This window comes from Chionomys nivalis, chromosome 8 (genome assembly GCF_950005125.1).
Source record: "Chionomys nivalis chromosome 8, mChiNiv1.1, whole genome shotgun sequence".
NCBI classification, from domain to species: Eukaryota; Metazoa; Chordata; class Mammalia; order Rodentia; family Cricetidae; genus Chionomys; species Chionomys nivalis.
The window spans coordinates 48,672,226-48,744,045 of record NC_080093.1 but is presented as its reverse complement, the minus strand read 5'-3'; the positions used below and the strand labels follow the sequence as shown (position 1 = coordinate 48,744,045).

General features: G+C 46.2%; 1 protein-coding gene across 1 annotated transcript; it reads right to left on the bottom strand.

The window, feature by feature from the left end:
• Positions 1 to 42,721: 42,721 nt before the first annotated feature.
• Positions 42,722 to 55,937, bottom strand: Slc22a11 (solute carrier family 22 member 11). The gene is made up of 10 exons (XM_057778697.1): positions 55,545 to 55,937; positions 53,819 to 53,922; positions 53,281 to 53,435; positions 53,024 to 53,192; positions 50,296 to 50,419; positions 48,490 to 48,599; positions 46,867 to 47,081; positions 45,464 to 45,572; positions 44,674 to 44,880; positions 42,722 to 42,782 (listed from the first exon to the last, which is right to left on the bottom strand). The coding sequence occupies exons 1-10, from the start codon at positions 55,935 to 55,937 to the stop codon at positions 42,722 to 42,724; spliced, it is 1,647 nt and encodes a 548-aa protein (XP_057634680.1).
• Positions 55,938 to 71,820: the final 15,883 nt, after the last annotated feature.

The window sequence follows — 71,820 nt, the reverse complement described above, 5'->3', positions numbered from 1 at the left end:
GAGTATTTTCTTTAAATTTACCAGACAGAAATGAGTTGGGATTCAGTACACTGTGATTATAATCTACTTGATAGCTGTCCTTGTGTAGTCTTACTATGTTAAAGTGAAAACTTTTTTTAAAACTTTTTTAATTTATTTATTTATTCTGTATACAGTATTCTGTCTGTTTGTATGCCTGAAGGCCAGAAGAGGGCACCAGACCCCATTACAGATGGTTGTGAGCCACCATGTGGTTGCTGGGAATTGAACTCAGGACCTTTGGAAGAGCAGGCAGTGCTCTTAACCTCTGAGCCATCTCTCCAGCCCCCTAAAGTGAAAACTTTTCATTTTTTGTTTAAAAAGAAAAAAAAAGAAGAATGTTGGGGAATATTTTTTTAAGGTGTGTTGCTTTTGTTTATGTTGCATTTGTTTAACTCTGTAAAGCTGTGATTCTTTGCTTGTCTAAAACACTTGATGGTCTAATAAAGAGCTGAACAGTCAATAGCGAGGCAGGAGCAAGGATAGTGGGGGCTGGAGAAATGAGGAAGAAGAGCAAGAGAACAAGGAGAGGAGGACATCAGGGGCCAGCCACCCAGCCACCCAGTCAATCACAGAGAAAGAAGTAAGATATAAAGAAATAGAGAAAGATAAAAGCACAGAGGTCAAAGGTAGTCAGGGATAATTTAAGATAAGAAAAGCTGGCAAGGAACAAGCCAAGCTAAGGCCGGGCATTCATAACAAAGAATAAGCCTCTGTGTGTGATTTATTTGGGAGCTCCCCAAAAGACAAAAGAGTATAGCATCACACAGCAAGAGTGAAGTATTTGGCAGCAACTGGGAGGGTGTTCCTTTTGTCCCTGGTCCTTGAAGTTGAAAGAAGCCTGTTGAAGAGGGACAGGGCTTCCTGTTATTCCGGGATGTAGACAGGGGGCTCAGGTCAGAAGGAATGGAGGCAGCAGTTGTTGGTTCAGTATTAACTGGGATGTACACGCAAGAGGGGAAAGGAAGGTTGAAGAGCATAGATGAGGTTAGACCAAAAGAGATGCCAGGAGATGTCATGTGTGTTTTCTAAACTGCTTCTGGCTGTTCTTTGTCATCAGTCTTTTCTTGGTTGGGGGCACTGGCCTGATCGTGCCATGCATTTTTCTTTCTTCCTTTTTTTCCTTCCTTCTTTCTTTCTTCCTTCTTTACCACCCTCCCTCCCTTCCTAGAACCTTCCTCCCCCCCATTCTCCTTCTTCTTCTTCTTTTTTCCATGTGTGCATCCTCCTAGTCCCCCATATCCCATAGTGATGGCAGCTGCCTCTGTCCTCTAGTCAGGCAGGAGAAAGGGCAGGCCTGGTTGGGAGAGCTGACTAGGGGTGACTCAGCAAAGCCCTGGGGCCAGGGCAAGAGTAGTAAATCCAGAAGGCTGCTGGAGAAGGTGACAGCCTGAGGTGGCTGCTGGAGAAGGTGACAGCCTGAGGTGGCTGCTGTGTAGGTGCTGCCAGAGTTCCAGAAAATCTGTCTTTGGGTTTTTTATTTGTTTGTTTGTTTACTTTGTTTTGTTTTGTTTTCGAGACAGGGTTTCTATGTGTTGCTTTGGAGCCTGTCCTGGCACTAGCTGGCCTCAAACTCACAGAGATCCGCCTGCCTCTGCCTCCCAAGTGTTGGGATTAAAAGCGTGCACCACCACAGCCCGGCCTGTCATTGGGTTCTTTTTTTTAAAAAAAAAATATATATTTATTTATTTCTTTATTCTATATACAATATTCTGTCTGTGTGTATGTCTGCAGGCCAGAAGAGGGCACCAGACATCATTACAGATGGTTGTGAGCCATCATGTGGTTGCTGGGAATTGAACTCAGAACCTTTGGAAGAGCGGCCACTGAGCCATCTCTCCAGCCCCTGTCATTGGGTTCTTGAAAAGCCAAGTAATCCTCACTGCAGGATCAGAACCCCTGCTCGGCTCACTTGACTCTAAAATGGAATGGGAGGGACTTACCAACCTGTTGCTTGTCACCTTTGAGTGGACCTTTTAGTGTGTGCTCTGAGGCAGGGTCTCATGTAGCCCGAAGCTTTGGAAGTCACTGTATATAACTGATGATGGCCTTAGTTCTCCATACTCCTGCTTCCACTGCACAAGCTCTGGGATGGCAGGCATGTGCTACCACACCTGGTTTTATGCTGCACTGGAAACTGAACCTAGGGTGTCATGCACACGAGGCAAGCGCTCTACCAGCTAGGCTGTAGCCCAGCCCTGAGCAGAACTCTCTCCATGACTTCAGAGAGAAAGCTGTAGCCCTTGGGAGCCTTTCCCCTCCCTCTGCTGCCTGGTCTTGACCCACTGGGCATTGACTCCTTTCTGCACACGCATAACGCCCCATCTCTGTTTCTTTCTGTCCCTTACCAGAACCAGTCACGTCCTCCCAAATCTGTTCCCTTACCAGAACCAGTCATGTCCTCCCAAATCTATTCCCTGGGGCTCTACTATACCCATGTGTAGGGGAGAAGTGCCTGTCGATGTCTGCCCCAAGTAGGGACCCTGATTCAGGTCACAGGTTTCTGTTGTCATGAGGGTTGAGTCTCAGCCACTATTTTTCTAACAGTGACCCAGGCAGGACTAAAGGCCAGCCTGCCTTTAACAAGCCCAGGGTGTCTAGAGAAGGGGAAGGCCTGCTCTCTAGTTCTCCCTTCTCCAGATGTCCAGTATCTAAGTGAGGAGATGTGAGGTCTCAGCCCATGTGTCACCTAGACGATCCTCCAGACCCTCCGAAGCATGGCACTCCTGGGTATTGCTTGCTCTAAATGGATGTTCTGGGAATCTGGGTCATCATCCTTCCTAACTCCACTCCTGATAGCTACTGAGTGTGTTCTGGACATGACCTCAGGATCACCTTAAAATTACCTACAGAGCCCCCAAGACCTGCTACCTTCCGTGTTAGTGATGGAGATGACAGTAATGGTGGTGGCAGTCCCAGTGAAGATGGCAATGATGGTGGCTGCTATGATGGTGATATCATAGCGTACTCATGTTGATCATGGTGATGATCTTAGGGGCTGCTGGTAATAACGACACAGGTGCTGGTGATGGTAGTGTTGGTGAAGGAGGGTGGGGATAATAGTGATGAGTGGGGGGATGGTAGCGAGGGTGATGATGATGAGATGGTGATGACAGCAGTGTCGGGGATGGTGATGATGATATGATAGTCATGGTGGAGGTGGTGGTGGTGAGGATGGTGGTGTCGGGGATGGTGATGATAGCGATGACGGTGGGGATGATGGTGGGGTTGGTAATGGTAGGGAAGGTGGGGTTGGTGATGGTAGGGAAGGTGGGGATGATGGTAGAGTTGGTGATGGTAGGGAAGGTGATGGTGGAGACTGTGGTGAGGATGGTGGGGAAGGTGATGTTGATAACAGGGATATTGATGATAATCGTGATGGTGGTAAGGACCGTGGTGAAGGAAATGGCCGTGATGATGGCAGCTAATGGCCATTGACTCTTGAGTATGTATTGGCCACTATTCTGAGCCCATCATTTTAATCCTTCTGACATTATTCCTGACCAGGCAGATCATCCCTACACACGTATTTGTGGAGGTGATCCCGAGGCAGAGCAGTGAAGCCAGGCCATCTGCTGCCTGTGGCAGAGCCATGGGGAGCTGCGGAACTGCACACAGGCAACACTCTATCCCAGCATCTGCCTGCTTTCCTGTAGCTCATCACTTTCCTTGCTCCCTAAGCTCCAGGGTCCATTTCTCCTGCCCCTCCACCTTCTCAGGGAGTGCCAGGAAAGTCCCTTTTGTGTCCTTGGCGGCTGGAAAGGTCTGCCTTTGTTTCCGCACATTACCCACTTGGCCCGTTCAGTCTCTAGACTAGATTTGTATGCATGTAGGTCCCTAGTAGGCTTTCTTAGACAAAAGTAGCTTCTACTCTAAGCTGACTTCCAGGGTCACCCCCACAGTGCTTTCTCTCTGCACCCTGCCTGCCTGCCATCCTGGCTAGCACCCAACAGACACAGGGTCCCAGGACGTTTCTTTTGATCCTGGCAGGATTGTAGAACACTCAGCATTTTCCCTGCTGGCCCCTGGGCTCAGGCAATGGCCAGCTATCTGGGTGTCTTACTGCCCACCTGGAGGTTGCATGCTAGGGAAAGTGACTGGGGTGGCCAGAGGCTGTCAGCTTGGCTTCAGTTAGATAGGCAGCTGGACTTGAGGGCCAGTGTACTGTGGTTTAACTGCCCCCCCCATGGGAGTGCCCCTTTCAGCCCCTTCTGCCCTACTCCCTAGCTCCCTGCTACCTCGGATGGCGCCTGTGGCTCACTAAACAAATCTGCCCTAAGTAGGTCAAGGATAGTGCCGCGCGGCTGGCTCCACACTCTTCCTTTCATGTGCCCAGCGGCTCCTGTAAGTCTGGCCTCTCTGCTCCAAAGGGACTTTGCTCTCCTTGCTATGTCAAAAAGATATTTCATGTTAAAATTCAACGCAAGATGTTAACCAGCCATAGGAACAAGGCTGTCAAGACAAGGGCTGCTTAAACAGGTTGAACTTCGCACCGGCTTGTTCTGAAGAGGGTCCTGCCCACGCTGTGACCAGCTGGTGTGTTTGGACGTGGCTAGGAGAGAATACCACTGTGGTATCCTCCCCTGCAGCTCTCTCCAGGTTCTCAGCGTGTCCTGGGGATCCCACCTTTAACTGCAGAGTACACATATGTGCTTGTTGGGAGGGTTGGGGAGTGGGAGCTAGGAATATCTCTTCAGGGGAATGGTTTTAAGAAGGTACTAGGACCAGACTGGCAGTGGCAGGGGAGGTGGGGCGGTGTGCAAATAAGTAGATTTTAGCAGGTATCTCATCTCACCAGGAAACACTGGCAGGACACCAACCTGGGGTTTAATCAGGGTCGTTCTTCTTGCATTTTGTGGACCGAGACTTCACACCTACTAAGATCAGAGAATTGAGCCCTGACCGTGGTTTCAATAGTGCTCACAGGCTCTCCAGAGCCAGCGAGGGCTGGCGGCTTTCAGTGCCTGTTCTGCTGGTCCCTTGGAGAAGTCAGTTACCCTCTCTGCATCTCAGAGTCCTCCCCTGGAGCACTGATGATAGTTCTGCTCTCGTGAGGCTCTAGTGAGGGTTGAGTTTGTGTCAATAACTTACACACATCCTTGACACGCAGTGAGCACATTGTTCATGCTGTTGCTAGGATGATTAGCATGGTTATTGTCATCATTAGTCTTAATTGTTTTGACAAGGTGGCTTGTAGGTAACTTGTAGGAGCCTCTGGGGCTGAACTTGAGAAGTGTTCCCGGGGAGCTGTGGCTGACCCAGAGTCAGGTCAGGGTCTGGGGAGCTGTGGCTGGCCCAGAGTGGGGTCAGGTCAGGATCTGGGGAGCTGTGCCTGGCCCAGAGTCAGTCAGGGTCTGGAGAGCTGTGGCTAACCCAGAGTTAGATCAAGTCAGGTCAGGGGAGCTGTGGCTGGCTCAGAGTCGGGTCACGGTCTGGGGAGCTGTGGCTGGCCCAGAGTCAGGTCAGGGTTTGGAAGCCGAGCAGAGCCCACACTGTTCGCCACAGAGCGAGGCAGGTGAGAATCTGGGTCGAATGTGAGTCATCTTTTCACATATGGCTAATGTGTGCTTGGTGGCTCTAAAAGAGACCTCCTGTTTTTGTCTATTGAGGACACCTGTGAGGCAGATGCTGGGGGAACTGGGCTCCTGAGAACAAAACACAATTGGCTCACTCCCAAGCGGCCCTTTTTGGTAGAATTTAAAAGAGGGTTTGGGGATGAGCTGGAACATGCCATGTCCTGTCTCCTGCAGAGACATCTCAGCCTATGCTCTGTGATGCTGCCTCTCTGTCACTCCTGGATGGATCTTCATCCTGCAGATAGCCTCTTTCTACACCCACACATGTGCATGCTCATGCATGCGTATACACAGGTGCACAACATGCCTGCACCACTCACCCACACCCACACATTGGAAGGACACAAGGGGCAGAGCTTTGAGCAAATGGAATCAGAGAGGGTGAGGCTGTGGCTGGGAAGTCAAATGGACCTTAGACCTCTCCATTCTCCTCTCTCTCTCTCTCTCTCTCCCTCCCTCCCTCCCTCCCTCCCTCCCTCCCTCCCTTATTCCCTCCCTCCCTCCCTGTTTCTCTTCCATTCATTTATCCATTCATCTGCCTGCTAGTCCCATCCATCATTCTCTCTGCTGGTTACTAAAAAGATAGCTTGAGGGGCTTGGGCTGTGGCTCAGTTGGTAGAGTGCCTGGCTAGCAGGAGAGCCTGGGATTGATCCTGTGGTACGCGCCTGTAATCCCAGCAGTAAGGAGATGAAAGGAGGATCAGCAGTTCAAGATCATCTGTGCTACAGAGAGTTCAGAGCCAGCTCGGGGTGCAAGAGGCCATGTCTCATACATGCATAATAAGTAAACAAACACATAATACATACATGCACACACACACACATAAGCAGGATAGCTTGTATTGGGCCTTGGCCCAGAGCTCTGGGCACAGTCTGGGGGATGAATGTACCAGCTGTATGTCTTAGGAGGTGGGGGTAGAGGGCCTCAAGTGTAGGGTCATCCACCTGCTTCTGACATAAAGACAGAGTCTACATGCACCTCTGGGGCTGGGAAGGGTCTATCCAGAAGACCATTGTGTGAGGTTGTACAACATGGACAGGGTGGTGGGGGAGGGGTGGGGACCTATGTAGACTCAAGGTTGTCCATATAGAACCCTGAGGGGTCTCATAAGGACTTAGGACAGAACCCTGTATGGGACATGTAGAAATTGCTTTTCCTAAAAAGCATCAACTCAACTCTTCACTTGGCCCAACCAATAAGAGCAAGACCTAAAGGAAGAGCAGACCACCCCGGGGATGAGAACAGTTATCTGTCATGTGGAAGCTATACCATAGGGCACATCGTCTTGTAGCAGCCCAGTTTGGTCCCCTGGGGTGATTAACATGTATAACAATTTCTTCTTAAAAAACAACAATAAGCAGGGCAATGGTGGCACTCACCTTTGATCCCAGCACCTGGGAGGTAGCGGCAGGAGAATCTCTGTGAGTTCGAGGCTAGCCTGATCCGTAAAGCAAGTTCCAGGACAGTCAGGGCTACATAGAGAAACCCTATCTCAAAAAACAAAAACAAATAAACAAAAAATAACAACCAAAACCAAAACTAAACCAACCAAACAAACAAACAAACAAACAAACCCACCACTAACAACAAACTCAAACAAACAAAAGGATTTTTAAAACAATGGTTTATTTTACTGTGTGTGCCTGTGTGTGTGTGTGTGTGTGTGTGTGTGTGCGTGCGGGCCTACCTGCAGAGGCTATAAAGCTTTAGATTCCATGGAGCTGGAGTTACAGGAAGTTGTGATCACATGACATGGGTGCTGAAAATTGAGCTCAGTTCCTCTGCAGGAGCAGTGGCCCCTCAGCTGCTGAAGTCTTCCCTGTAACAACTAAGGACCACCTTGCAGGGCCTGTTGTATTAATGATGGGGCCAAATCTTGACCAGGATTGCTTAATAATGTACACCTCTCATCGTGGCTACCCTAATTCTCCTATCCAAAGCACCCCATGGTAAAGTCGGGGGTCACTGGACCCATTATCTGTTTATCATCCCAGAGATCAGTGATTGTGTCTCCTTTGTTTGCTTTTTACCATTCCTTTGTCCCTTTAATCGTGTTTGGGGCAAGTGGCCAAAACTAGCTTACTTGGGTTGCTAGAGTCAAGGCTGTTGCCCTGAAACTCCAGTTTCAGAGTGGATAGATAAAGTGGGTATGAGAACAGGAGGGCTGGACAATAAATAACCCTTAGGTGTCCAGCTTACACAGCCAAGCAGAACTCAGTACCATTGACCCAGACAGGACAGCCCAAGGCCCAGGGAAGCTTGAGAGTTCAGTGTGGGTCATTCTGGAAGTTAAAAGGTGACTAATGAAGGTCGCCAGGGCACAGCTGATGTTGGGAGGGTCCTGCTGCTGCAGGCTCTAGGAGCCCCTTGAGAAGGGACTGTGAAGCTCGTGGCTGGTGGCTGGGCTTGCTGTTCGGCCTGAGCTGGTCACGTGGCTGAGCTGACAGGTTGAGCTGTGTGACTTGGCCCCTGAGGTCTGTTTGATGTGGTCCACAGGCTGTGATCGGGAAAAAAAACCCAGTCAGTGTTGAACACTGGGAGATTTCACATAAAAGCTGTCGTTTCCAAGTTAAAAAAGAATTCTCTGGGCTCATGAGCTCCACAGCAACAGCTGAACGGACCTGAGTTGCTAATGCCTTTAATTGCATCAGTGAGCAGGTGAGCCCAGTACTCCCCCTCCAGGCCCAGCCCTGGTAGGTCTTCTGCCGGTGAGTCCTGCCCTGCCTCTTGCAGGTGAGCCATGAGCTGTTCAAGAAATCTCTGCACGGTCTCCAGGTCAATCCCTGCATTGCCCCCTGCAGTGAGCCTTGCACTGCATTCCGAAGGCAACTATTAAAAGTTACCCTTTACTCAGACTGCCTGTTTACCCAACGAGTTGTTTCTTCACCATCTCTCCTCCTCTGGCCTGAAATGATTCTCTATCTATCCCTTCCCTTCCCTTCCCTTCCCTTCCCTCCCCTCCCCTCCCCTCCCCTCCTCTCCCCTCCCTCTCCCTCTCCTTCCCTTCCTTTTCCTTCCCTTCCTTTTCCTTTCCTTCCCTTCCCTTCCCTTCCTTTCCCTTCCCTTCCCTTCCCTTCCCTCTCCTTCCCTCCCTCCCTCTCTCACTCTCTCCTTCCCTTCCTTCCTCTTTCTTTCTTTCTTTCTTTCTTTCTTTCTTTCTTTCTTTCTTTCTTTCTTTCTTTCTTTCTTTCTTTCTTTCGGAGCCTGCACATTCGTTTCCCAGCCACCCAGATAGAATAATCACACAGAAACTCTATTAACTACAATACTGTTTGGCTGATGGCTCAGATGTATTTCTAGCTAGCTCTTACATCTTAATTTAACTCACTTCTATTAATCAATGTATTACCATGAGGCTGTGGCCTACCAGTAAGGTTTTGGTGTCTGTCTTCTTTGGCAGGCAGCTATATGGTGTCTCTTTGACTCTGCCTACTCTCTCTCTATATCTCTGAATTTCCTGCCTAGCTCTATTCTTCCCTGCCATAGGCCCTAGTAGCTTCTTTATTAACCAATGGTAATAAAACATATTCACAGAATACAGAGGGGAAACCCATATTATCTCCCCTTTTCTGTCTAAATAAAAAAGAAAGTATTAACTTCAACATAGTAAAATTACATATAACAACAGGTATTAAGCAAGAGTTATAGTTATAATATTTAGTCTATTTATATCTGGTAAAATTAAAGAAAATATTCTATCATCTATTTTATCTTTGTGAGTCTAAAGCTTGGTAACCAAATTATCTTTTATTATAACTAAAGAAAACTATAATTATAACTATCTAGTTTTCAACTCCATCAAAGACCCCAGAAGGCTATAATATTACCTAAGTAAACAGAAAGCTCATTGTAAGCAACTTCCAAAACTCTAGAATTGACAGAGATATCTCACGGCCTGGATAGTCACCCAAAGTTCTCCTGTAGTGTTGGGGCATCCATCTTCGGCCTACTGGCCCATAATATCTTGCAGACTTTTCCATGAAGCAGGAAATTTGAAAGACTGTTTTAGCCTATGTTGGCAGTTTGTCAGTCACTTTTTTCTGTGTCCTGAAGAATGTCTGACAGATTCTTTCATGAAGCAGGAACTCTGAAGGACTGTCTCACCTTCTTTTGATGAATTCAGCAGTCATGTTTCTGTGGGTCCTGAATGTCCAGTTCATACAACATACTTTCAAGCAGTCCAGGCAAGAGCAGTTTCTTGCCCAAATGGCTAACCTTGTCACATTGAAGGCAAGTTTCATAACGAGTTTCTTCAATGCCCATCAACCTCTCTGAAGTAATTGGTGCTGCCAGAAGCAGACATGTCTCACTGATGAGAAAAGACTAAGTTCTTAAAATCTTTTAAATGTCATTTTCTGTAGGTCTTTGAAGTGTTGAAAATTATCTAACTGAAATATATCTCTGTACATCTAGAAAACCTAACTAATATGACTACAGTTTGACTATTATAGGTGACTATCTATTAATCTGTATTTCTTAAATGAGCTGCACAAACAAAATACCTTAAAAAAGAGCAGAAATACATATAATCAGTGTAACAAAATCAACCTTAAATTTGTATGAATAGACCAAGATCAATATCAAGGCAAAGTATTCATCTTCATATCATGTCTCCCCCCACTGTTTTAGAAAGAGATTGCGACCATTTAACCATTTATAATCAACCCCCTTTAAATGAAAACAAACATTTATAAACAATCATTTTGGGAATTTGAATGTAGTTTTCTCCAAACTGTTTCCTGCTATTTATTGGTGAAGTATTTTTAGGGTTCATGGAGATCTTTTGTGGGGTTTTGTTTCATCAAACTACATTAGTCTGTAAGGAATCCACAGGTTTTTATCTTCTGTGGAAACAAAAGCAGAACCTCTTTTCCAAAGAAACATCCTTAGACTCAAAGTTTGAAGTCAAGATACATTTAAAATATATATGTTGGTTTAGTTTAGCGTCCTATACAATGAAATGTCTCTCTGTAGTTAACTCATTCACTGTCAAAAACTTCAAAGAAAACACAATAATATGCATAATCCAGATTCTCTGTGTATGTGATTCCATCTTTATGTGCCTTATTTTTTTTACTTTATTACTTTTTAATATTTATTTTATTATTTTTACTCCTTTAATCTATGGCTGTCTCTTTCTTCTCTCTCTCTTAAGTCCACATACATATATCTAATACTGTGACCCATTTAGAGATCTTCTTTTTTGTCTGAATCTGTCTTTATTGCATAATTTGTAATCCTTTTCTGACCAGGACTGCTTCTTAAAATGCTAAGTGGGCGTGGCTAGGACTAAGGCTGCTTTGCCTTTTGGCTCTACCCAGTCCAACATGGCAGAGGTACATTCACTGCCAGCTCTGCAAGCCATGCTCACTGCCCCAGCTCCAGGGACTCAGTGTGTCTATTTTGCCATTAAGCAACTTGTAGCATTCTGCTCACAAGCCCCATTTAAATGTTCCATAACAGGACCTCCTGAAAAATCCAGAGCCATTCATGTTGCCAGCATGAACCAGGAAGCCGGCTCTTAAAGGAGCCAGGCAGTTTTTGCTGCTAACGCTGAGTCAGAAAGCCTCTTAAAGAATCACACCTCTGCTTGCTTCTAGCAAACAATGCCCACCTGAGAAAATGCTGCTACCAAAAAATTGTGTTTAACTCTGTTCTTTTGTGTCTAGAATTCCTTCCCAAGCCCTCTCAGGTTTTATGTGATGTAGCTGGCCCACGTTGGCACCATTTGTAAACTGCATATTCATTTCCCAGCCACCCAGACCCGAATAATCGCACAGAAACTCTATTAACTACAATACTGTTTGGCTGGTGGCTCAGGCATATTTCTAACTAGCTCTTATATCTCAATTTCATCCATTTCTATTAATCAATGTATCACCATGAGGATGTGGCCTACTGGTAAGTTTTTGGCATCTGTCTCCTTCGGCAGCTATGTGGTGTCTCTTTGACTCTGACTACTCTATCTCTGTTTGGATTTCCTGCCTAGCTTTATTCTGCCCTGCCATAGGCCAAAGCAACTTCTTTATTAACCAATGGTAATAAAACATATTCATAGAATACAAAGGGGAATCCCACATCACTTTCTTTTGTTTGTTCTTCCCTTTTATTTTTCTTCTTCCTCCTCCTCTTCTTCTAGAATTATATGTATGTGTGTTTGTGCATGGGTGTGAATATAAGTGAGTGCAGGAGCCCACAGGAACTAGGGGTGTTGGATCCCTGAAGCTGGAGTTACAGGTAGTTGTGAACCCTCTGATGTGGTGCTGGGAATTAACACTGGTGTTTTGGAAGATCAGTGTGTGCTCCTATCCCCTGAGCCATTTCTCCATTTCTTTTTTTAGTGTGACTTTGACAGCTCAGGTATTTTGTAGACACCCTCAGTTTGGTTTTCCTAATGCTTTTCTTGTGATCAGACAGGGTATAGGCCCTGGAAAGATCAGTGGATGATAGATATCCTTATCATATACCTCGAATATATGCCCAGTGGTGCAGATATGCACTAAGGGCCCCCAAGGATGATGGGCAAGGTGGTATCTGTCTAGTGTCTTGGGGACCCTTACTAAGGTTGTTATGGATCAGTTGCCAGTTTCATCTGGTTTCAGCTGCCACAGCAGTCTAGATTCTTGTATTCTCAAAGGAGATGTATTCAGACAGGACACAGTAGCAGACCAAGATGTCAGGGTTTGATTAGAGCAAGCAAGGAAGTAAGAACATGCTCTTTAGAAAGAGCTATGTGAGCATCTAGGACACTGACCTTGGCAGACATGGGCTTATGTCTTTCCTCTCGATGGTATCTCCTCCCTGGTGTCTTTTATCAGGGTGGGCATTGCTGGGAAAGGGGTATATTCTTTTCAGAAGTCCATTTTTACCCAGAATCCAGTTTACTTTAAGGCTCCCTATAAGATGCAAGGACATACATCAGAAGGGGAGCTGGATGCTCAGTGCTTGAGTCCTGGCTGTTCTTCCAGAGGACCTGAGTTAGTTCTCAACACTCACACTGTAACTCACCTGTCTGTACCTCCAGTTCCAGAGGGCCTGATGCCCTCTTTAGGCCTCTGTAGGCATTGCATGCATGTAGTGCACAGATACTCAAACACATCAAATAAAAATAATAAATTATTTTTTAAAGAGAATATGTGTTAAGTTAACTGGAGGGAAGACAAACAGTCCACTGCATATATTCCCCAGGCCAGCAATTCCTGGGAGACAGAGCTGACCTGGCTAGTTGGCCACACGACTCACTGTTCTTCACTTCCTGTCTCATTGGCGCCAACTATCTCTATATCCTGTTTTGGGACCTTGAGCTGTCACAGCTGGAGAGATCACCACCACCTATGATCCTCTGTGCCTGGTTTTGGGGTCCTATTGGTCAGTTCCTCCAGAGCTCATCCCCTACTTACCACAGTCATCACTCAGGACATCTAGTTCTCTGAGTCTCTGCCCCAAGCAACCAGATGTGGAAAAAAAACCCAAGTACAGTGGTAAGGCAGGACAGCTCATTTATACAACATCTGCCTAGTGTGCAGAAGGCTGTGGGTTCCGTACCTGCAACACACACATACACACACACACAAAGGGAGGGAGGGAGGGAGGGGGGAGGGAGGGAGGGAATGAGGGAGGGAGGGAGGGAGGGAGGGAGAGAGAGCCATCATTGGTGGGACATAGACAAAGCCGAGAGAATTCACTGCAGGTTCTCAGCCAGACCCAACCTAACCCTCCTCAGCCCTTCAGTCTCATTATTTCCCCATTGCCCCTCCATGCTTTTGATCTCTTAGCCCCTTCTCTCTTGCTCCCTGCTTTCATCTCTCCCTTGAAGTCTCAGGAAACAACTCATACTGTTCACCATCCCACCCAGCCCTGTGTCTGTACTCCTTCCTCCAGCGTATACACATAGCTCTTCCCCATGTCCCCATCTACAGTCTCCCATGTTATAACCCCTGATGAGGACAGACTCACCCACTGTGATTTGCTGTGGAATAATCCTCTTGTTTACTGTAAATATTTGTCATTTGAATTGGTTTAATAAAATGGTGATTGGCCAGTAGCTGGGCAGGAAGTATAGGTGGAACGACCAAACTAAAGATGCTGGGATAAAGAAGGGCAGAGTCTAGAGAGATTGCAGTGGATGCAGAGAAAGCAGGATGTGTAGAAAATGAGGTAACAAACCATGAGTCACATGGTAGAACTTAGATAAGAAATATGGGTTAATTTAAATGTAAGAGTTAGCTAGTAATAAGCCTGAGCTATTGGCTGAGCATTTGTAATTCATATTAAGTCTCCGTGTTGGTTATTGGAAACTGGCAGCTGGGAAAGAAACGTCCACCTATAATGATTGATCTGAGGTGTAAATCATAAAACCCACAGAATCCCACATGAATGTTACCAAGCTGCACATGTTGAAGTATACAGGACCAAGGTGTATTGAGTGAGAAAGTTATGAGTGTTTGGAGTGGTGGCCACTTTGGTCAGTGGCACATGCCTGGGAACACATGGCTGGCAGTGCTGAAAGGCTCCATTCTTACAACTCAGTGTGGATCTGTGGAGATTTATTTGATTTAACTGAATTTTTTTGCTGTACTGAATTGGGCTTGGCCCTTATGTACACCGGGCAGATAGATTCTCTTCCACTGAGCCACACACTCAATCCAGTGATTTTAACTATAATTATAGTGTTTGCTTCAGAGCTTGGAGCAGGGGAAGAGAGTCACTAAGAAGCCCTGGCTGGCCTAGAACTTACATCTGGTCTACTTATTAATATATTTATTGGGGTGTGTGTGTGTATTCACATGTGTAGATGTGTGTGTGCGCGTGTGTATGTGCGTGTGTGCACGTGTGTGTGCACGGGTCTATGTGGATGTCTGAGGGCAGCTTTGTGTATGCATGTGTGTGTGTGCGTTGTGTGCATGTGTGTGTGCATGGGTCCATGTGGATGTTGGAGCACAGCTTTGCGGCTCCAGTTCTCTCCTTCCACCTTTCCAGTTGCCAAGCTTGCACAGCAAGCGCCTTTAACTTACCATCTGTCAGGCTTTTGACCATCAAATCATCTGCTGAGTAGTGTTTTGGTTGTTTCCAGCTCTTGGTAGTTACAAATAAAGTTGCTATGAACTTGTATATATTAACAGTCACAGTGTCCCAAGTTTCCTTTCCTCCAGCTGAATGTGCAGGAGAGAGTGGCAGGCCCCGTGGTGGGTTGATGCTGAATTTCCCCATCCCAGTCACTCCACAGTCTTGCGGTCTCTGCTACCTTAGCGTCTTGTTCTGCACTGGGCTTTGCATGTAGCCCAGGCAGGCCTTGAACTTGTGAGTCTCTTGCCTCAGCCTCCTGAGTGGCAAAGATGACAGGCACACCACACTCTGTTGCCATTTTCTCTTGCTCGTCTTCCTTCCCAGGAGTGCTTGTCCCAGATAAGCATACCCTGATGTGTACCTGAAAATGCAAAGAGCCACGAGGAGTTAGGTAATTTTTAAAAAAAGAAAAAGGAAAGCAAGCAGATGTGATAGTGCAGGCCTTTAATCACAGCACCCTGGAGGCAAACGAAAGTAGAAAAATCTCTGTGGGTTTAAGGGTAGCTTGGTTTACACAGTGATCCCAGGCTAACTAAGACTACATAGTGAGATACATAACTTTTAAAAGCCACTAATATCAGACTTTCTGAATATGTCTTTCATATTTTTTGAGATAAAAGATGATCGTATATACTCCTGATTTCCCTCTTTAACTTCCCCAGGTCTCCCTGCAATGCACCTCCCACCTCCTAACCTCGTATCTTTTTTCTTTTTTATATCCCAGTAAGTCCAGTTAGTGCCACCCATATTTGCATGGGGGTAGGGCCAGTAGCCACATCATCCATAAAGAATGAATTCTCCCCCAGCAACTGTCAACAGTTCCTCAGTAAGAAATGGGGCCAAGAGAGAGTCTCCTGTCCGTCTCCGTCTCTGCTGCTGGTGATCACAGTCGCTCTGGGTTCATGCGTTTGAGAACTACATCATGTCCAGAAGTCAACATGTCATATCTCCTCCCCATCCTCAGGCTCTTGCATTCTTTCTGCCTCCTCTTCCTGGATGCTCCCTGAGCCTTGATGCTGGTGGGTTAACACGGATGTCTGTCTAGGGCGGTGGAACAAGTGCTCTATCACCGAGCCACAGTCCAGCCCTTTGTTCTTCTCTTTGCGGACTTGTTTGAGTTAATTCTGTTCCTTGTGTTTTCGTGTAGACATTAGCTTGCATGCGCTTGTCATGGTTTTGTTGGTATGTTTCTTTGAGACAGGGTCTCATGAAGCCCAAGCACTCTGGCTATGTAGCCAAGGATAATTTTGAACTCCTCATCTTCTTGCCTCTCTCCTACATCCTGGAATTATAGGCGCCCCCACTTCTGACTGTGCTTGTCTGTTTATACAAAGGAGAATATTGACATGGAGGTTACATCGAATCTCAGAACCAAACTGTAGAGAATTGGCATTTTAATAATATCGAGCTTCCTAATCCTGAACACAGGCCAAATGTCCATTGTTTGTTTCCTCATGAGTTTGTGCCTAGCGACATTCACGAGCTGCCCTTCCTTCACTGATTTATTCCTGGGTATCGCGTCTCCCCATGCCACTGTTAAGTGGCTTTTGCATTAACATATTCACTTCTGTAGGTTACTAGTTCCCAGAAATACAGTTGAGTTGCAGACATCAAACTTGCACTCGGCAGCTCTGCCAGTCTCGATTATTTCAGTAACTTAATTTTGAGCTAGCCCAGTGTGCTGGTTACTTCTTGTTGTTTTTGAGACAGGGTTTCTCTGTGTAGCCTTGGCTGTCCCGGAACCTGCCCTGTAGACCAGGATGGCCTCAAACTCAGGGATCCACCTGCCTCTGCCTCTGCCTCCTGAGTGCTGTGATCAAAGGTGTGCGTCATCGCCGCCCAGTGAGCTGGTTACTTTTAACTGTTAACTACACACAACCTAGACTCACCTGAGGGTCTTACTGAGGAATTGTCTAGATGGGCTTGGCTTCTGGACATGTCTGGGGAGCATTGTCTTTAATTTGTGATTGATGTAGGAAGACCTGCCCTGAATGTGGGGACACCATGTCACGGGCCAGCCCTGAACTATATGTGAAGAACGCTAGCTGAGCAGAAGCGGGGAGCAAGGATGCTTTGTTCCCACTCTGCTCTTGATCGTGGATGCTTAGCTGCTTGAGTTTCTGCCATGACTTCCCTTCAATAACAGACTGTGTGAAGGGCTCTAGCCGGCCCCAAGTGTTGCAAACATTGCAGACAGGTGTTGCCCCTTTACCCCTTTTCTCCTCTGCTAGAAACCATGACGTCCCTAAAGCTGCCCCCAAGGGTTATTCTCTTATTTGGCCACTTCCTCCTCCCGAGGCTGACTACCAAGGTCCAGCTATCAGAGTATTCAAGTCCAGCAATCAAAAACCTCCTTTGGTTGCTCTAATTAACACATCCAATCAAAAGTAAACCCCTCATCTTAGCACAGGGTTTTTCTCTTTCCTTTATAAACTGTCATTAGCCTACAGGTCTCTATCCAGAGCACTCCTGTGTTCATCCAGGGCAAATATCCCCTCCCCCATTTCTTCCCCTCTTCCTTGTTTATTTCCCCTTCTCCCTTGTCCTCTGTCTCTTGTTTTTGCCTTTTGTTTGTTCTCTGCTCTTTTTTTCTCCTCTGGGGCAGATATTGTGCTGAAAACTTGGTCTTGGGAGTCTTGTGCCGACTTTGAGGTCTTTTCATAGTGACCTGGAATTGTTGTTTGGGGATTTTTTGGTGTTGTCATTGCTGTTATTTTGTTTTTTGATTTTTTTTTTCTGTGTAGCCTTGGCTCTCCGAGATCTCAGTCTGTAGGTCAGGCTGGCCTTGAACTCACAGAGATCTTCCTGCCTCTGCCTCCTGAGTGCTGGGATTGAAGGTGTGTGCCTCCACCACATGGCTTGTGACCTGATAAGTCCAATGAATCCCTTTCCCCTCCGAGCTGCATTCTGTCAGGATGTCTTATCACAGCTGCAGAGACACAGCTAGACACCCAGGCTAATTTCGAACCTGTGGTCATCTTGTCGCCTCAACCTCTGGGTTTCTGGGACTGCAGGTGTGTGTCACCATATGGTTTTCTGAAGTGCTATCTAATTATTCTTTATCAATAAAAACTTGGCAGTCAGATATTGGCATAATGATCAGAGAAGTGGCAAAGAAGCCACCAGTGACCCCCTCGCCCCCTTGATCCAAGAGGGCAGAGACCCTCTCTAAGCCCCGCCCTACTACTTCCTGTGTCTCTCTATCTTCAGTCCTCTAAAACCTCTATGGTTAATTCTGGTCAGCTAGTGGCTAGTTCCTCCCTCTGATTCAAAACAAACTTTATTGGCAGTCTTGGGAACATTGGAATTTAATCAAAATTTACACAACACTTCTCCATTTTTTTTTTCTAAATAGAAAGGGAAGGTTTTAACTCCGACACAGAAAAACTATATTAAATAAGAACAATTATCAGGTAAGAATTACATTCATCATGTAATTCACAATTGCATTTGACAAATTCAGAGAGAATATTTCATTATCTATCTTATCTTGGTGAGTCCAAAACCTTGTACCTAATTCACTTTCTATCCTAACTTGTATTACCAACCCCAAACTATGTTTTTAGACCTCAAACCTTTTCTTAGATAAACAATTGAAGCTTTTATGTCTCTCAAGCTTATATACGTCATACCTGTGAGTTTCTTTTTTTTTTTTTTTTTTTTTGGTTTTTCGAGACAGGGTTTCTCTGTGGTTTTGGAGCCTGTCCTGGATGAGTTTCTTTTCTGAATTTGGTATCAAGAAAAACTGTAACTATAACTATCTAGTCTTCAACTCAATCAGAAACTGGAGAAGGATGTAATATTACCTGAGTAAACAGGAAGTGCAGAACAAACAACTTCCAGAACTGTAGACTAGAAAGAGACAGCTGGCTGCCTAGACAGTCACCCAAGTTTCCTCTGCAATGTTGGGGTGTCCATCTTGGCCTACAGGCTTAGAATATCTGACAGGATTTTTCTGTGAAGCAGGAGCTTTGAAGGACTGGCTGTCTTGTCTTGGCAAAGTTCCGCAGTTGCTTTCTTTTGTGTCCTGCCTGTCCAATTTGGTGTCAGCAGTCAAGACAAGGGCAGTTCCTTTCCCAGTTTGCCACAAAGAAAGCAAACCCCACATGGAGGCTCTTGGATACCCATCATCTTCTCTGACGTAGATTGGTGCTGCCAGGAGCAGAAGTTGTCTCATTGTTATAAAAAGCCTTATGTTATTATGACATTTAAAATGACACATTCTGAAGCTCTCTGAAGTGTTTGAAGACCACCTATCTAAAATATTTCTCTGTTTGATCTTGAAAACGTACCTAACATGACTACAAGTTTGATTGTTATAGGTGACTAGTAACCTGAATTTCTTTATTATCATAAATAGTTTGTAATAACTTTCAAGGACTAGAAATTTACATTACATTGTTAAATGAGCTGCATCGGTGTAAGAGTAGAAATATATATTCAGTATATTCTAACAAAAATAATCTTAAATTTGTATCAATATACAAAAATCAATATCAGTGTAAAATATTTAAGACTAGTAGCTGCTTTTTTACTTTAAAAATAGATTCAATAATCTACCCTTTTATCCTATCATTTCTATTTCCCTCTTTTTCTTTTCAGAATGAGTTCCCTGAATATAATCTCCTTTGTTGAGCTTTTTTCCTGACCAATACCAATAACAACTTGTAACAAATATCCATAACTCACTGAATGACAAAAGCACACATCCCCTGCCTGCCCACCCTCAGCCTGAGCCAGTAGGAAAGGCCCACCCTTTGCTGGAGCCAGTGCAAGCAGACCTCCAGGATTGCTGAGCAACCTCTGGAGTGACCAGAACTGTGGCCCTGACTCCATCACGAGGAGTGACCATCTAAGCCTTGGAACCACTGGCATCTGGAGGAGAGACCACCAGAGATGCAGCCCCAACTGCACCAACTGGAAGAAAAGATGGATAGACAAAGGTAAGAACACACTTAACAACACAAAGAGCAACACGCCACCACCAAAACCTAGTGGTTCTACAACAGCAAACCTTGAACACCCCAACACAGATGAAACAGAAGAAAACAACCTAAAAAATAACTTTAGGAAAATGTGTGAGGCCTTAAAGAGGAAATGAAAGATTCCCTCAAAGAAGTGGAGGAAAAAACAAACAAAAAATTGGAAGAAATCAGCAATCCCCTTAAAGGAAACCAAGAAAAAGCAATCAAACAAGTAAAAGAAATATTTCAAGAATCGAAAACCAAATAGAGACAATAAAGAAAGCACAGACCAAGGGAGCACTGGAGATGGGAAATATGAATAAACAATCAGGGACCACAAACGCAAGCATAAACAGCAGAATACAAGAGATGGAAGAGAGAATCTCAGACAATGAAGATATGATAGAGGAAACAGATTCATCAGTCAAAGAAAATATTAAATATAACAAAAACTTAACACAAAATATCCAGGAAATATGGGACACCACGAAAAGACCAAACTTAAGAATAATAGGGATAGAAGAAGGAGGAGAGGTTCAACTCAAAGGCACAGAAAATATATTCAACAAAATCACAGAAGAAAACTTTCCCAACCTAAGGAAGGATATACCTATGAAGGTACAAGAAGCTTACAGAACACTAAATAGACTGGACCAAAAAAAAAAAAGTCCCCTAAACATATAATAATCAAAACACTAAACATACAGAATAAGGAGAGAATATTAAGAGCTGCAAAAGATAAAGACCAAGTAACATATATAGACAGACCTACAAGGATTGCACCTGACTTCTCAATGGAGACAATGAAAGCCAGAAGGTCTTGGTCAAGCATTATGCAGACATTAAGAGATCATATATCCAACAAAACTTTCAATTACCATAGACAGAGAAAACAAGATATTCCATGACAGAACCAGATTTAAACAATACCTAGCCACAAAGCCAGCCCTCCACAAAGTACTAGAAAGAAAACTCCAACCCAAGGAAGTCAGCTACACTCTCAAAAGATAATTTCACAGCAGCAAATACCAAAGAAGGAAAAGCACACACAATAGCATCACCAACAACAAAGACTAAAATGACAAGACCTAGCAATCACTGGTCACTAAATATCCCTTAATATAAATGGACTCAACTCACCTATAAAAAGATACAGGTTAACAGATTGGATACAAAAACAGGATCCATCCTTCTGCTGCATACAAGAAATATACCTCAACCTCAAAGACAGACATCACCTCAGAGTAAAGGGTTGGGAAAAGATTTTCTAATAAAATGAACCTAAGAAACAAGCTTGTATAGTTGTCCTAATATCTAACAAAATAGACTTCAAACTAAAAATCAATCAAATGAGACAAGGAAGGACATTCATATTTATTTCAGGAAAAATCCATCAAGAGGAAATTTCAATTCTGAATATCTATGCCCCAAATACAAGGGTTCCTTCATATGTAAAAGAAACACTTCTAAAGCTTAAATCACACATCTATATAACATTCCATTCAAACATAAATGAATATACTTCTCAGCACCCCATGGAATTTCTCAAAAATTGATCACATACTCAGTAACAAAGCAAACCTCAACAGATACAAAAATATTAGAATAACCCCATGTATCATATCAGATTACCATGGAAAATATGTGGGACCTCCTGAAACTGAGATGCTTCTGTGAAGCAAAGGACACAGTCAACAAGACAAAACAGCAGCCTACAGGTTGGGAAAAGATTTTTACCAACTTCACATGGGACAGAGGACTGATCTCCAAAATATACAAAGAACTCAAGAAACTTAACATCAAAAGAACAAATAATCCAATAAAAAATGGGGTACAGACCTAAACATATAACTCTCAACAGATGAATTTCAAATGGCAGAAAAATACTTAAGGAAATGTTCAATATCCTTAGTCATCAGAGAAATGCAAATCAAAACAACTTGAGATTCCATCTTATACTGTCAGAATTGCCAAGATTAAAAACACTGATGACTGCTTATGCTGGAGAAAATGTGTGGTGAGCTCCTTCATTGCCGCTGGGAGTGCAAACTGGTACATCTGCTTTGGATTTCAGTATGGCAATTTCTCAGAAAATTAGGAAACAATCTGCCTCAAGACCCAGCAATACACTTTTGGTTATATACTCAAAGGATGCTCAATCATATCACAAAAACATGTACTCAGCTATGTTCATAGCATCATTATTTGTCATAGCCAGAACCTGGAAACAGGCTCCTCAACTGAAGAATGGATAAGGAAAATGCGGTACATTTACACACAGCAGAAAAAATTATGACATCTTGAAATTTGCAGGCAAATGGATAAATAAAAACCATACTAAGTGAGGTAACCCAGACCCAGAAAGACAAATATAATATGTACTCACTCATAAGTGATTTCTAGACATAGAGAAAAACTTATAGTCTGTAACCCCAGAGAACCTAGACAACAAAGAGGACCCTAAGAGAGACATACATGGATCTACATAGGAGTAAATTGGGAGCATGGGGGTAATGGGAGAAGGTAGAAAGGGAGGGAAAGGAAGAGAGGGGAGCAGAGAAAATATATAGCTCAATAAAAACATTTCAAAAACGGCTAAAAAACAAACCCACCATCACTTCTTGGGAATGTGGGTGTTGTGTTCTCTAGACTGTCTCCTATTGTCAGAGGCAGGCAATGGCATCTCTAGGGGGCCCTGAGAAAACTGAGATAATGATCAAGTACTGGGAAAGCTAGCTGTATTATTTGTTGCCAGTCTCTGTGTAATAGGAAAGCGTAGAGCTTATCTGGGGTCCTGGCTGGAGGAGTGCACGAGGTCAGAACACCTCAGCTCAAAGCCAGTCGCCTTGAAATTGTCCTGAGCAGTTTGTGGTGTTTGGGTGGTGTTTTCAGCTTAGTGGGATTGTTGCTGTGGGACCCCATCATCCTTCTGGAGAATTCAAAGGTCGCTGTTGGGAATGGTCACAGTTCACTGCAGAAAACTTATACATTTTAAATGTCACATGCAGCAGATCTCAAAAAGGTTAAAGGACCACAATTTTTTAAGTACATGGGGGTATACAAACTTAATTCCTAGTTACGTAATTCAAACTCAAACCTGAAATCATGTACAGGAAGCTAGATGAAGCCTTTTTCTAGAATTAGTGAGTACTCTGTATGACCATTAATATCATGACAGAAAGTATACACATACACACATATATAGATATTAATCTTATAAATTTTGAGATAATATTTATACCTTAAGAAAAGTTTTTAAAGAGTCAAAATAAAACCAAAGAATTAGTGGCAGTAAAATAGTTCCTTAATTTTGGTTTTCCTTCTGTCCCATACCAGGTGGCTCTTCTCACATGAGACAGATTTTGTATTTTCCTTTAACAAGCATGCTTGGGTTTAGGAAAAGAGAGACCCATGCTCCAACTCCAAAGTCAGATTTAATTTTAAAATGAACTTGGACTACCAAAAGACCATTTGTCCTACATGTCTGTAGAGAACAGCAGAAACAAATGTTTGGGAAGATTTATGAAATTTTATGTTGTTGGAAATGTGCAAACGTATTCTTTTTCTTGGGACATTTTTATTCAGATGTCTCATTTGTCCAGTGGTCTTCAGGTTCCTTAGTTGGATGCCTTCATTATCCTGGAAAGACAAAAATAAAACCCTTTACCAGCTCCAAGTTTGGGGAGTGTCTCCTTTTGGCAGGCTATATCTGATCAAATGTAAGGCACTTGGTAGTCTTATAAGTTAGTGTAGGATGAATGATCACACTGTTTGATGAACTAATCTCTTATAATTGAGGTCTCTCCTGCTCAAATCTAATCAAGTCAGTTTTGACGGTATCCATAGCTTTTCTTCTCCTGTGGAAGCAAAACAAAACTTCTTTCCCAACATAATACGTATTCTGGTTTCCATTCTGAGGTCAACACATCCTTAGAGTATACAGACTGATTTAATTCAGCAGTTTCCCCTACTTTCCAATGTCTCTCCACACCTGTCATTCCTTTCTTGTTAGCATTTAAAAAGTTAAAGTCAATGAAGCCCTGTGCCTTCTATATCTGGGGTCTTTATTACCCCTTTATATTTATTAAGCACCTCTTTTAAAGGGCAATTACATCTTTCTATAACTGCTTGCCCTGTAGATTGTGTGCTATACCTGTAATATGCTTTATGTTATAATATGTAAACAGTTGTTTCAGCTTACTAGAGACATATGCTGAAGCATTGTCAGTCTTAATTTGCACAGGTATTCCCATGATGGCCATAACTTCTAATAAATGTGTAATTACAGAATCTGCCTTTTCAGAACTCAAGCAGTTTCCCATTGAAATCTTGAATATGTACCTATGGTATGGTGTACATATTTTAATTTTCTAAACTCTGCAAAATAAAACACATCCATTTGCCAAATTTCATTTCTTTGAGTTCCCTTTGGGTTATTTTCTGCAGGTAGTAGAGTTTGGTTAAACAAAGACCAAGTAGGACTTTCCTTTATAATTTCCTTGACTTGTTGCCAGGTGATAGAAAAATCTTTCTCCAAACCCTTGCTATCAGTATGGTGTTTTTTATGAAATTCTGAGGCTTCTAGCACATTTAATACCAGTAACTGATCAGTTTCTTCCTTACTTTGTACTAGAGGGCCTAGTAGACTCATATGGAATATGATATATGTCATGTCCAAGGGATGATTTCTATTTCTGATGATTTCTTCTAATTGAATAAATAGCAAAGTTAGCTATGAATCATCTGGAATAATTTCAGTGGTTTCAGTATGTAAACAACTCTTTCTGCACATTGAGAGTCAGTAACTATATTAAAAGGTTTGGGAAAATCTAATAATACCTTGAGAATAGCATGTAATTCTGACTTTTGAGCAGACTTATAAGGATTTTGAGCCACTTTATTTAAATTTTCTGACTTATAACCCGTCTTTCCTGATTATTTGCATCAGTATAGTATGTAGACGCTCCAGAACTTGTAATTTCCCATACAACGAGAGGAAGGATCCAATTAGTTCTTTTATAAATTGAAGTCTCTTGCTTTTGGAATATTTGTTGCTAATTCCTGCCCCCAAATTACTGCAAACTGTTTGCCAATGTTTGTTTTCTGCCCCAGAATGAGCAACTTTCGGCACTAGCAAAAGGCACCACAGTTTCTGCTGGGTCTATTCCTTCTGCTGGGTCTATTCCTGCTAATTGACAAAGCCTCAGTTTCATGTCAGAATCAATTCAGAAACCTTTTCACATAGGTCTTTAATTTTTTTTACTCTGTGTGATAAAATATCCATTCTAAGATATTATCTTCTCTTGCATAAGATTTCCTGTAGGAGAATGTGTAGAAGGTAAAATAACCAGAATAAATCAAGCTCTGGATCCAAGTGATCCACATGTGCGTCCTGTAATTTCTTTTTCTACCAGAGCCAATCCTCTCTCAGCCTCAGCTGATAAATTTCTTTGACTATTTAAGTCCTTATCACTTTGTAAGCTTTGAAATAAATTAATTTTGAGCTGTCAATCTAGTTGTGGGTTGTAACCAGTTAATATCTCCCAGCATTTTTGAAAATTATTGAGTTTGTAATTGATCTCTCCTGATTTGTACTTTCTGTGATTGGATTTTTTTGTTAACTTATCTTATATCCAAGGATATAATGGAATCTCCTCTTTGTATTTTTTTCCAGAAACAATTTGTATTCCTCAACAAGGCAAAATTTTTCTTCTTCAAATATTTTCTCTAAGATATCAGCAACTGAATCTTCTAATAGACATCATCTGTATAATGGTAAAGTATAAATTGAGGGAACTGTTTATAAATTATTACCAATGGCTGTTAAATAAATATTGACACAAGGTAGGGTTGCTTAACAACTGTTGTGGAAGAATTTCCCACTGGTATCTTTTAACAGCTAGGAATTATTATAAGTAGGCACTGTGAAGGCAAGTTTTTCTCCATCCTGTTCTTGTAAAGGTATAGTAAAAAAAAAAAAAGTCAGTCTTTTAAATCAATCACTATAGTAGACCATCCTTAGATAATAGATAAGGCAAGGGAATGCAGGCTGTAAAGAGCTCATCAGTTAAATCACATTATTAATAGCTCTTAGATCTGTTACAACTCTCCATTTTCCAGATTTCTTTTTAATGACAAATATAGGAGAATTCCAAGGACTGGTCAATTCTTCACTATGTTGAGCACTTAGCTGCTTCGGTACCAGATGTTCTGGTGCCTGTAATTTTTCTGAAGTCAAAAGCCATTGTTCCACCCACACGGGTTTGTCAGTCAACCATTTTAAAGCTAGGGCAGTTGGTACCTTTGAAAGATCAGCAGCTGTTGTGCCCTGCTTATGTACAATCTGAATGGTTGGTGGCCATTCTTGATAATGCCTTTTATTATTTTTCTCAGAAGCATACATTAATTTATGGCTTGTCTCTGATAGTGAAGGAATGTTAATCTGGGTTTTCCATTGCTGTAACAAATTATTTCCTATTGTGCAATGTTTTACTCTTTTGGATTTTTGAGGGGCCCACCACCCAGCTCCCAAATAAATCACCCATGCAATCTTATTCTTTCTTATAGTTTCCCAATCTTAACTTGGCTTGTTTCTTGCCATATTTTCTTAAATTATCCTAACTACCTTTTCCTCCCGACTTTTTTCTTTTCTTACTTCTGTATATATTACTTTCACTCTTATTCTTTGGCTGGCTGGGTTACTGGGTGGCTGGCCAATGACTTCTTCCTTCCCTTGTTCTCTTGTTGCTCCTCCTCTTCGTTTCCTCTTATATTTATACTCTCTGCTTATCAGCCCCACCTGTCCTTACTCCGGCCTCACTGTTGGCCATTCAGCTCTTTATTAGACCACCAGTTGTTTTAGACAGGCAAAGAATCACAGCTTCACAGAGTTAAACAAATGCAGGATAAACAAAAGCAACACACCTTAAAACAATATTCCCCTACATTTCCCCCTTTTTCTTCCTTTCCTAACAAAAATGAAAAGTTTTATTTTAGCATAGTAAGCCTGTACACAATGAGAACAATTTTCAAATAAAGATTACATTCACAGTGTACTGAAGTCCAACTCATGTGTTTGTTAAATTTAAAGAAAATACTCCATAATCTATCCTATTTTAGTAAATCCAAAATTTTATACCTAACTTATTTTCTGTCTTATCTAAGAAAAACTGCAACTCTAAGGTATCTAGTTTTAAACTCCATCAAAAGCACCAGAAGAATATAATATTATTTAAGTAAACAAAAAGTCATTGCAAATGACTTCCAAAACCTCTAGAAATAACAGAGACACCTGACTCTCTGGACAGTCACCCAAAGTTCCTTCTCTACATTGGGGCATCCATCTTCAGCCTATAGGTCCCTAGTATCTGGCAGACTGTTCAATGAAGTGGAAAATTTGAAAGACTGTCCCACCTATATTGGCAGTTTATCAGTCACTTTCTCTGTGTCCTGAAGGATGTTTGGCAGTTTCTTCTGTGAAGCAGAAACCCTGAATGACCATCCTACCTTGTTTTGGCAAAGTTCATCAGTCACTGTCCTGTGGGTCCTGCATGTCCAGTTTATACAACATACTGTCAAGCAGTCCAGGCAAGAGCAGCTTCTTACCTAAACGACTAGATTTGCCACATTGAAAACAAACTCCATGGAAGTTTCTTCAATGCCCATCATCTCTGTAGTAAATTGGTGCTGCCAGGAGTAGATGTGTGTCATTATCATGAAAATCCCTAAATTAACAAAACATTTTAAATGCCATATTCTGTAGGTCTTTGCAAGATTTGAAGACCATCTGTCTACCTAAAATATGTCTCTATATGATCTGGAAAGCTTTCCTAGCATATCTACAAATTTGATTGCTATAGATGTTTACTGACCTGTATTTCTTGATTATCCCAATAGTTCACAATAATAGCTATCAAAAACTAGAATTGTATGTTACATTTTAAAATAAGCTGTCTATGTACAATACCTTAAACAAGAGCAGAAACATACAATATGTTGTAACAAAAAATAACGTTAAATTTGTATCAATATACAAAAGTTCTTTAAACAAGAGTAAAACCATATATATAGTGAGACAAAAGTGTCTTTGAATTTGTATCCATATGTCAAAATCCGTGCTAATGCAAAATACCTGAGATTAATAGTTGTCTTTTTATCCTACATTCTCCAAAATTATAGCAAACATCCATGACCCACAAGGTAACCAAAGGCTGCCCACATCCTTTTCTCTTTGGAATGTGAGTGCAGTCCTCTCCATACTGCTGTCTGTGGTGTCATGAGCCACCTTTTGGGGGTGATTTCTGCAGCAAGCCTAGCCGTGGCAGGTTCATTTGTTCCAGGATAGGGCTGTAAGAATTAGAAAAGTTAGGTAGGAGGAACAGAGATAAGAAAGAATCACAGAGACACAGGATAGTATCTGAGGGCCAGTCAGTGCCTCTTGCATACCGAGTTCTGAGTCCTGAGTACACCGTGTTCAGTTTTCCATATACTTTTATACCCAATACAAAAGGTGGGGGGAAGAAGACAAAAGACTGCTCTAACAAGATACAAAGGACAACCAGAGCAAATACTTGCTTCAATACTCTGAGACATCAAGCCATTAATTCATGAGAAATGCATTTTGTTGTTTAGGCAGTGAAGTCACCCTAGACCAAGTATTCGGAAGGTAGCCACTCCCTAGGTCAAACCTCTTATTTCAAAAGGAGGAGCAGAAGTATGCTCGGATTCTCTGACCTTTGGTCAGGGTTGAGTGGATCTACTTCTTTGAACCATCTTAGTGTCCAAAACACCAAGTAACCACACCCTAGGCCAGGGTATATAGCCACAGTTGTTATCAACAACTTTGAATAAGCTCAAATGCTCTGACTTTCAGACAAGGTGGAATAGGCTCACATCTTTAGGCCTTACACACTGTGGGTGAAGAGATCCCCAAGAGGCCCTTAGAAAACTTTTGACATAATGGCCAAGTACTGGGAAGACCAGCTATAACCTTTCTTGATAGATGTCACCTGTGAAGTTCTGGGAAGACCAGCTATAACCTTTGTTGATAGATGTCACCTGTGAAGTTCTGGGAAGACCAGTTAGAACCTTTGTTGATAGATGTCACCTGTCAAGTCCTGGGAAGACCAGCTATAACCTTTGTTGATAGATGTCACCTGTCAAGTCCTGGGAAGACCAGTTAGAACCTGTGTTGATAGATGTCACCTGTCAAGTTTCAGGAGGTCTCCTCTGATCAAACCAGATCCAAATTAACCTGGAACGAATCCACAGCCTCTTGTGGAAACAGAGGTAAAACTGCTTCTCCAGAACATTTTTGATTTCCATTTTACAAATACATTTTTTTTTACTTTTTTCAAGTTAAGGCATCCTAAACTATAGAGGCTGGTTTATTTACGCAGCCCCTCTTTCAATCCCAGGTCTCTTTGCAGCTGTGCTTTGCTTTTCAGCAATCAAAAAATTCAAAATCAACACAGTACTATACAGGATCCAGACTCACTGTGTGTTTCACATCTTTACATGGTCTTTTCGTTTGCCCTTACAGTATTTTTAAAGACTTTATTATTTTTAATCTATTTTTTCTATAACTATACATACCCATTTTCTTTTCTTTTTTTAAGCCTACACATGTTAAACATACTGTTGTAAAACATACAGTTGTAAAACATACTGGAACCTATTCAGAGTTTTTCTCTGTCTGGACCTCTTTTACTGTGTACCTCTAGTCTTTTCTGACCAAGCAAACTTTAGACTGGTAAGCTACACCTGTTGCTCTACCTGTTCTATAGGTTGGCTCCACCCATTTTCAGGTCGGGGTCATGAAATCCAAGGTTAAAGCTTGCAGCCAGGTCAAAGGTGCATGACCAGCAACTGCACCCAGCCTTCCTAGAGCCTTAGAATGACGATGCTTGTGCGGTGGCAGGCAGTTTTACTCTTTGTTGTTGTTGTTGTTGTTCCTACTTAATGTACTGTCTGCTCAAGGGCTCACCAGCAGGCAGAAACTCTTACAGGGGCTGTATACTTTTTTTTCAGGTTTCTTCAACTTTCTCAGGTCCTACATGCAAATATAGGTCCCATGTTGGAATGCCAGTATGTTGTCTATTTTACTCTTTTGGTTTGGGCTCTTTTGAGGGGCCCACCACCCAGCTCCCAAATAAATCACCCATGGAGTCTTATAATCTTCTAGCCTTAGCTTGGCTTGTTTCTTGCCAGCTTTTCTTAAATTATTCCAACTACCTTTTGCCTCTGACGTTTTTCTTCTCTTACTTCTGTGACTGACTGGGTAGCTGGCCCCTGATGTCCTCCTCTCCTTGTTCTCTTCTCCTCTTCCTTGTTTCTCCTTCTATTTATACTCTCCACTCACCAGCCCTGCCTACCCTTGCTCCTGCCTTGCTGTTGGTCATGTAGCTCTTTATTAGACCAGCAGGTGTTTTAGACAGGTAAAGAATCACAGCTTCACAGAGTTTAACAAATGCAGCATAAACAAAAGCAACATGCCTTAAAATAATTTCCTCTCTGTCCCTCTGGCCCTTTACACTTCAGTTTGGATGCCAAGATTTTAGTACAATTATTGTGACATCTGCCTCTGTGTCTATCAAACCTTCAATTTTAAAGCCATTTACTTGTAGTTTTTGAACTTTTGTCTTTGATCATTCATAGAACTTTGTCAAAATACTTATTGTATGGTCTCTCCTGAAAATTTTGCTTCATCAAATGAAGCTGTTCTGACAGAGCTGTATGGTTTTTGTTTTGTTTTGGTTTGGTTTGGTTGGTTTTGTTTTTTGTTTGTTTGTTTGTTTGTTTTGCAACAGGCATTAAGTCTTTTAGTTGGTCTTTGGAAGAATTTCCATGCTGACAGAGAATGATTGAGCCAAATTTGACACAGAGGCCTTCAAGAAGCCTTGTAAGGCATTTCCTGATGGCAAAAAGTTACCTTGCCTGTCCCATGTTGATCTGCATTCATTAGTCCAATGCCTGCCTGTGCCACACCTTCTGCATATTCCAAAAGACTGTGGCCTTCTGTTGGGATTATCTCTAGAAAGAACATTGTTCCTAAAATGACTCATTTACAATCTCTTTTCAGATGACCTGGTTTACTACAATTAAAATGTTTAACCTTTTGATTTTTCTTAAAGGTTTTAGAAGTCACTTCTATCCAAGTATCATCATAAATGTGAGATTCAGTATCAGCTGTATTTCTAATTCATTCATCTATTGGTGCTGATCTTGCCTTTAAAGGTCTAATCACTTTTTTATTCTGAATTAGCATTTTCAAAGGCCAAAGATTCAATTAATATTTATCTAGCTTCTAGATCTGATCTCATTCTATTTATAGCTGAAATCAATCTTGTAAAAAATCAGTGAAAGCTTCTTTTGGACCTTGTATAAATTTAGTAAATGACTCAGTTCTCTTTTCTGATTCTTCAACCTTGTCCCAAGCATTCAAAGCTGGGACAAGGTTGATCATCAAATGTAAATTGTCTTTGCAAGTCAGCGTACTGACCTTCACTAAGACGACAGTGATCTTGGGAGATTTTCATTCCTCTAGCCCTACTTCATTGTTTTATGACCCTATCTTTCTCTCTCACCATGTTTTCCATTGTAACTAAGGGTCAGCTTCCAACATTGCCGTATCTAAATCTTTCCAGTTTTGTAGAATAATTCCATTCATGTGGACCATGAATTTAACATCTGCTTTTTACAAAAGGTGAATGCGTCCCATATGAAACTATTGCTTCCTTAGCTCTCTTCAAATCTAACATTCGTATAAGATCCCAGTTAACTTCTGAATAACCTTAGAAGTACATGTCATCTGGTGGCCATTCTTGAATGGTAACTGGATAAATTAAGGTCGGTTTTCTAATAACTTTGGGTTGTTCCTCTTCAGTTTCACAATGCAATGGTGCAGTAGGTTCTGTTCTAAACTCTTCTATGTGTGAATATTTGTCTTGGTTTCATTAATAGGTCTATCTAAGAATTGTATCTTAGCCAGGCAGTGGTGGCGCACGCCTTTAATCCCAGCACTTGGGAGGCAGAGGAAGGTGGATCTCTGTGAGTTCGAGACCAGCCTGGTCTACAAGAGCTAGTTCCAGGACAGGCTCCAAAACCACAGAGAAACCCTGTCTCAAAAAACAAAAAAAAACAAAAAAAAACAAAAAAGAATTGTATCTTAATCAGTCAACATTTTGCATTTGGCACTGATATCAAACAACTTTTTAAAGGCTAAAACATGAATTGCCAAACTGATAATGATTATAATTGACATTACGTTAATCCCAGCTAAGTTGATTATCCCTTCATTTAATTGTCACATACTCAAACCATCCATTGTGGAACCATATAGAGGACACCTGAAATTGTCCATTTCTGATTGGCCTTTCCCTGTGGGGTGAGGTGTTGTATGACCCTGATTGGTTTCTCTCAGTGGGATGAGGAGTTCATGGTTCCTGTGGCTAGGGTTAAAGCCAAGGGGAGGTCAGGGTCAGTCCCAGCTCACCTACTGGATGGGCTGCCTCCTGCTCAGGTCTTTGTGCTATGGCCACAATTCTGCTGAGGCCTGAGTCTCTCACACTACTACCAGGCCAACCTTGAACCTTTTGTTTTAGGTTGGTTAATGATTTAATTTGTTAATCTGATTTTCAAATGTTCACTCAACCCTGGAAAGAGTTCATTTGGTTGTGGGTCCCTTTTTACAACGTGTTATTATTAATAGACTCAGCTGTTAACGTTTAAGTTGTTCTGGTTTGTGTTTTGGTCCTAGGCTGTAGAAGCCACTCAGGGTAAAGTACTTGCTGGCATCTGGCATCCGTGAGGCTGCTTATCTTCCACACCATAGAAAAGAGAGTTGGGTCTGTGTTCATCAAATACACTGATTTTCCACCAGTGTTCTTGCCTGGGTTTGCTGATGGACTAACTTGAGGGAAAATTATCTGTATTCAGCTTTCTGAAAGTTTGTTTAGTATTGGTGCTGTGTTTTGTTTTTTGTTCATTTGTTTTTGCTGAAGTGTTTGACAAAAGTTACGGGTGAAGCTGTTTGAGCCTGGCATTTTCTCTGTGAGGAGGAATTAACCATAAATTAAACTTCTTTAATAGACTCAAGGCTAATAAAATTAGCATTTCCCAGCTCTTCCTCCATTCATCCTCTCTGTCTCTCCCTCCCTTTCTCCCTCCTTTTTCTATCTCTGTATGTAGCTGTTTCCTCCAAGATTGAAACATTACCTCCTCCTGGCTGGGAAACTCCTTAATCTGGAGGGTAAACAACTCAAAATAGCTTCAGGAAGTTCCTGAAATGGATCAAACTCACTGAGTTCCTCCCCGCCAGAGTAAACAGTTAAGGCTGCGAGTCCCTCATGGAGGAAGTGAAGCTCAACCACCAGGATGACTCTCACAGGAGAAAAGCTACCAAGACTGAGATCAGACCAATTGTTTGGAAGAAGCAGAAACCTGCTGAGCTGCCTGGAAGAGGTGCAGACAACTCTCCAGCCCGTTGTGCTGCCTGCAGGCTGCTCAGTGAGCCCCAGGTTTCCTAGCTTTTGTGGGCTGTCACTCATGCTGGAGTGGGACTTGACGCAGCTGTCTTTGAGTAATTTCTATTCCTGTAAGTAACCACTCATCATACTCTTGTAAGTAACCCCAATAAAACTCATTGTTCCCCCAAGTTGGACTTTGGTGGTCTCTGTACTTTGGTCTGTTGTGGGTTCCCTTACTAGGGTAAGTAGATGTGTTTGTGGCATCTCCCAGGAAAAGTTCTGTAGTTCTTCTTTTGTTATTTATTTGTTTACTTTTTTGTGTGCCTGCATATTGGCCTGCATATATGTGTGTGTGTCCTGTGCATGCGTGATGCCTGTGGAAGCCAGAAAAGAACTTCAGATTCTCTGGAGTTGTAGATAATTGTGAGCTGCCTGGACCCTGATCTTCTGCAGGAGCAGCCATGCTTTCAGCCACTGAATCATCTCTCCAGCCCCTTCTTTTATAAGTATTTATTTATTTTTATAACTATTTTGCCTGCATGTATGTATGTAGCATGCCTGCGCTTGGTGCTTGTTGAGGCCAGAAGAGGGCGTTGGATCCCCTGGAACTGGAGTTAGGTAGGGATGATTGTGAGCTGCCACATGGGTGCTGGGAACTGAACCTAAGTCCTCTGGAAAGGCAGCCAGTGCTCTTAACCACTGAGCTGTCTCTCAAGCCCCATCGTTTTTTTACATCTTTCTTTCCTTATTGATGCTAAAGACAGAGCCCCAGGCCTTGCACACACTAGCAAGCACTCCACCATCATGTTATACCTCTCCTTGTCTTAGTATCTCAAGTGACATTTCTATTTTTTTAAATTGTTTTTATTGAGCTAAGTATTTTTCTCTGCTCCCCTCCCTTCACTTCCCTCCCCCTCTACCCTCTCCCATGGTCCCCATGCTCCTAATTTACTCAAGAGATTTTGTACTTTTTACTTTCCATGTACATTAGATCCATGTATGTCTCCCTTAGGGTCCTCTTTGTTGTCTAGGTCTCTGGCATTGTGAATTGTAGGCTGGTTTTTCTTTACTTTATATCTAAAAGCTACTTATGAGTGAGGTGAGTACATACAATATTTGTCTTTCTGGGTCACCTCACTCAATACAATGTTTCCTAGATCCACTCATTTGCCTACAAATTTTAAGATATTTTTCTGCTGCGTGGTACTCCATTGTGTAAATGTACCACATTTTCCTTATCCATTTTTTGGTCAAGGGGCATTTAGGTTGTTTCCAGGTTTTGGCTATGACAAACAAAGCTGCTATGAACATAGTTGAGCACATGTCCTTGTGGCATGATTCAGCATCCTTTGGGTATATACCCAAAAGTGGTATTGCTGGGTCTTGAGGTAGGTTATTTCCTAATTTTCTGAGAAATCACCATGCTGATATCCAAAGCAGCTGTACCAGTTTGCTCTCCAACCAACAATGGAGAAGTGTTCTCTTTACCCCATATTCTCTCCAGCATAAGTTGTCATCAGTCTTTTTGATCTGGCCATTCTTACAGGTGAAAGATGGAATCTCAGAGTTGTTTTGATTTGGACATTTCTGGTTTTTTGTTTTTTAAGAAACTTATTAGTTGCTGGGTGGTGGTGGTTTATGCCTTTAATCCCAGCACTCAGAAAGCTGAAGCAGGCAGATTTCTTTGAGTTCAAGGCCAGTCTGGTTTACAGAATGAGTTCCAGGACAGCTAGGGATACATAGTAAGACCCTGTCTCAAAAAATGATGAGAAATAAAGAAAAAGAAAGAAAGATTGTAACAGTCTATGACCTCTTTGCTATGTGCAGGGTTTGTATTGTTGCTTCATCTCTTATTTGCTACATTGTCAATGTTCACCACTGTTTGTATAGCTAGAGGTTTATAATTTTGTTCATCATTCCAAAGGATAGACTTCAGGTTTTATTGTTTTTCTTTATTATTTCCTTTGTTTTGGTTACTTCTAGTTAAATTCATTTATACTTGTTCTAACTTTTTTTTTTCATTCTTTCTTTCTGACAGAGTCTCACTATATAGTCCTGATGGCTTGGAATTTGCTGTGTAGTTGAGGCTGGACTTGAACTTACAGAGATCCACCTACCCCAGTTCTCTGTGTGCTGGAATTAAGGGCATGTGTCACTATAACTAGAATCTAGATATCTTTCTGTTACTGATATTTTTTAAATGAGATTTATTTCTGGTGTATGCATATGCAGATGTGTAGGCCTGTGTGTGTGTGTGTGTGTGTGTGTGTGTGTGTGTAGATAAGAAGGGGCTATCAGTTGTCCTCTGTCACCCTCTGCCTGTTCCTTTGAGGCGAGCTGTTTCCCTGAACCTGGGGCTCATGTTTTCTTGGCTAGGCTGGAAGTCAGCAAGCCCAGCCATCCTTCTGACTCCATCTCCTTTGGAGCTGGGGTCATAGGTATGTATAAGATGCCTGGCTTGTCATGTGGGACCTGAACTGTTGAAGGAAGGGCCATTTGTTGGTTCCTGGCCACCAGGCTAGCTTAGATCTGATATAATCACACAGAAGCTGTATTAATTAAATCTCTGCTTGACCCATAGGTCTAGCTTCTTATTGGCTAATTCTTACATATTAATTTAACCCATCTCCATTAATCTGTGTATCACCACGTGGCTGTGGCTTACTGGCTAAAGTTTCAATGTGTCTGACTCTGGCAGCAGATCCATGGTTTCTCTCTGACTCTGCCCTTCTTTCTCCCAGCATTCAGCTTAGTCTTCCCTGCCTATCTAAGTTCTGCCCTATCAACAGGCCCAAAGCAGCGTACCAATGTGGGTAACTACATCCACATAAAAACCTGAGAAAGCTTAAAAAGGAATCCTAGACGCAAAAGAACAGAGTAAAACATGGTTTGGTAGCAGCATTTTCTTGAGTGGGCTCTTATTTGCTAGAAGCAAGCAGAGGCATGGCTCCTTTAAGAGAGGTCTTCCTGGTTCAGCATTAGCAGGAAAAAAGCTGCGCCTTTTGGAAACACAGCTGCCAATGTGAACTCCAGCTATGGAGCATTTGAATGGCATTTGTGGGCCTGGGTGTTCGTGTACCCACTTGGGGTCCGGAGGAAAGTAGCTGAGACCATACCCACAACTCAGTGCTCCCCACCTAGGCAGGCAGCAGGATCAGGTCTACTAGGTGTGCACAGGCAGGAGAGAATGGCAGATTCCTGCTGCCACACACAGAGATATTTCAGGGTGTGCAGTGCTCTGCATGGCAGATTTAGCTATTACTCAGATAAAAAGGGTTTATGTGTTGCATGCTCATTCTCAGAGTTAAAGTGCTGAGCGCAGCTCATACCTGGCAACCCCAGAGCTGGCAGTAATGGTACCTCCACCATTTTAAAAGTGGAAAGGGGCGGAGCCAGCATCCAGAGCAGCTGTAACCAAGCTGTTTACCATTTTAAAAGCTCTTCAAGAGAGTGTGAAGAATTACAGATAACACAATAAGGACAGATTCGGGCATAAAAGAATTCTAAATGGGTCATAATGTTGTATATATGTACATAGGCTTGGGAGAGAAGAAAAGGAATATAGAGAGTTGGAAAAGAAGTAAATCATTTTTAAAAAGTCTTTAAAGAGACAGAGTATAGACAATCATGAATTAAAAGAAATAAAGAAAAATAAGCCACATAAAGATGAACTATACACAGAGAGTCTGGACTATGTATATTATTGTGCTTTCTTTGAATTTTTTTCATTTATTTATTTATTTATTTATTTATTTATTTATTTATTTAAGATTTCTGTCTCCTCCCCGCCACCGCCTCCCATTTCCCTCCCCTCCCCACAATCAAGTCCCCCTCCCTCGTCAGCCCTAAAAGCAATCAGGGTTCCCTGCTCTGTGGGAAGTCCAAGGACCACCCACCTCCATCCAGGTCTAGTAAGGTGAGCATCCAAACGTGCAGTCGGATCAAAACCCATTGCCATTGTTCTTGAGTTCTCAGTAGTTCTCATTGTCCGCTATGTTCAGCGAGTCCGGTTTTATCCCATGCTTTTTCAGACCCAGGCCAGCTGGCCTTGGTGAGTTCCCAATAGAACATCCCCATTGTCTCAGTGTGTGGGTGCACCCCTCGCGGTCCTGAGTTCCTTGCTCGTGCTCTCTCTCCTTCTGCTCCTGATTTGGACCTTGAGATTTCAGTCCGGTGCTCCAATGTGGGTCTCTGTCTCTGTCTCCTTTCATCGCCTGATGAAGGTTAATATTCAGGAGGATGTCTATATGTTTTTCTTTGGGTTCACCTTCTTATTTAGCTTCTCTAGGATCACAAATTATAGGCTCAATGTCCTTTATTTATGGCTAGAAACCAAATATGAGTGAATACATTCCATGTTCCTCTTTTTGGGTCTGGCTTACCTCACTCAGGATAGTGTTTTCTATTTCTGTCCATTTGCATGCAAAATTCAAGAAGTCATTGTTTTTTACTGCTGAGTAGTACTCTTAATATGTATATATTCCATACTTTCTTCATCCATTCTTCCATTGAAGGGCATCTAGGTTGTTTCCAGGTGGGTCTGATCTCCAAAATATATAAAGAACTCAAGAAACTAGACTGTAAAAGGCTAATCAACCCAATTATAAAATGGGGCACTGAGCTGAACAGAGAATTCTCAACAGAAGAAGTTCAAATGGCCAAAAGACACTTAAGGTCATGCTCAACTTCCTTAACAATCAGGGAAATGCAAATCAAGACAACTTTAAGATACCATCTTACACCTGTCAGAATGGCTAAAATAAAAAACACCAATGATAGCCTTTGCTGGAGAGGTTGTGGAGAAAGGGGTACACTCATCCACTGTTGGTGGGAATGAAAACTTGTGCAACCACTTTGAAAAGCAGTGTGGTGGTTTCTCAGGAAATTCGGAATCAACCTACCCCTGGACCCAGCAATACCACTCTTGGGAATATACCCAAGAGATGCCCTATCATACAACAAAAATATATGGTCAACTATGTTCATAGCAGCATTGTTTGTAATAGCTTTCTTTGAATTTTTTGACTGTGAGGAGCTAAGTACAGCGAGACATTTCATTGTATGGGCTGCTAAGATAAACCAGCATGTATGTTATAAAGGTATCATGACTTCCAAATTGGGGTCTAAGGATATGTTGCTTTGGAAAAGAGGTTCTTCTCTTGTTTCCACAGAAGATAAGAACCTGTGGATTGCTTCCATACTTGTGTGGTTTGATGGAACAAGATCCCCCAAAGGTCACCGTAATCCCCCCCCCCAAATTACTATGCCTAATAAGCAGCAGGAAGAAGTTTGGAGAAACTATGCCCATATTCCCAAATATCGTTTATAAATGTTTCTTTACATTTAAAAGGGGTTATGATATGGATATGAATAATTTGCATTGGTATGGATCTTGGTTTATTGATATAAATTTAAGGTCAATTTTGTTATATTTATATGTATTTCAACTCTTGATTAAGGTATTGTGTTTGTGCAGTTCATTTAAAAATATAATGCAGTAGGAAGTCATTTATAATAGTCAAGTTTATAAGTCATGTTAGTTAGGTTTTCTAGATGTATAAAGATATATTTCAGTAGATAGGTATTCTTCGAATCTTTCAGAGACCTTCAGAATATGACACTTAAAATGTTTTAATAACTTAGGACTTCTCATAACAATGAGACACATCTGCTCCTGGCAGCACAAGCTACTTTAAGAGGAAGATGGGCATCGAGGAGGCTCCTTATGGAGTTGCTTAGCCATTTGGGCAAGGAACTGTTCCTGCATGGACTGCTTAACTGGACATGTGGGACCCACAGAGAAATGACTACTGAACTTGCCTAAAGGTGAGACAATCCTTCAGGGTTCCTGCTTCATTAAAGAGTCTGCCAGACATTCTGCAGGACACAGAAGATGACTGACAAACTGCTAATATAGGTGGAACTGTCTTTGAAATTTCCTGCTTTGTGGAAAAGTATGCTGGATAGTATGGGCCTGTAGGCTGAAGATGGATGCCCCAATGGTACAGAAGAACTTTGGGTGACTGTCCAGGTAGCGAGATGTCTCTGTCAATTCTTGAGTTTTGGAAGTTGCTTGCAATGCACTTCCTGTTTACTTAGGTAATATTATATCCTTCTGGAGTCTTTGATGGAGTTGAAGAATTTATAGTTATAGTTTTCCTTAGTTATAATAAAAGATAAAGTAGGTATAAATATTGTAACTGTAATTCTTGCTTGATACCTGTTTTGTTATATGGAATTTTACCATGTTAAAGTGAAAACCTTCCTTTTTTATTTAAACAGAAAAGGGGAAATGGTGTGGGAGGTCCTTCTGTCTATGTGTTGCTTTTATTGGTTAATGAATAAAGAAGCTGCTTTGGGCCTGTTGCTAGGGCAGAACTTAGGTAGGCGGGGAAGACTAAGCTGAATGCTGGGAGAAAGAAGGGCAGAGTCAGAGAGAAGCCATGGATCCACCGCCTGAGACAGAAGCTGGGAACTTTAGCTGGTAAGCCACAGCTACATGGCAATACACAAATTAATAGAAATGAGTTAAATTAATAGGTAAAAGTTAGCCTTGTTAGCTAGAGCGAATCAGCCAAGCAGTAATTTAATTAATACAGTTTCTGTGTGATTATCTCGAGTCTAAGCTAGCTGAGTGTCCGGGAACCAACATGTGGCTTTTCCTCCAACACCGAACTTCTCTTCTGAATTCTACTTGTTTCTAATTTAATTTAACTCCAGGATGGCTCCTAAACATTCCTTAGAAGACTTGAATTCTTTAAGATATGATAAATAAGGCTGGGGACTAATAGGGGAATAAACAAGTAGGGCTCTTCGTGGCTGTGGGGCAGAGGATGTATGATCATTCTAAAATTTATTTGTGTGTGTATGTAGTCATGCACACTGTGGTGTGTGTGTGTGTGTGACTCCAACAACTTGTTGGAGTTAGTTCTTTCCTTCTCCCCACCTGAGGGTCCTTTACCTGCTGAGTCATCTTGCCAGCTCAGAGTACGATATTTTTGTGAAGCATGGGAAGATTTTAAGCAAAGAGAATTGGGTTTGAATTCTGTCTCTTCTACCCTTCCCCCACCTCCATCCCCAGCTCTCAGTCTAGTCCAGGCCATCCTGAAGCTATGTATCTCAGACTTGTTTTGTAGTAATCCTCCCGATTCAGCACCCTAGAGGCTGGAATTACAAATGTGTGCCGTCATGCTCACTTGAACTGTGTTTCATAAGTGGTGTGTGTGTGTGTGTGTGTGTGTGTGTGGTGTACAATGTGGATGCCAGAGGCCAGTTTATATTCTGAGCAGTATCCAGAACCAAGGGGGAATAGATGGATTTGGGAGCTTTGAGGAAATGAAACAGACGAGTGTATGAGAGGGGTCCCCTGCATACTGAGGGACCAAGTGTAGCTCTTGGTGTCTTTGTTATTGTTTGTTTCTCGAGACAGGGTTTCTCTGTGTAACAGTCCTAGCTGTCCTGGAACTAGCTCTCATAGACCAGGCTGGCCTCAAACTCCCAGAGATTCACCTGCCTCTGCCTCCTGAGTGCTGGGATTAAAGGTGTGTGCCACCACTGCCCACCTGACTGTCTTTTTTGTTTTAATTGCAAAAAAAAAAACAACAAAAAAACAAAAACAAACAAACAAACAAAAAAAACCATAGCTGCTTGCTAATTCTTTGGAAATTTCACATCATGCACCCCAATCTCACTTACCTCTCAGTCCTTCCATATCTGCCCCTCACCTCTGCAGCAACACCCAAAAGAATCCCCCCAATTAATTAAAAACCAACAATCTACCTTGCTCCCCTGCGTTTCCAACACCTCTTCATTCATCCTAGTGGCATCAGGAGCTGAGGGGTGTCATGTCGTACACCATTCTATCTGATCAGCCCTGCCCACAAAATGTTGATTTCAATTCAAAGCCTCTGGCCTCTGACACACCACCCATCATCACTGGGCTCTCCCTGAAACTCCTCCCAGACATCCTGCCTTTGCCCTGAGTCGTGAAGATCCTGTGGCTCTGGTTCTGCAGAACCAGTCCCTTCGTGACTCCAGCAGGTCATAGATGGGGTAGATGTCAGGGTGGGCAATCCAAGGCCCAGAATATGGGTCAGGTCAGTCAGAGCCATTGGAAACACCCCCCTCAGGCAAGGGGCAGAGCCAGCTCTCTATCGGGGCCATCTGTCCTGGGTGGGCGGCAGGGTCAGCTCCTCTGTTGCAGTGTACAGTGAGGGGCAGGGCGAGCTAGCCCAGGTCATGGTTCCTAAGGTGACACAGGCCATGGACTTTATCACAGACCCCAGCAGCAGCAGGAACACAGACCCAGATGTGGCCCTTAGCAGCAGCCCGTGCCTAAATGTCACCACGGCCCTGCTTGATGGCAACACAGGCCACCCCAATCAGTATGGAAGACCCTCAGACACCAGCATAGTCTCAAGTGGCTGTCCAGATGCATGGACCCATGTAGTGGCGTTTCATTTGTATTTTAATAAATACAGCCTGCCTGAAGATCTGAGAGTAACAGCCCCACTGGTCAGCCTTACAGACCAGGTCATGGTAACACACACCTTTAATCCCAGTGGTCATACTAGTTGCCCTAGAAACTGGGCGGTGCACGCCTTTAATCCCAGCCCTAGAGAGGACTATAAAACAGGAGGAGATGGATCTCAGACACAGTCTCATTCTGAGATTCCTGGAGGTACAATCACTATTTTCAGACTGAGGTCGAGGTAAGAACCAGTGACCGGCTGCTTTGCTTTCCGGGTCTTCAGGTTGAACCCCAATATCAGTCTCATAGCTTTTATTAATTGTGCAACAGACCCAAGCGTGATCCTTGGCTGAATGTCATCATGTCCCCCAGATCAACATGGCCCCATTGGTGACACAGTCCTTGGACACCAAAATGGTGCCTTTAATCCAGTGGGTTTTGGTTGCCTGTCCATCAACAAGCAAGCTAGTCTCCTCTTCCACAGAAGCCAGGAGTCACTTGGTACTTCAGAGCTCACACTGGGTGCAGCCCCCTGTGGCCCTGTGTGGTGGCTTCTCTGGAATGTGACTATGGTGAATTAAATGGCCATTGGTCTGGTCTGTCCAGTGTTTGGGCCACGTGTAAACCGAGGGCAGAGATCTCTCCCTCACCAGTGAGCAACAGGAAGTGACTAAAGTGGGCCCCTTTCTTGTAATAGTCACTGCACCTGTAGAGCAGGTAGCTGGGCCAGGACAACCTGGGCTGGACCCCAGCTCCCACAGGCTTCCTCTGTGGAGTGCTCGAGATAGTACACAACCTACATGCCCACACAAGGCAGCTGGCAGCATCCTGGTGACTGAACTAAGATCAGCTGGCCCCAGACCAAGCCCTGGGAGGAAAGTGGCTTCCTCCGTTTCACAGCTGAGGAGATGATGGGGAGTCTGCAGCCCTAATCTCGAGCGAGGGTGCTAAGTGAAGGTGTGGAGAGACATCCAGGTTGTGCAGGACGGAGACTACGTTTAGGAGGGGGAGAACTGGAGTGAGGGCCTCTAGCTACAGGAGGCAGCCATGTTGCCCGCCCTGCCAGGGTGAATCCTCCTGGTCATCGATGTGCTTCAGACTGAAGAGTCTACTCCTTCCCAGGAGGCTTAAGCCAGCCAATGGCTCCAATGGTGACATTTCTAGAACCAGGTGCTTTTCATAATGACCACCTCTTGCTGGCTACCTTTGGATGTGGGTGACCTGGAATAATCCAGAGAGCAAACACTGACACATGGGAAACAGTAGGTCGGGAAGTAGGGGCACTTTGACAGATGGGTTTGATTAGCCCCTGTAAGGCGCACGCCTAGAACTGCATCTGAAACCCGGCAGGCGCACACGGGAGGGACTTCAAGGAAAACAGTAAGTTAAATCGAGCATGTGATGAAAGTCTGTGACCCCAGCAGCTAGGAGGCTGAGGCAGGAGGACTGCCTGAAGTTCAAGGCCAGCTTGACGGGAATTGTGAGTTCAGGTTTCATAGCCAGGTTACACTCTGACTCAAGAAAGCAAAACCAGTGGCCCAGAGAGACAGCTCAGCATTGAGAACACGGGCTACTGCTCTTGCAGAGGCCCCAGGCTTGGTTCCCAGCACCCACATGCTGATCATAACCACCCGAAACTCAATGTTCTCAGGGAATCTGACATCTCTTTCTGGTCTCCTCAAACAGCAGATATACACACATTGCACATTCATACATGTAAGCAGAATGCTCATACACATAAAATAAAAATAATACATAATTTAAAAAAATAGTCAATTGAATCAGCTTGCCCGCCTTTCTGCTGGGAGTCCTTAGATAGTTACGGTTTCTTTAACAGTGAAACCAGACAGCAGTGCTGATATTGCTTTGGCAGAATGCCAAAGAGAATACGTGCCAAAAAAAAAAAAAAAAAGGACCTAAAACAAAAATTAGTGCCAGGCAGTGGTGGCACACACCTTTAATCCCAACACTTGGGAAGCAGAGGCAGGTGGATCACTGTGAGTTCAAGGCCAACCTGGTCTGCAGAATGAATTCCAGGATATTCAGGGCTACACAGAGAAACTCTGTCTGGAAAAATAAAAAGACAAAAAGTGGACTACAGATGTAGTTTAGAGATGGGATGCTGGTCTAGCACGCGTGAGGGCCTAGCTTCCTGCCCCAGCACTGAATGAAAAAGCAGAAGGGCTTACAAAGTAGCCAAGTGCGACAGCTGTGGTGACAGCGGCAGAGCCCACTGGGGGATGGGGTTGGGGCTGATCAAGAGTACAGGAGCCGCAGGGACAGTCATGTGAGAGCCACACACTGCGGCTCTCATCATTCCCTCCTGAAGATGATTCTGTGAGTGACACCAGTGTTCGTTCTGGCCTGGAACTCAGAGATCCACTTGCCTCTTTAATCCCTGGACTAAAGGCATGTGTCACCATGTCGATGCACTCAGGACCTCTCACTGTCCTGCTGGCCAGGGAGTCTCGGGGTGTGTTCATGTCCACCTCCTGGTGCTGGGACTAGAAGGGTATCTCACCACACCTCTTTCTTTCCTCCCACAGGTTCTGGGGGTCTCCAGGCTTACAAGGTGAGTAGCCCACCCATTGAGTTGTCTCCCCAAGCCTTGTTCTGTTCTCCCTCTTGCCCTCCATTCTACATCCGAGGAAGCAGAAGTGAAGGAGACGCTGGTTATGAAGCAGCTGGGAATTCTCACCCCCTTCCCTGCTCTGTAGCATCGTGTCAGATGTCAGGACGGCTGCCTGGAGTTCTACCAAAGAGAGCTCTTCCCCCTTTGAGCCAGGAATTCAAGAGAACGTGGAGCTAGGACATCAGAGACTGTCGATGTCTTCCTGTGCCAGTTTTGGCAAGGGAGGTTATGCATCTTCTCCACACAGGCGGGATTTCAATCTGTGTCCCCATCCACACCATTTCCTGCCTCAGCTATAGTCACCACCTCCCTAGGGGACCTTGGGCCTGTAATCTCGTTTCTCTGAGTCTTGCTCATTCTGCAGATAAGGAATGGTCACCACCGCCACAAGGCAGTCACAGAATTTCAGGGGTTTCAGGAGCACAAGCCCTGGAAACAGCTTCCATCTGACTTTTTCTCCCTAGCCCAGGTGACACTCACCTGCCCTCCAAGTCCCGGATAGTGTCTGGGAGTGGAATTCCCTTGGTCTCTGGGAGGGAGAGCAGGAGGACCAGGCTAGAGGCAATGGGCAAAGCTCCATAGGTGAGTGGTGGCATCAGGGGCAGGACCTGGCCGGTCATCTTAATCAAGGGGCCTGCTATAGCCCCTAGGCGGCCCACAGACTGCAGGAAGCCATCTGCTGTCATCCTGTGGAGAGAAGGCTCAGATATAGCTGCAGCTGCCACTGGGCTGGAGGGTGTATGGCTGGGCCCAGGCATCCAGGAGTGGGACAGCTGGGTACAGGAGTCACTATATCACCTCCAGAAACAGCCACCTCCTCCATGAAACCCACCTTGGTTTCCCCCATGGGTCTTTAAGGTAACTCTCTAGGACCCTTAGCATCCTCTGTATCTCTGGGCACGTGGGGGTAGCCTCAGCGTCTGCTAGGCCACTCAGCTCCCGGCTCAGAGTCTCCATGTTAGAGGAGGAGAGCCAACAGACATTGTTAAAATGCATTAGTGTTGCGTGCCTGTAATCCCAGTGGTCAGAAAGCTGAGACAGGAGAATTTCTGTGAATCTGAGGCCAGCTTGGCCTACATGGAGAGAGTTGGTCTCGAAACACCAAACCAAACCTCCAGCCTGGGTATCCTTGAGGCTTTAAGGGGTCCTGCCAGCCCTCCTTATTGAACCTCTGGCGCGGGGTGGGGGTGGGGTGGGGGTGGAGGGGATGGGGGTGTCCTTCCCTGGCTCTCTGACCACACCCATACCTGAGGCCCCAAGCAGCACCTACCTCAGCGGTGTCGGGAAGAGCTCTGTCGTGTACACAGCGAGAGAAGTCAAAGAGATCCCGAAACACCCTTTCCCCAGGACAGCCAGGGCTACACGCAGGGTCTGCAGGTCTGCAGGTGCAACGGGACCGTGAAGTCGAGGCAGGCAGTCCTCGGCAGAGCCAACGCAGTGCAGGGCTACCGAGCACCAGGTGAGGACACAATGCGGGATGAGGGACCTGGCCATGGGCCAGGGCAGGAAGACAGGTGTGCTGGGGTTGGGCAAGCCTGGGGCAAATACACAGTATTGCCTGCGCAGGGCCTTGGGGTGCCTGGGTGCCTACAACCTTCTTATCACCCCTAGCTGGAAGCCAAGGCTGGGATACTCTCCTGTGAGTCTGGCTCGGGCTTTGTCTTCCTGTACTGTCTACCCAGTCTTACAGGGGCCAGAGGTATGCCTCGGTGGCCCGCCACTTCCCTGGCCCTCCTCAGTCTCAGGGAGAAAAAAGAAAAAGTCTTGTGGTTGTCATTGAGACAGGGCTTCTCTGTCTCAACGCACCTGCCTCTGAGACAGGACAGACCATTACAGTCACCGCCACCTGTCTGAAAAAGTCTTCTAGAAGCCATGGAGCAGGCTCAGTTAGATACAGTGCCTGTCACCGCCTGTGCTTGCAGCAGCAGGGAGGTAGGACAGGAGGACCAGGGGTTCAAGACCATCTAAGGCTACCTGGTGTTGTAGTTTAGCAGCAGGAGAACAAACCACAATGTACAACAAACCCACATGGAAGTTTATAGATAAGGGCTGAAAAGGGGGGGTTGTGGAGACGTCCCTCAGAAAGACAAGTGGTATAGAGAGCGGGAAGAACAGGTGGAGTTTGCTTTTAAAGGAGCCTTAGCGCGTGCGTGTAAATTTAAGCAACCACGCAGCGCATGCGCATGGATTACATCTTGTGTACGACTGGGCCGTAGGACCCTAGGACTAGCTAGGTATTTGCCTGGACACTGACAATGCACGTGCTGCCATAGGACCCCGGGGCTGGGTAGGTGATGCCGGAATTGCTAACACGTGGGAGTCTGAGGCCAGCCTCACCTACTTGAAATCCTGTCTCAAAACAACTGAAGCCAGAACAAGTGACAACACCCTCACAAAAGCATGTCTGAAAACACACGCATACACACATGCATACACGTGTGCCCTTCCTGCCCGCTCAGGTCCAAGCCGACTGTATCACTGAGTAATTTAGGCTACTGCTTCTTTGAACCCCAGTTTCCTCCTCAGAGCAATGGCCAGGGGCTTTGTGACGGTCACAGCCCAAGCAGAACTGAGGTGCTGTGGCTGTGGCTCAGGCGGAGGGAAAGGAGAGGTGTCATGGAAGGGAGTGGTGTGGCTGGGTGACAGGCCTCCCTGCTCAGCCTCTTGTCTCACCTTGTGGCACCAGTACATTGCCTAAGATGCAGGACCCCGCCAGGGCCAGGGAGCCCACCAGCGTCACGCGGCGGCCCAGGAATCTGAGCAATAGGACGGTTGTGGCGCGGCCCAGGAAGTCCACAGCGCCAAAGAGGGTCTGCAAGAGGAAGATGTTCCTGCCCAGGCTTTGCAGGTCCAGGACCAGGCCATAGTAGGACAACATTAGGGAGAAGCTGCGGGCAGAGCCAGAGTCAGGAGCATGCTACCAAGGAGTGACCCCAACCTGCAGCATCCTCTCTCACTGGCTTCGTCCCCCGGAAGGTGACAGCAATGAAGGTCCCAGCAGAGGGACCTCAGAAAGTTTTATGGCCCAGTTTCAGGGAGGATGCCCCTCAGCTGGGGCTAGATCCCAGGGCAGATCTACGGGGAGAGGATCTCCTAAAGGACTTGAGTTTAGCAGTGGCTACAAGGTGAAACTGTTCCTCACCACCTAAGCCCCATCAAAGCCCCCAGTGGGGGGGAGGGGGGGCAGAGGCAAAGCTTGGTGTGACTGCAGATCCAGCTTTTCCAGGCTTGTGTGGACACTGACTGATCTAGAGCTTTCCACAGGAACCGCGGGGAGTTGTGGGTAATGATGGGGTTAGCATTTCAAAGCCTCTGATTTGAATAACAAAAGATGCTCAGTGGCCCCGGGAGAGCCAGGAAGACTTGAAAGGTTTTTTGTTTTTAGAGTGGGGGAGGGGGATGAGGTCTGTATGTTGGCTTCCTTCTAATTTATCAAGAAGTATGGAGGGGGTGACAAAACAAAATAAAAAACCCTAAAACTGAAAGATTACCAAAAGAGCATTTTATTGCATTTTTGTCCAGAGTTTTATTATCTATAGTTATCACCTGTATGTGGCAAACTATAGTGTAAAACAAACATTTTCCTCATTAGGGTTTGGGTTTTGAGCCGGGCTAACCTGTCACATCCGGTTTTTGTGTGGTGCTGGGAATCAACCCTAGGGCTTCCTGCTTGACGGACAGGCACTGCACTCGCTGAGACACACTCCCAGCCTCAACTTTAGTTTTATTGGAGACCAAATTCCAATCAAGCCTGACCTTCCTTTTTCAGGTGCTCTTTGGATGTCGTGCCAACTAAATTTGCTTTCAGGGGACATTTGCTGATCCCTAATGCTGCTCAAGGCAGGGCCTCTCTGTGCAAGGCGTGGTGGGTGATAGTGGGAACAGGAAGCTACTTGGCTAGGGTTCAAGTGCAGTCTCCCACCAGCAACTACGCAGCCATCTGGGACCTCCTTGTCCCATCTGTGAAATGGGAGCTGTAAGGGGACACAGCACTTGTCGCCCTCTGGGGTCTGACTGTAACCATGAGCTGCTAACACTGGAAAATATCCTCTTCCGCTATGGTCCATCTCCAGGGGAGCCTGGCTGGTCTCCTACCGGGACTACCATTCCAACTGTGCCTCTCAGCTGGCTTCCACTACAACCCATGTCCAGACCAGCTTCTCTCCTGTCTCAATCCAGCCTGCTAGGATTCTAGTCTCTGGAATGCCGCCGGGAGACCTGAGGATGATTGGTTTTCTGAATGCCACCCTCATGCCCCAGGCTATGCCTCAGAGAGAGGTACCCAGCATGTCATACTTCACCACCACCATGACACAGGTTCTTTGGGCAAGCATAGGCACACGGAACAGGTCCAGCACAGATCCCCGAGTCTCGGTTACCTCCCCGGCCATGCAGGATTTCAGCACCTCAGAGAGGGGAGAAAGCAGGAGTGGGTGTTAGAGCGATGGGCCTGTGCTGTACCAGGGAGTGGCACTCAAGTGGGCAAGAGCAAGGACTTAGCCTAGCTTAGGCCTCTGGACCTGGGAGTGGGAAGGGCAGCAGAGGTGCCCTCTGGCCTCCGTGGCTTCTTCTGCAGGCCTGGCTTACTGACCTGGGTGGAGGAGTAGTCGCGTTTGGCTTGTCATGCTCTACAGCCGTGATGACTGGCACCATGGCATGCCTACCATGGCCAAACTGGCCTCTCACTGTTCTCAGAGGACTCATTCAGTCCTCTTGTACTTGAGCCCTTCTAGCCTGGCATTAACTATATGGCCTGCTCTGGTGGCTTCTTCTGGTATCCCCACAGAGCTCCGTGTCCTCTATCCTCTGCAGAATATCCTCCATTGTCAGGAGCCATGTCCCCCCCAAAAATTATTATAGGGAGCATTGCCCTGAGAAGTTTTGCAGAGGGCTCCACTTCCCAATTGTATTGAGAATTGTTTTATTGACAAAGCCTATCCCACACCCAAATTGTCTGTTAATAGAGAGCTATCTGTTAGCGGAACCCGCCTCACACTCTAACTATCTAGAGAACTAGGTGTGTCAACTTGTGAACTCCTGGCAGAGGAATCGTGACCTGACCGATCGTAACCTCTTGGCCTACGTGACCGGCATGGACCACGTGGCAAGATCCCGTGCCCCAGCCCCCCAAGCTCCTCATCCAGGGACTATATAAGCTGCAACCATGACTCTAATAAAGGGAGGCTTCGACAAATCTGCCTAGCCTCCTTCCTCTTATCAGCCCATGTCTTTCAGGTGGTACCTCTCCGTGACCCTGGAATAACTGACCAGCCAGGCGGGTTACAGACCCTAGACAGAGTGACCCATCAAGGCGGTCTACACTCCATATACTTTCTAAAAATAGTTAGCTTCAGATAACAACCTTATTTCCCTGGATACATCACAAAGTTCCATGAGGCAGGTGTGTGAGACACAGGTTTAGGTCACGGGTGAGACAGATGATAATAGTGGTATTGTTGTTATTGGTGGCGATGGTGGGGATATGGTTGGTGATGGTGCTGATGGTAACAGTCATGGGGACAGAGGGCTTGGTGGGCATGGCAATGATGATGGAAATGGCAATGATGGTAGTGATGTTGGGAATGGTGATGATGGTGGGGCTGATGGACACAGTGGGAATGGTAGAGATGATGGTGTTGATGGGGATGATGATGGGGATGGTGTGGAGGATGGGGATTGTGAGGAGGGGGATGACTGTGATGGTGAGCATGGTGGGGATGGCAGAGATGATGGTGCTGATGGGGATGATGATGTTTGCAGTGGTGATAAAGACAGCGGAAGTGTAGATGGTATGGTGATAATGTTTTGTAGCGATACCGATGGTAATATTAGGGATAGTGTTGGTTGTGGTGAAGAGGAGCTCCACTGTGGTAGACAAGGTGGTTGTAGAGATGGGCTGTGGTGGTTCTAATGCTGCTGCTGAAGGTGTTGACAGCGATCTTGTTTTCATTAACGACAGCAGCAGTATTCATGGAGTGGTGTGTGCTGAGGGTGCGACATTCTTGGTAAACTTGATGGAGATGGTGGTGCAGTGGACAATGGCAGCTGGGGGTGACACCCTAGTGGACATATTTTCCTGAGTGAGAAGTAACAAGATCTCACCTCTATGGTCAGTGTCTCCTTGGCTTCCTTGTGGCCATTTATCCCGGCTACCTTCTGGAGTTCCTGAAGTGCTTTCTCTGGCTGGCCTGTAGTAATCAGCCATCGGGCGGATTCTGGCAGCCACCTATCAAAGAAGCAGATATTTGGCTAGGACTTTGCTGTCCTGGAGCACCATTGGTACTCCTGAGTTGGGTGGGAGGGGATGGTGGGCAGCGGCGCCCTCAGCGTTATGTAGCGGGAGAGCAGGAAGGTACTTCATAGCTGTCCTGTTAAGCTGGACTGGACAGTTTGGAATTCTGCTGAGCCCCAACCCACAGACTCCTCCCTCTTCTAGTCTAGGTCACCCCTACCTGGCCTTTCTTGATATCCAGTCTATGGACAGGCTACGCGGACACATAAGCTGCCTCTCCAGCAATTCTGAGGTCATCTCCGTGGTAGAAAGGCCACCTGGGCTGATGGGATGCTGGATAAAGGTACTTGCTGCCAAGCCTGGCAACTGCTGAGTTTCTGGGACTCACATGATGAGAGGAGAGAACTAATGTCGGCAAGTTGTTCCCAGACCACACACACAGTGGCACACGGGCGTCCCCTCCCCAAGTAAGTAAATAAAGAATTCTAAAAGAAAGCTTGACTTACATATACATACACACAGCCACTTGGTGCTGTTTTATTCTGTCTTCTTTGGACTTTTGTTTGTTTGCTTGTTTGTTTTTTTAATACTGTTAATACCCTTGAGGCAGAGCTAAGTGAGTCTCTAAAGCCAGTCTGCTTGTCCCCAACTTTAAGGGCTGCTGTCTGGGGGAACATTTCTCTGGTCAAAGACACTGGGTTTGGCCAATTTGAGGCAGTTTAGCATAGTGGCTAAGAGTCAGCTGACCAAGGCCAGTGGCACAGACATGTGTCCTAGTGCTCAGGAGGCTGAAGCAGTAAGTTTGCAAGGCTATCTGGACCATGTAGTGAGTTTGAGGCCAGCTGGGCAATTTTGTTCAAAATAAAAAGTAAAAAGAAGCCCAAAATATAACTCAATGGTACAGTGGCCCCTCACTCTTATCCCAAATGAAAAAGTAAAATAGAACAAGCCAGCCTGCCCAAGTTCAGACCTTGCCTCTGGTTTTTTGCCAGCCTGTCTGATTAGGACAGAGGCAATCAGCATCTTATCTGTAAATGTGTGACCACTAGTGTCGACCACACCTGGTACGGACCAGGCTCCTGTAACTGGTCATCATCAGGCCACAGCCTTCCTCTTCGTCTATCACCGCTAGTCGCAGATTGGAAGCACTGTGCTGTGGATGGCTTTGTCTGGTTTGGTTTCTGGTGTGTCTTCCGTGCCTGGAACCACATCTGGCCTGAGGCATGGACTAAGCCATACAGTGGTCTGACTGGGGCCTGGGCTGACTGGTTCCAGCATGCGGGCACCAGGGAACTATGGTGACTTTCATTATTGGTTTTCCTGTACGTCCCCATGGCCCCCACCCAAACAAGGAAATCCAGATGTTTGCAGGACTCTAAAAGTAACAGTGACACTGACAGGCTCGTCTCCAACACTGGCCCTTGCAGACTTGGATGCCAAGGGCCCTGTGAGGGTCAGGGTCAGGCTGGGGTTGGGGACAGTGCTGGCATGCAACAAAGAAGGGATCAGCCCCAGCCCAGAGGACAGGCTGCTGCCCGATCCCTGCCTGGTGGGACCCAGGATCTTCTCTTTTTCCAAGAAAAAGATGGCAGCATTGCTTGTGTCTGTTTTTAAGAATCTCCTGGTTTTAACTCTGAGATTGCATCTTACACCTATAAGAATGGCTAAGATCAAAAACACTGATGACAACTTATGCTAGAGAGGATGTGGGGTAAAGGGCACACTCTTACATTGCTGGTGGGAGTGCAAACTGTACAGCCACTTTGGATTTCAGTATGGCAATTTCTCAGAAAATTAAGAAACAACCTTCCTCAAGACCCAGCAATACCAGTTTTGGGTGTATACCCAAAGGATGCTCAATCATATCACAAGAACATGTGCTCATCTATGTTCATAGCAGCATTATTTGTCACAGCCAGAACCTGGAAGCAACCTAAATGCCCCTTGACCAAAGAATGGATAAGGAAAATGTGGTACATTTACACAATGGAGTACTACACAGCAGAAAAAAATAATGACATCTTGAAATTTGCGGGCAAATGGATGGATCTAGAAAACATCATATTGAGTAAGGTAACCCAGACTCAGAAAAACAAATATCATGTGTACTCACTCATAATTGGCTTTTAGACCTAAAGCAAAACAAGCAAAACAAAAACCAGTCTACAAATCACAATCCCAGAGAACTCAGACAACAAAGAGGAACCTAAGAGAGACATACATGGATCTAATGTACATGGGAAGTAGAAAAAGACAAGATCTCCTGAGTAAATTGGGAGCATGGGGACCATGAGAGAGGGTAGAAGGGGAGGGGAGAGGAAGGGAAGGGGCAGAGAAAAATATATAGCTCAATAAAAAAAAAAAAAAAAAAAGAATCTCCTGGTTTTAAGTGTTGGTAATGTCCCCTCTCAAGTCAATGCTGTGTGGTTCCCACTTGGCAGGAAACAGGCTTCTGGCCAAAGCGGTCACCCAGGCACTCGAATGGTGAGTGCCACTGTCTTCCTTGTGGTTTCCAGCGGGATGTGGCCAGTTAGATGGTGAGACAGAGACTCAATCCCCCAACAGGGCTCCCATGAAAAGAGACCCGAATGTACTGACCAGGACAGCAGGAATGTGGCCAAGAAGGGGATGGACACAGCCAGCTGGAGGTTTCGCCAGTCCCGCAAGGCATAGGCCAGGCCTGCCAAGGCCATCTGGCCTGTGCTATAAGTGCAGCCCAAGATCGCCATGGTAACAGCCCTCCTGCGGGTCGTGGTCCACTCAGCCACTGAAAGGTGATAGAGAAGCCCAGAGTGAGGTTCAGGCCCCTCCTGCTCCAGGGCAGGAGAAAGAGCAAAGGACTTCAGGGTACCTACTCAGTGTAGACTGGGCCAGTATGGTGCCAGCCAGCCCAAAGGCACTCAGGAACCGAAGGCCACAGTAGGTGGAGAAGCTGGGAGCCAACATGGCACCAGCACCAGCCACCGCCACTTGCAGGTAGCACCAGCTCAGCATTGGCTTCCGCCCCAGCCTGTGAAGATGAACACGTGGGGATGTCCCTGGGGACCCTACACAGGGCAGGCGATGCCTGTTCAAGGTCTGACAAAGGGAGCCATGTGCAGCTGGTTCTTGAGTTCTAGAAGCTTCTAGAAGCTCAGAGCTTCTAGAAACTTCTGGAAGCATGAAAGGCTTTGTTATCGAAGTGGCAGTATCTTGCTCAGGGTGAGTCAAGAGTACAGCTTTGGCATCAGCACCCAGGTCTGAGTCTTCCGTGTTTCAGTGACAACACATGGATGACCTGGCAGGGACCCCTCTGGCTCGGAACACTGGAGTTTACCTAACACCTTCATGCCTTCTGCTCCCAGGGAGTTATTCTGTGCTGGGGGAGGAGCAAGGAGGAGAGAATCTACTCACCTGTAGGAGAGAAAGCCCCAGACAAAGGCTCCTGCCAGGATTCCAGCCATGAAGATAGACTGGCCCAGGGGCTTCAGGCTCTGGGAGCTGCACACCAGATCCCACTGGAAGAGAGAGAAGCCTGACATTCTGAGGTATGCGGAAGGGGTGACTGGTGGAGGGCTGAGTTGAGGGTCTTCTGCCTGGTCAGCCTACAGCCTCGAGGCTCATTTCCCACAAGGCTCGCAGCACTGGAAGTTGAGCTATTGGACACAACCTGCCTTGCCTCTGACAGCTTCATTTGTTCCATAGGAACAGGGACTATGTGAGGACATGTCTAGAAGGCCAGCCTGTGGAACAGTGCATGTCACCAAAAGGTGACAGGACAGGAGAGAGTCTGCTGAGCCAGCCTCGCTAATTCTAAATGCGGATGGTGTAAATGGATCAAACCTGAGCTCCTGTCTGTCCTGAAACCCAAGTCTGCATCCGAACCTGGGTCACCACAAGCCATCAGCAGTACAAGCCAGATGATAAAATTCTCCACTTGAGGGAAGGGGTCTGGAGAGAGAGTTCTGTAGGAATATGCTTGCCACAGAAGCATAGAGATGTATGTGCCCTCAGTCTCCAGAACCCACATAAACAACTGGGCATGGTGGTGTCCGCTTGTAACCCCGACACGGAGTGGGGGTAGACAGGAGGACTCTCTGGCCAGGTAAGTCTGGGAGCCTGCTGTCCCAAGACAGGGAGATCCTATCTCACAAAACAAGTTGGAGGCTGGAGAGATGGCTCAGATAAGAGTCCCTTGTGTGTAGTCGTGAGGACCAGAGTTCAGATACTCAACCGTGTTCTAAGCCAGGCACCTGCCTCATGCCTGTAAACCCAGCTCTGAGGGAAACAGAGGCAGGAGGATTCCGGGGTTTGCTCACTTCTGGTCTAGCTGAGAAAATGTGAGACCAGGTTCAGGGAGAGACCCTGCCTCAAAGGAGTAGGCAGAGTGACAGGAGACACCTGACACTTTTGGACTTTGTAGGAGTGTACAGACACCTACACACACACACACACACACACATACACATTCTCCACTTGAGCAAACTATTCCTAGATCCACCTGTGTTCTTGTACATTCCAATTTTGTTAAAGATCTCTGCTAAGACTGTTCAGCAAGAACATCCCTCTCCGGCTCAGTGAGAATCCCGTTAGGTTGGTTTAGACAGCCTCTACCATCACTGCCATTTTCTGCCCTCTGACCCTCCCAGGCTCCAGCTGTGACTGCCCCTTTATCTCTTTCCCCCACAGCAAGACCGCGTGTTCACCTGATGGTTTCTCTACCTGTGGAGAGGTCAAATCTGCCTTCCCATATTGGATAACTGGATAATGGTTTTCTGTGTTGGTGTGTGCATGCATGTGTGTGTGAGTACATATGTGTGTGCTGTTGAAGTTGACACTAGGCATCTTTCTCAACACTCTTCACTTTATAGTTTGAGACAGGGTCTCTTGCAGAAGCAGGAGTTCACCGATTCTATTGGATAAGCTAGCCAGTAAACCCCAGGCATCTTCCTGTCTCTTCCCCTCAGCACTGCCCATGCCCACCCCTTTCTATACGGGTTCTGGGGGTTTGAACTCGGGTCTTCAGCAAGCACTTCACCAGCTTAGCCACCTCCACAGCCCTGTATAGCATTTCAACATTGTTTGTCGTGCAAAGCTTGGGAGAAGGCAAGTTGTGCAGGCCAGCTCTGGGGATCCTTACCCTGGTCACAACTGTGGCTGTGAAGGTGCTGTGGTCATAGACCCAACCATCCACACAAGGCTCTGTGGCAGCCTCACTCCTGTTGGCAGCTGTGGCATTGGGGTCCAGGAAATGCCACTGTGGGTGGCGGAAGCGGCGGCACCGGTGAGGCTGCAGGTCGGGGCCGGGTGGGATGGAGATGGCCAGGAGGGCCTCGCGGGTCAGATTGGCAGGTACCTCAGAGCTGTTGTCCAGCACAGGGGTCCAGCAGCGGTGGTCTGGGACAGCAGCCGAGAAATTCTCCAGAATCATGTGAAAAGGTATCAAGACGGCAGAGAGGAGCAAGGTGCACATCTGCAGAACCTGGAAGAGGCCCACACCCCCAGCCCTGACCAGAAGCTCCTCGAACGCCATGGCTGGAGCTGATCCTAACCGTTGGGGAGTGCTGAGACCTGCTAGTCCTCTCTAATCCTCATGTATACCAAGTGCTCCCAAGCTCCTCGTTGCTCTGCTGGTGGAGTCTGGGGTAGGATGGGAGGATAAATGTCTCCTTGTCCTGTTTCCAGGAGTGATCACTGGGATGTCCCAACACTGTAAAGGGGACATCAGGTAGAGGACTCACTGGGCCAAGCTGCTTGGATGGTCAGGTCAGGGAGGCCTGAGCCCTCTCTGGAACCAAGAGGAAAAAGTCAAACAGATTTTTACGACCTCCAGGGCAAAGTTGTTACTGAGTTACAGTCACGGAAGGACAGGCTGCTCCACTGCTTCCTTGGGGGCAGTCAATGTTCAACCTCAGCCTGGGCTCCACTCCTCACTCAGGACTTTAGACCCTTTCAAATTCTTGGGATAGGGATGTCCGATCCGAAAACCGTTGACCTCACTCAAACCCAGACAGTTCAGTAACTGATGCTGGCAGTTGCTGGTTATTTACTTATTTATCTGGGGGCATGTGTATGTGTGTGCAAATGTGTTAGTAGGTCAGAGGGCAACCTTCTGGGTTGGTTCTCCTCTCTGTCATGTGGGCCCCAGGGATTACACTCAGGTCTCCGGTCTAGAGCCTTCCCCGACCTAGCCACTGTCCAGAGCTCTTCTGTTCTGAGGCTCCTTGCCAGCCTGGAACCTTCAGGGTGGAGCCCATGGCTGCCATTTCTCAGACTCTCTCTGCAGTCACTCAAGAGCCGGAGTGGTGGGCATGTATGGAACGTCACCATCTCTTTGGTTGCCCAAAGTTCTCCGTCAGGATGAAGGCAGCCTGAAGCTAGTGGGGCTTCTCAGCTGGGAGTGACAGCTGTCCTCTGCCCCCAGGCTCACCTCCTTGTGTCCTCATCCACATCTCACAAGCCCGAGACAGAAATGGGTGTGAACTCTTTGAAAAGAGAACGGCTCAGAGAGGGCAGGCAACGTGACCAAAGTCAGACAGCCAGGCTCAAATTCAAACCACACGCCAAAACCTAGTTCTCCCGCATGCCCCATGGCAGTGCCTGAGCGGCCCCTAAATAGACCAGAATAAAGGATATGGGTCAGAATCTCAGTCAGCCCCAAATCACCTCTCTGGGTGCCAGAGGGAACTGAGTGGGTTTTACAGAGACTCGTGCATGGGTGAGGATCCTGAGCTTCCAGGAACCTCCTTAGAGGGCTTGGGGGGCTATGTAGCCCTTACTCTGCCTCAGCATGGGAACTCATTGTACTGTCTGCAGTAGTAGATCCAGAGAGATGGGGTAACCAGGTCAGAGGAACCCATGGGAGGGGGTGGGAGAGTGACAGGCTCCGCCCAACACAGGTGTGGTACCCTGGTCTTAACCTTGAGGCATGGCCTCCATGTCCCTCTGATTTTTAGTCTGTGAAACAGAGCAGTGTCTGCCAACTGAGCACACATCAAAGACCACAGGCTGGACTCTCGCCTGCCCTGCCTTGCCCCTGCCTCTGGGGATTCTGCTGTGCTGAGAGTCTCTGGGTTCCAGGAGGCTAAAAGCCAAAGCGTGGGGGTGGGGATTTATTTCCCTTCCAACTCTTCCCTGCCCTTTGCCTGTCACGGACTCCTCCAGGATTTGCTAGCAGAAGGTCAAACCTCCCGGATTTACCAGAAGGCTCTCGGAATCTCCAGCTGATTTCCATGTCCTGGCCAAGGAATTTTTAATTTGTATTTTCTGCTTTTCTAGGTCTGCTGGGGGCAGGGCCTGGAGCGGCTGCTCTGCCACCTAGTGATCATACCCAGGACTGCAGCATTTCCAAGCGCCAGGCTGAGCTTGGCCTGTTTGGTGCCTTGCGACCCCAGGCTCATGCAGAAGGATGAATAGGTCAGTGAGGAGAAGGCCCTTGGGAAGAAAGGCAGGCAGTCTTAGATGATGGCCGCTGTCTTGGGAGCCTCACTTTGGATGAGGTGAACACCTGTTCCTCACAGAACCAGGATTGCTGTTGGGTTCAGTTTCCCAGACAAGGGCTCCCATGAAGGAAACCAAAGGCTAGTCTGGCTGCTAGATGACCTTACCATTCCTGCCCTTTTCTTGTCTCCAAGATGTGGTCTTCCACTTAAAGTGGTGAGATTACAGGAGATAATGGACAAACGAACATTTGCTTCCACCGCTATCACTGCCATCACCATCTCTGCCATCATCACCACCATCATCACCATCACCATGACCCCATTATCCACCACCTTCACTGCCATCACCATCTCCACCACCACCTTTACTGCCATCACCATCTCCACCATCATCACCACCATCACTGTTACCACTATCACCATTACCAACCTAATCATCGCCTTCATCATCACCATCACCAACATAATCATTGTCTTCATCATCACCATCACCAACATAATCATTGTCTTCATCATCACCATCACCATTACCAACATAATCATCGCCTTCATCATCACCATCACCATCACCAACATAATCATCGTCTTCATCATCACCATCACCAACATAATCATCGCCTTCATCATCACCATCACCAACATAATCATCGTCTTCATCATCACCATCACCATTACCAACATAGTCATTGTCTTCATCATCACCATCACCATTACTAACAATCATTGTCTTCATCATCACCATCGCTATGACCCCATTATCCACTACCATCACAATAACTATCACACTAACACATCATCATCACCATCCACATCATTACCACCATCATACCATCCCATCACCACCACCATCGCCACCATAATTGCTGCCATCCCCATCGTCATCTCCACCATCACTGTCACCGTTATTACCAACATCACCATCACGGTCACCGTCATCACCACTACTATGACCATCTTTACCACAACTGCTACCTGCACCGTCATCCAGCATTACCATCACCACCACCATCGCCACTGCCACCTTCATTATTGTCATTATCACTGCCATATTCATGGCTGTTACTATCCTCATCAGCACCGCTGTACACACGACCATTGTGGCTTTCTACCTGATCTTCCTTCGTCTTTGCCAGCTGAAGCTGTAATTGCAGGTCAGACCCATCCGGGATTATGGGGACTCTTGCTTGCCTTACCCCTGCAGTCTGTCAGAAGCTGGGCTCCTCAGAAGTAGGCTCGGGACTCTGCAGGATCTCACATGCTGGCTTCTACTTTGCTTTGTTTCCCACGGCACCCTTGTGAAGACACCTGGCAGGAAGTCACAGGGACAGTGTCCACAACTGTCATTATCTTCACAGCCCCAGACCCCTGGGCAGAGGCACTGATGGGTCCTGGTAAGGGCAGGCCTTGGCTCTTCCCTTCTCTCCTTCCTCCTCGAGAGCATCGCTTCAGAGACCCCTGGAACACAGGAGTCCTCCTCAATACGCTCCTCGCGTCCTCTCCAGCTCACAGCCAGCAGCAGGTGCTGTATCTTTTGTGTCGTACATCTCATCTTTTTCAACCTCCCAGAACTCACATAATTGCCCTTTTATTTTTTAAGGAAAAATGGAAGAAGGGCATTCCTTACTCAATACTCAATCTTTTTGCTTTTAAGGGATGAAAGACTGTACCTCATGTACACCGGGCAAGTGCTCTACCATTGAGCCATACCCTAGAGTGGTTCTATCGTTCCATGCATGTGTGTGTGTGTGTGCCAGTGTGTTGTGTGTGTGTGCCTGTGCGTGTGTGCGTGTCTGTGTGCATGCATGTGTGTGTACCTGTGCGTGTGTGCATGCCTGTGTGTGTGTGCCTGTGCATGTATGCATGCCTATGTGCATGTGTGCCTGTGCGTGTGTGCGTGCCTGTGTGCATGCATGTGTGCACATGTGCACAGGGGCCAGCCTGGGATGTTGAGTGTTGTGCTTCATCATTCTCCACCTTTTTCCCTTGAGAAAGAGTCTCTCTCTGGACCTGGAACCATCCTGGCAGCCAGCGAGTCCCAGAATGCTCCTGTCTCTGCCTCCCTGGTGTTAGGATCACATGTGTGTTGTACCACATTTGGCGTTTTCAGTGTGTTCTGGGTGTGAAGCTCAGGTTCTTGCTTCAGGAGCAAGACAAAAGACGAGAACACATTTCAGAACCAGGTCGTATCCAGCTTTAAGCCTGAGGTCTTTTCCATTTATCTATGGCCACACAAAGAGGAGGCAGCCAGAGGACGGTAGATGCTAGGTGAGGCAGGGGTGAGAGTGTGGTCTGGCGGAGGCGGGGGTTGTCCTGCGGTCAGGTTGATCGCCTCCTCCTGGCATCAGCTGTTGAGACTGACAAGATACTGAATTACTCTGAGCCTTGCTGTTCCATGGGTCACCCACCTGGGTGTCAGCTTGTGCGGGATCATCTAGGGTCAGCATAGGACAACTTGGCTTGAATCAGGACCCCATCCCAGCCCGTGTGAGAGACTTGAATGCAATTTGTTATTCCCGAAGTGACCTAAGAGTCACAGATGAGGAATTGGCGGCAGCAAACTCTGTGACACTGAGACCTGGGCTGTGAATGTAAGTCAGCCAACCAGATGTGCTGAAGACCTGGGCTGTGAATGTAAGTCAGCCAACCAGATGTGCTGAAGACCTGGGCTGTGAATGTAAGTCAGCCAACCAGATGTGCTGAAGACCTGGGCTGTGAATGTAAGTCAGCCAACCAGATGTGCTGAAGACCTGGGCTGTGAATGTAAGTCAGCCAACCAGATGTGCTGAAGACCTGGACTGTGAATGTAAGTCAGCCAACCAGATGTGCTGAAGACCTGGGCTGTGGATGTAAGTCAGCCAACCAGATGTGCTGAAGAAAATCCTGCTGTGCTGGACAGTTTCGCGTCAACTCGCTACAAGCTAGAGTTAACTGAGAGGAGGGACCCTCAGTTGAGAAAATGCCTCCATAAGATTCAGTTGTAGAGTACTTTTTCAATTATCCATTGATGGGAGAGGGCCCAGCCCATTGTGAGTGGCACCATCCCTGGGCTTGTGGTCCTGGGTTCTGTAAGAAAGCAGGCTGGGCAAACCATGTGGAGCAAGCTGGTGAACAGCACCCTCCATGGCCTCTGCATCAGCTCCTGCCTCCAGGTTCCTGTCCTGTTTGAGCCTTGACTTCCTTCAGTGGAAGTGTAAACCAAACAAACCCTTTCCTCCCCAGTTTGCTTTTTGGTCATAGTGTTTCATTGTAGCAATCGAAACTAAGATGCCTAAACTAAGCCTTGTCTGTTTCTCTGAGAAGGGCCAGCTGGCCCTGTGATGGGCCACTGGGAGACTATTGCCCAATCTATTATGGCCAGATGTTATGATTCATCCACCTGCCATAGCTCAAAGGGACACACAGGACAAAGAACAACTGGGACCAACCATCACAGCTGTGTCCGTCTGAAGAAATGAAGTTCTGGAGGCGACTCTGGCTGGAAACTGACCACTGGAATGGTGGACTCAGCTCATGCTCTCTCCTACCCTCTCCACACTGGTCCCCAACCATTGGCAGCCTTGTTTCTCAGCATCAAGGACTGGACTGGCTGGATCCAAGCCTAGAGGCTATATGATCTAGGTACAGGCAGGCAGAAGGAAATTAAGCCCTCCCTTGGGTAAACTGAGGCAGAGTGTAAGAAAAATTTTCTCCATGACATGATCATAATTTTTATAACAAACCTGACAAAGACTGTCTAGAAGGAAAGACACAAACAGCAACTCAGCTTAGATGGCAGGAACTTTCCACATGAAATAGGCATTCAGGAGCAAACCCACTAGGAGATGGATATCAGGTCCCAGATGGGAGCTTGACCTGCCATTGAAAAACCCACTATGCATCTCAGCACATCCACAGGTACCTCTGTGTTAAACCTCAGTAAACACCTCTGAGATAACTTCAGTTTGGGAGAGAAATGCATTATGTTCAGGAAGTAAGCAATTCACAGGCTTCAGGAAGTCCCTGAAACTGACCAGATTCACTAGACCCCTCTCTCCCTGAGAGCATATATACTGCTGAGAGACAGAACACTCAAGCTACCTGGAAGAAATGAAAACCAGACAACTCTGGAAGTCTCAGATGAGTTGAGCTGCCTAGACGAGGCATTCTCCAATCGCTGGTGCTGCCTGTGAATTGTGAGGGGAGCTGCAGGTTCCCAGCTTCCACGAACTGCCCCCTATTGTGGAATATTAGTTTTATGATGTGTTACATTTTTTCTGCTGTGGAATATTTGTTAAATGATGCAAAGATATGTTGCATTTGGTTAACTTTGTAACTTTGTGTTTCTTTGCCTGTCTTAAACACCGGATTGGTCTAATAAAATGCTGAACAACCAATAGCTAGGCAGGAGAAAGGGTAGGGGGGGCTGCCAGGCAGAGAGGATAAACAGGAGGAAAAATCTAAGAAGGAAAGTAAGGAGCAAGAAAAGGAGAAGATGAGGATGCCAAGGGCCAGTCACACAGCCAGACAGTCAGCCGTGGAGCAAGAAGGAAAGAAAGGCATATAGATTAAAGAAAGGCAAAAAGCCTAGAGGCAAAACGTAGTTAAAGAGAAACGGGATAATTTTTAAATTTTTATTTTATTTAATTAACATTTTTTTCATTTATTTTACATGACAACCACAGTTTCCCTTTCCTCCTCCCATCCTCCCACTCCCCTTTACCCCCCCCCCATGCACTCCTCTGACTCCATTCAGAAAGGGGCGGGCCTCCCATGGGCTTGAACAAAGCTTGGAACATCAAGTTGAGGTAGCGAGCTCCTCCCCCCTGCATCAAGGCTGGGCAAGGTAATCCAGCATGCGGAGCAGGTTCCCCCAAGCCAGCTGAGTGCCAGGGACAGGGCCTGGTCTCACTGCTAGGAGCCTTACAAACAGAACAACCTACACAACTGTGACACACGCGCAGACGGCCTGGGTCGGTTCCATGCAGGCTCTCTAACTGCTGGTCCAGAGTCCATGTATTCCCATGACCTTGACCCCCCCTCCGCTCATACAATCCCTCCCCCCTTCCTTTAGGAGGACTCCCGGAGCTTGGCCCGGTGTGTGGCTGTGGATCTCTGCATCTGCTTCCATCAGTTAGTGGATAAAGGCTCTCTGACGACAATTAGAGCAGTCACCAATCTGATTACAGAAAATGCCAGTTCAGGCCCCCTCTCCACTGTCGCTAGGAGTCTTAGCTGCGTCATCCTTGTGGATTCCTGGGAGTTTCCCTGGCACCAGGTTTCCTCCTAACCCTGAAATGCTCCCGTCCCATCAAGATGTCTCTTTTTACCCTCCCTCTCTATCCCATCTCCTGAGCCCAGCCCGCCCCAGCCCGCCCCACCCACTCCCTCAAGTCCCCATCCCCCCATTTCCCCATCCCTGCCCCCAGTTTACTCAGGACATCTCCTCTATTTCCCCTTTCCAGGGAATTCATGCGTCCCTCTTTGGGCCTTCTTTGGAGAAATGGGATAATTTAAGATAGAAAAGCTGGCTAGAAACAAGTCAAGATTAGGCCAGGTATTCATAAGTAAGACTAAGTTTTAGTGTATTTATCTGGGAGCGTTGTGGTGGGCCCCCAAAGAGTAAGAAAAACCACCTACAGTCACCCATGCTGGGGTGGGCTTTGGCGATACAGCTGTCTTTGAGTCATTTCTGCTCCTGTAAGTAACCCCTCGCCCACATTTCTGTAAGTGACCCCAAATTAAACCCATTGGCTCACCAATCGGAATTTGGTGGTATCTGCTTTGGTCTGCTTTTGGGTCTCTGTCTGCAGTGAGTAGATGGATGTTTGCTACTGTCTACCTCAAAATAGTGTCGTGCACAGAGGAGAGCTACACTGTCACCCTGCAGAGCTGAGCAGGCATGAGCTACATCCAACCGCCACTGGCTTGAGAAAAGCCGTAAGAGAATTCCTTTCTCTTCTTTTTAATTATAATTCATAAATCTCAAAGCCAACAAAGAATACAACTGAGAAATTCAAATTATGAAATAATTCTACATGTCAAAAATAAACATCAGGAAGAGCCTGATGTAAAAATCAAAAGACAAATTGGGGAAAAAACTTATATGTGTGACCCATATCATAGGCAGAGGCCACTTCCCTAGTTTACAAAGAGTGTATAGGCGTGAGAAACCGGGTCTGTCCTAGCAGAAAATAGAACAGGAGAGTCACAGAAAAGACGCAGATCATTTTTGGCATTAGCTGCTCAGTCTCACTGAGTCAACCTGTCCAGTAGACTTCTGTGGCGTGGTCTCCGGTCAGTGTGGAAAGGCAAGGCCGAGAGAATAAGATAAGGGTGTGTGCTTGACCTGGCTTGCGTTTTAGAAGGAATCTGGAGTGATCCCCTGTGGATGTGTAGGCGGTGGGGATGGTTTGGAAGGGGTGGGAGAGGAGAGACCTTCTTACTGTATAGTTAGATTTTCTGGTCTTGGACTTTTTATTTTATTTATTTTTTATTTATTTATTTATTTTTATTTTTTGAGACAGAGTCTCACTGTGTTGCCCTGATTAGCTTGGAACTCATTTTGTAGACCAAGCTGGCCTCGAATTCAGAGATTAACCTGCCACTGCCTCTCAAGTGCTGGAATTAAAGGTGTGTGCCACCACACCCAGCCATGCTCAACAACTTTTGAAGTTTATGTGTATGTTTGAAAATGATGAAGATTTTTCTGGAAGAATACATGCCCGGCCCCATCTCACACTCTTGTTCCAGTTTGTTCCTTAAAATCTCTTACCATGTCTCAAGACTCAGTCCTGAAGGCTGTGGTTCATTTTCGCTTCGGCATGGTATATGTTAGCCACCTCCCAGGTGTCAGGCGCCATGTGGGGCACTGAGGACCTGAAGGGAATCAGCGCTGAGGTTCACCCTGTACGAAAAGCGTGTAAAAGTTGTTACAGTGTGCTCTGATCCCACGGTGTTAGTGGAATTGCGTGCTGTGGAGAACGTGAACAGAGCTGAGGGCGCAGGGCGAAAAGAAAGGGAGGATGCTTATTCCAAGACTACGAGAGCATGCGCAGTGGTCCAGAGGCTGGGATGGGGAGACGGGGAAGAGGGTCTGAGCACCAGTGGATAAAGGGCAGTGGGGATGGGTTTACGTAAGAAAGACGAAAACCGCCGGGCGGTGGTGGCGCACGCCTTTAATCCCAGCACTCAGGAGGCAGAGGCAGGCGGATCTCTGTGAGTTCGAGACCAGCCTGGTCTACAAGAGCTAGTTCCAGGACAGGCTCCAAAACCACAGAGAAACCTTGTCTCGAAAAACCAAAAAAAAAAAAAAAAAAGAAAGACGAAAACCAGTTAGAGACTTGGGCAGTCCCAGTATTGAGCCTGAACTGGGCACAGACAGTGAAAATCGGTAATGAGTGCAAAGCTGAGATATGATAATGAGATGAAGGGACAGGATCACCAGACCTCATCAAAGACTCCAGGATAGGTTTCATAGCATCCAGCCAGAACTCCAGCACCCTTTCTGTTCCCTTGGCCTCCAGCAATGCGGGGCAAGTGTGTCCTGGTTACATGCTGGGTTAACCAGTAAGTGCCTGAGTTAGCACCTGCTGGCTCTCAACAGGGAAACTTGCAGGTTAGGATACCCCAGGTTAGTGGATATCCACAATGGCCTCGGCCCCTCGCCAACATCACCGGCAGCCACGTGTAACGGGGCAGTGGAGTGGAGGAGTTTTTCTTTTTTTAGATTTTTCGAGACAGGATTTCTCCGTAGCTTTTTGGTTCCTGTCCTGGAACTAGCTCTTCTATACCAGGCTGGCCTCAAACTCACAGAGATCTGCCTGCCTCTGCCTCCCGAGTGCTGGGATTAAAGGCATGTGCCACCACTGCCCGGCTAGTGGAGGAGTTTTTGCATTGACCCAGAATGACCCTGTGGGAGTAACCCTTCAGCACCAAACCCTGCTGACACTTCCAGACCCAGGAAAGAGCTATGGGTCCCTGACCCTGGCCACGCCTCTGTACTCCACTTAAGAGTCTCACTGGGGCTTATGAGGAACCCACCACAGACTTCAGAACCTGGGGAGTGTACTGGAGAAGCGGCTCAGTGTGTGTGATGTGCTTGCTGTGCAAGCCGGATTCCTAGCACAGACGGAAAAGCTGAGCAAGGCTGGGGTCTCTGCAGCCCAAATGCTGAAGAAACACAGGTAGATGAACCCCGGGGACTTGCTGCTCCACCAAATCAACTAAAAGGGAACCTCCCAAGTTCAGTGAGAGACCCTGACTCAAAGACTAAGGCGGAGAGCAATCTGGCCTCTACATGCACACACACTGATAGACACACACCACACCATATTGTGCATGCACACACACTGACAGACACACACCACACCATATTGTGCATGCACACACACACGCGCAAGCACACACACACAGCAGGGGGATAAAAAGAAAAAAGAAAAAATCTGACCAGCACGGGGGTGGGGGGTGTACTTGCATACATCAAACCAGGACCTCATCCAACTCAGGTAGCCATATGGGAGCAGAAGCAGCCTGAATTTCTAGAGAATTTTCTTCCTGTCAAGTCACATGCTGATATGTGGTGTCCTGTCTAGGCAAAGCCACACCAGACTTTCTCCCTGCGTGGGTCTTCAGCCCTGGTCACGAGGAGCCTGCACGCTAGACTGGCCTGCAAACCACCTATGGATCTAGAGTTAGGACAAGGTCTCCAGGACAGCTTGCTCTTCTGGGGCCCCATCAGGATGGAGTGGGCCACTGTTGGCCCGAGACAATCCAGGTGCTATCACCCAAAGAAAGAGTCTCAGGCTCCACCCAACCTTGGCTGGGCAGTATCTGTCCTTACCAAGACCCTGAGATGTCTCTGTGCCCAGGGAATTATGAGAAGCACTGACCTAGAACATTCTGCAGGGTCGCAGATGTCCCTCACCTCTGTCTACTCTGAAAGACCTTCTGAATGCCTGAGGCCCCAGGTTTGTTTTGATCTCCAGCACTGAAAGAAAATTCATAAAGAAAAACAAAACAATAACTTTCTTGGAGAGGGAAAATTTTTCCTGTCCTCCAGCCACCTGAGCTTGATTGTTCACTGAGCTGCCTCCCCAACTGGAAGGAGGGGACTTCGTGTCGGAAAGCCACAGTCTGCAGCCAAATCCACAATGTACCGTGAGTGGTCAGGCAGTACATACAGCAAGGAGTGGGACAGCACCTGAGGACGGAGCAATGCATGTGTGCAAGCATATGCATTCATGACAGTATGCATGTATGAATGCATTGTGTGTATTGTGAGCATGTGAATGCATGCAGTGTTCATGTATGTGTGCATGTATGTATATATGTATAAGTGTATTTATGTGTGTATGATTGCGTGCATGTATGTGTGTATGCACATATGTATATACTGAGATGGGGTCTTATACAGTCAAGCTGGCCTCTGTCCCTGTTTTATTTGTTTTCCTGTGACAAATCTATGCTGACAAGAAGTAACTTAGGGGAGGAAGAGTTGTTTTTGTCTCACAATTCACCCACTGTTGTGGAGATGGCAGTTTGAGCAGCTGGTCACATCACAGCCTCAGACAAAAGCCAGGCCAAGTGAATGCACCCATGCTGCCTGTGCCCTGGCGAGCTTTCTTCACTGTTACCCTCAGCTACATAGTGAGTTCGAGGCCAGCTTGGTCTAGATCCCATCTCAAAAAATAAGACCATACATACCTTAACTAAAAATCATTTGTGGCTAAAAAACTCAAATAGCCATCTGAGCTGTTGTGGACATGGCAGCGTGCCCACAGACCAGCTTGGTACAGGGTGACCGCCAATCACTACATTTGCTTAAAATAGAAAAGGGCAAGCACAGAGAGTAAGAAATACAATGAACTGTGCTCTAGAGAAGCCCTGGATGAATCCAGGAAGACAGCAGTGAAGGGAGGGCAGGGAGTGTCAGCGTGACTCTGGGGTCTGCAGACCTGAGGACGAGGGGCTGCCCAGCCAGGCTCGGCTGTGACCTCCAGGGCAGAAATATTCAGATGAGGATTGACATGGGATGGGGCCAGCGCTGCTGTGCCTCCATGTTCATTCCGTCGCTGTGAGGTGCATCTGGCTGCTGCCTCAGGCCCTGTCACACCCTGTCTGGGTGACACTGACGAGGCCCACTCTGTCATCAGGGCCTGCAGGAAGCTTCCTGACACACTAGATAGTTCATGTTTTTAGACAGCCTCGCTCGTCCCTAACCTGATTTATTTAGTACATCACGTTTCCTTGGCCCCCAAGGCCTAGGGCCAGGACCAACGTGTAGGCAGAAGGACTCAGCTATGAAAGGCACAGGCTGGGGACACGGCTGCTGGCAGAGACAGGAGGTGGCCAGAGAGAGAATCTGAAAGCTCAGGCCATTGACTCTCCTTCAGGACTGTCCTTAGAGATGCAGGGTCCAAGGGGCTTTAGGGCAGATTTGTCTGGGTACATAAGCACATATATGTGCATTTATGTGGGTATATATCCTCATGGATGAACATGCCAGTGTGTGCACATGTATGTGTCAGCCAGAAGTCAACCTCAAGTGTCCTTCTTCAGTCACTATCCACTTCAGCTTCTGTTCTGTCTTGTGTGTACATGAGGAGGATGCATGTCATAACACATATGTGGGGCGGGGGATGTCAAATGACAGTTTGTGAGGTCAGTTCTCTCCTTCCATTCTGTGAGTCCCGGGGATTGAACTCAGGCTGTTAGGCTTGTCTGCGAACCCTTTTACCCACTGAGCCATCTCACTGTCCCTTACTGTGGGGTGTGTGTGTGTGTGTGTGTGTGTGTGTGCTATGTGAATGAATGGGGGGCATGTGTGTGCCACAGCATGCAAGAGTAGGTCAGAAGATAACAAGTCAGATGCCTTGTTTGAGATAGGTCTCTTTGTGTCACTGCTGTATAAGCCAAACCAGGTCATGAGCTTCTGGACGTCACCACACACGGCTCTATGTGACCCCAGGTTACAGATGTCACCACCACACACGGCTCTGTGTAACCCTGGGTTACAGACGTCACCACCACACACGGCTCTATGTGACCCGGGGTTACAGATGTCACCACACACGGCTCTATGTGACCCTGGGTTACAAATGTCACCACACACAGGTTTACGCAGGTCCTGGGATTCAAGCTCATTTTCTGGTGCTTCTGTGCAAACACTTTACCCACCTTTCTCATCTCTCCAATCTCATCGTTAGAAAACAAAAACAAAACGAAAAAAACAGAATCTCTTTCTGGGACCTGGGCTCTTCAGTAGACGAGGTCAGCTGGCCAGCAAACACCAAGGACCCTCTTGCCCTCTCTTCCCTTACTCTAAGGTAAGTGTGGGCCACCGGATGTGGATTCTGCGGATCAAACTCAGGTCCTTGATCTTTCACAGGAAGTACTTTATAACAGACATCATCCCAGCTTCTGTGGATGGGATTTGAATTTTGGTCTCTCCTCTCTAGAGTTTGGACCTGCAGCCTAGGGTCTGGGACTGGCCAGAGCTCTCTGGAAACTGGCACCAGGACTCCCAATTGTCCCCAGTGCTTCCAGGCTTTCCCTGTGCCCATCAGGGATCCCTTCCCCTAGGCTTGACACAAGAACTGTGTTCTTGTGGTTCCTCTCAGTATCCCTTTCTCCACCTGGGACTTGTCCGTCTGTCCTTGTCCTCTGTGTTCAAGGGGGTGCAGGGGAAGGTGCTGGAAGGCACCGACCGGGTTGGCAGTGCTGGAGGAATTGCTCCAGATCCCCCTGGTGCTCCGACCTTGCCCCAAGCAGCTGTGTCTGCCTCACTCTCCCACTACTGTTCCAAAAAGAAAATAAAAAACCCTAGAGGACCCCATCCTGGAGAGGAGCTTGGCTGTGCCTGTTTCTTGCATCAGTGACCAGAACTCCCCTAACTCAGCTTGGGAGGACAGTGACAGCCACATTTCCTGCTGCCAGCTCCCCCTAGATCCTTGACACCAGCCAAGGACTAGCTCTCCTGGTCTGAGGACAGGATTTTGGGCATCGGAGCTGTGAGTTTATCTTGTTCGCAGACACCCAGGACTCTCCACGATGGTGTGCACCCCCCCCCCCCAGTGTCCCTGGAACACCAGAGGACAAAGTCCTAAGATTCCCCGGGTGACAGCAGTAGGCAGATGAAGGCCTGGTCGCCACAGGCACAGATGGACCAAGGAATCAGGGTTCTGATGGGACCCACAGCACAATCTGGGACCAATTGGCCTGGACACAGACCCTGGATATCCACAGCCAGGACTGGAACACCACATCGATGAAGGCTGAGAACCCAGCACTGAAATTAGTCTGTGAGCCGCTCTCATGACCGTGGCTTGAGGGTGGTTTTTGGTTGGTTGTGGCACTGGGTTGAAATCCCTTGTGTCAGGTAATCAATCGCTCACCACCGAGATTCTCCGTCAGTCCCTTTCTTTTCAGGAGTAAGAGTGTAAGCAACCCCAGGCTAACCAGCTGCACATATAGAAGCACACGGAAGTAGAAGGGAACTAGCTGGGGAGAGGAAAGAGCTCAGAGCAGGACAGAAGAGGGTGATGGGGTGAATATCAAATACATACGTACAGTTATAAAAACGTCATAGTGAAACCCAATACGTATAATTTGCACACACGAATTAAAAACCTTTAAGAAGCGACTAAGAATCATCATCTGGGCATGGTGGCGTGTGCTTGTGATCCCAGCACTAAGAGGGAGAGACAGAAGGGTCAGAAGTTCAAGGTCATTCTTAGTTACATAGAGAGTCCGAGGCCAGCCTGGGCTACATGAGAGCCTATGAAAAATAAGGAGGGGGCAGTAGATAAAAAAATAATAAAAGATGGAAGATGGACTTGAAGGAAAGTAGTCAAGGAAGGTAGAGACTTTCTGCTGCTGGGGGTGAATTCTAGGGACAAAAAATACAGGAAGGAAGCAAGCTCCCTGCGTCTTAAAGGTGCACGTGACTCTCTGTGACAAGTCCCAGCTCCACCCTCACTCTGACCTGGGGATCTCAGCCAGTGAGAGGGAGGAGCACCCACAAGGGGTCAGGCCACCAGGCAGAAGAGACAGGAAATGACGCCTCATTGCAGGCGGGTGATAACCTGGGGTCCCCAGGTGACTGCATCCTGCTGCCACTGACTGAGGACCACACGTGGGCTCCTGGCCCCCTGGGCCCCTGAGGCTGGAATAGAGAGGGTCCTGGAGAAGCAGTCGTCACGTGGCCTCACACGCGGCATGCTGTTCCCATCTGCTCTTCACACAGTAGAGGACCTGTGTGTGTCCTGATCCCTGTGGCGTCCCAGAATCCCTCACTGGTGTAGCCCACTGGCCTCACTCCTTGTCCAGCCCCTCCTGGCAGGAGAGCCTCAGTGCACCCTGGAGCACGGCAGCTGCCTGCGAGGAAGCCCAGGCACGGGTCTGCGCACACGTGTGCACACACACAGGCTGGAGAGATGATGCTGCCCTTGCAGAGGACCCACATTCAGTTATCGGCACCCACATCCGGTGGCTCACAACTACCTGTAACTCCAGCTCCAGAAGGTCTGACCCCTCCGGCCTCTGTGGCACTGCACAATGTACACAGACACACATAGAAATCACACACACACACATACACACACACACACACACATTAAAAAATCTTTTTTCTTTGTTTTAATAACCCAGCTAGGATCAAACTTCAACATGGTCCATCAGTGACAGTGGCAAATGGTTGTCATGGAGGGAAGTGTGGGGGTCTGACAAGGTGACGGCACAGGCTTGGTGGTTCTGTCCACCATGTTACAGAGGCAGCAGGTCCAGTGCCAGGCCTCTGTGAAATCTGACACCAAGGTCCAAATACAGCAGGTCGTAGCAACAGGAGAAGCAGGAGGCCAACAGAGGCACAGCTGGAAGGCTGGGGACCTACCTGCCTGGGAGACACTTCCAGTGCCACCCACCTGAGGAGAGAGAGAAGAGCTGTGTGCACACACAAGGCAAGCCCAGGGCAGGCTGGATGGTGACTGCAAAAATACA

Excerpts from the sequence above, each read along its gene's own strand:
- Slc22a11 (XM_057778697.1), bottom strand. The coding sequence starts at position 55,937 with ATGGCGTTCGAGGAGCTTCTGGTCAGGGCTGGGGGTGTGGGCCTCTTC. Across the intron at positions 53,923-55,544 it reads CAGCCACAGTTGTGACCAGG|TGGGATCTGGTGTGCAGCTC; the intron begins GTAAGGATCCCC and ends TCTCTCTTCCAG. Across the intron at positions 44,881-45,463 it reads CTCTTCCCGACACCGCTGAG|GATGACAGCAGATGGCTTCC; the intron begins GTAGGTGCTGCT and ends TTCTCTCCACAG.